Below are 67,414 nucleotides of genomic sequence, written 5' to 3'. Positions count from 1 at the left end.
CAATGGGAAGGTATTTGCACATCAGTAGATTTATAAATTGGGTTGTCAATGAGTGATATGACTTTGGTGAGTATTTAAGAATAAAGAGATTTGTCACCAGTGATCATCAATAGAGTTATACCTGGTTGAGGGGGAGAGGTTTTTATGAATATAGATCCTGGTAAATGTGGAGCTATCACTTAGGGATACATTGATAGGTGTATATGAATGGAGAGATATACAACAGATATTGTCAATGGGGTATATGTCAACAAGGGTATTTATAATGGGTATATTTTTAAAATGAGCTGGGCAATAGGACATATGCCAATAGTCAAGTGTTTAAAAACAAGGCAAATTGTCATCAAAGGTTATAAATAGGTTACACCATCAGGTGGGTGTTTATAAAGACTTTTCAATGGACAACAACAATGGAGTATGTATTATGGAGGTTATTTATAAAAAGAGATTTTTCAACAGGAATTATAAATAAGAAAGATGCCAGTGGGTGTTTATGCATAAGATTTTTCAGTGGCAGACTGGTGATATGTCAATAGTTTTTATTTCTCAGTGAGGAGATTTGTCAAGAGGGGTCATGAGTGGAGATATTTTAAGGGATTTTTCTTTTTGGAATGGGGTGATTTTTTTTCCCCCAACAGGTTAAGGAATGAAAGATTTTCCAGTGAGTAGATATTTATGAGAAGGGAAATTTGCCAATGGGGATTGTCAATGGAGATATGCCAGTGGAATGAATATTTGTGAATACGAAGATAGTGCAAAAGTGATTGCAGGAGGCTTTATATAAACATCTCCCCTTGATTGTGCATGTAACCTGTGAATGTGATGAGATATAATTCCATGATTGTATTACATTATGTAGCAAATTAATTGCAAATGTAATTAAGGTTACTAATCAGTTTGCCTTAAAATAGGGAGATTATCCAGGTGAGGCTAATCTAGTTAAGTACCTTAGCCCTTCAGAAATGCAAAGTTTTCTCCTGCTGGTGACAGAAGAGGATGCTGGAGAAATTGGAAGCATGAGAAGCATTTGGCACGTCCTAATTGACTTTGAAGACAAAGAGGCCCACATTGTAAGGCATGCAGTTAGCCTTTAGAAGCAGAGAGCAACCACCACTGGCCGACAGCCAACAAAGAAATGGGAACCTCAGTACTACAACTGCAAGGAACTAAGTTGTGCCAATAACATGAATAAGATTGAAATGGATGCTTCCTAAGAGTCTCCATAGAAGAGTCCAGTGTGGCCAACACTTTGGTTTTGTGAGACCATTAAGCAGAGAACCCAGTCAAGCTTACTTGGACTTCTGACCTGTGAGATCATAAATGGGTGTTGATTTAAGCTGTTAAGTTTGCGGTAATTTGTTACACAACGATAGAAAACTAATACAGTATTTGCCAGCTGTGTATTTGTGAAAGAGGGGATATGCCACAATGAAGAGAGGGTACTTTTCAAGGGAATTATTTACACAGGGCTTGGGGATTTGTCATCTGTTCTTGGCAACAGTAGAGATTTATAAACATGGGGATTTGTCCACAGTGAGGACTGCATAATGGAGAATTGTTATGGGTTGAATTGTGTCCTCCAAAAAGATACATAACCCCCACCACTTCAGAATGTGACCTCACTTGGAAATAGAAGCAGGAACATTATCGCTTGGGGGATGGCTGTCCTCAGAAGTCTTTGAAAATGTTGGTATTTTTCAGTGGGGGGATTTGTACACTAGAAATTAGTGTATGAGCATCACCATAAGAAAAACATTACAAATGAGTATATTAAATATTTGTAATGTCTTTGAGTTTGTCAAAATCATGAGTTAAACTAAAGATGCCAGAGGGCATGCAATTATTACTACTAATATTATACATTATTTCCAATATTATAAATTATCATTCCTAATAAAACATTATTTGCAATAATGTAAATGGTCATTACTAAGATCTATCACTACTGTTATAAAATATATTTACCACTACTATTACTAATAATAACTGTAAGGCCAACTGGCCCGAGGCAGGGAAACGCAATCAGACTCACAGGTTGCATCAGACCGAAACTCTCCGGACCACCCAGTTCCAGAAACTGACCTGGAGACTTTCCGGACCACCCAGTTCCAGGGACTGACCTGGGGACTTTCCACCCGGCCCAGCCTTCCCGCCTTTCGAGGGGTGGGACTAACGGTCCCAAGACTGATGCAACCTGCACCCGGATATTGCCACGATACCTGAAGAGACCACCAAATAAGGAATACCCTGCACCCTCCCGGATTCACCACACCCCTTTCCCTTCTTCCCCTATAAAATCTTGCCCAACCCTCGCCCGGGTGCGACTTCTGTGGCCCCTTTCTCTCGGACCAGTGAACCTCGCCCGGGAGCGCTCCCTAATAAAGCTCACTTGAAGCTTTCCTCTGTTTCGCGGTGCCGTTTGTTAAGATCCGACCTTACAATAACTAGTACAGAGAGCTATATGCCTAGCACTGTTTTAAGCACTTTACATATATAATGTCATTTAATGTTTACACTGCCCGTATGAGCTAGGCATTATTTTTTTTTTTTTTTTTTTTTTTTTTTGCGTTACGCGGGCCTCTCACTGTTGTGGCCTCTCCCGTTGCGGAGGACAGGCTCCGGACGCGCAGGCTCAGCGGCCATGGCTCACGGGCCCAGCCGCTCCGCGGCATGTGGGATCCTCCCAGACCGGGGCACGAACCCGTGTCCCCTGCATCGGCAGGCGGACTCTCAACCACTGCGCCACCAGGGAAGCCCAAGGCATTATTTTTATCCCCATTTTACAGATGTAGAAACAGGCATAGAGAAGTAATATGATTTCCCCAAGGACACAGAGCTAGGAAAAGGCAGGATTTCTTTCTCATTTGTAAGTGGGAACTAATTAATTGTTTTTCTTTAAAAAATATTATAAGGAATCAAATTAAGAAATACTGACTTAGTTAATCTTTTTTATTTTTATAATATTTCTTAAAACTTTATTGAGATGCAATCCACATACAATAAAGTTTACCCATTTAATATGACAATTAATTTTAGTATATTCACAAAGTTGTGCAACCATCACAATAGAATTTTAGAATATTTTCATCATCCCAAAAAGAAACCCATTAGCAGTCACTCTCCACTCTTCCCACCTCCCCCAACCCCAGCCCTAGGTAACCACTAATCTACTTTCTGTCTCCATAGTTTGGACATCTCATACAAATGGGATCATACAATATGTGGTCTTTTGTGACTGGCTTCTTTCAAGTAATATGTTTTCAAAGTTCATCAATTTTGTAGCATGTTTCACTACATCATCCCTTTTTATTACTGAATATTTTATTTTATGGATATACCACATTTTGATCAATCGTTCATTAGTTGATGGATATTTGGGCTGTTTCCACTTTGGGACTACTCTGAATAATGCTGCTGTGAACATTTGTGTGTACGTTTCTATTGGGTGGATACCAAGGAGTAGAATTCCTAGATCATATGGTAACTCTAGGTTTAACATTTTAAGAAACTTCCAAACTTTCTTCCAAAACAGCTGCACCACTTTACATCCCATTAGCAATGTTAAGATGAGTCCAATTTTTCTACATCCTTGTCAATACTTGCTATTGTCTATCTTTTTTATTCTAGCCTACTAGTGGTTGTGAAATATCTCATTGTGGTTTTGATTTCCATTTCCCTAATGCCTAATGATGCTGTGAAGCTTTTCATGTACTTAGGTCATTCATATATCTCATTTGGAGAAATGTCTATTCAGATCCTTTGCCCATTTTTTTTTTCCTTTGCCCATTTTTAAGTTGGGTTATTTTTTTATTACTGGGTTATACAAGTCCTTTATATATCTGAGATACACATCCCTTATCAGATACATGATTTGCAAATATTTTTCCCATTCTGTGGGTTGATATTTTACTTTCTTGACAGTACTGTTTACCACACAAAAATATTTAATTTTGATGAAGCCCAATTTATTTCCTTTTTGTTTTATAGTACGTGCTTTTGGTGTCATAGCTAAGAAACCATTAAGGCTTCGGATTTGAATACAGATTTGGCTTTAGTGTTCATGTTCTTCATCATTACACTACATTGCCTGTCTAGCAATTGTCACTGTTAGTAATATTACACATGAAGTTATTATTATGAGAGTTCTGTGTTTTGATTGGAAAAAATATCCAAGGGGTGAATACACCCATAAATCATCCTCCAACCCTATCACAGACCTCAGAAGGATTCTGGGTAGGGACTGTGAGACCCATTTTTTTCAGGGAGAAGTACTGAGGGCTGGGTGAGGGTAGGGCCAGCCCCCAGGCTACCCATGGAGCTGGACCCCATGCTGCACACCTCACAGGACTGCCAACCCCTTGTACTTCCTCTCAGCCATCAGAGATTCTTTTCCAAGCAGAGATTCACACAGAGACACATGGAATGTGAGGGTGAGGGGTAACTCATTTTACTCACCTTAATGGATTTTCTAGAAGGGTAATGGGAGGAAATGTAGTGACTCACACCAGGACTCTGAACTAAATAGCCTCTCTGTAGGGTCTGCTTCTCCATAGCAGCCACAGCTAAAGGGAGCACCTGGAAGGTGCTCCCTCTGGAGCCTGCAACTCCCACTTGCTGTTTAATGCCTGAGGCCACATCCAGTGTATACAACAGTCCTTGGTGTTGAGAAATGGCAAAAGCAGAAAATAAGCAATAAGACATGTGAACATACCCAGGATTGAGGTAACATCAGGGAGGGTAAAGTAACCTATTCCATGTATTGGGGAACTGCCAGAAGCAGCAGGAACAGTCTGTGTTTCCAGACAATAGGTCAGGGCTGAGGAAACATCCCCGGACACTAGAAAACAGCCATAGGGACCAGGAAACTGTCATGGCACTGATGTGAACAGTCAGAGAAATTATCAAAAGGCCAAAGGACCAGAAAACAGTCCTTGTAGTTAGAGGACAACCAGAGAGACTCTAGAACAGGCAAATGGAAGAAGAAAACATCCCTAAATGTCATGCAACAGCTAGAAATACCTAGGAGACAGCCAGACAGATAAGGGAACAATCTCAAGCTGAGGGCACAGCCAGAGAAACTAGGAAACAGCTAACGGGACAAGGGGATAGTGTCTGGACCTGAGGAACAGAGGGATCATCAAATATCTGAAGAGACCACAAAACAGTCCTTGTATTTGGGAGACAGTCAGAGGGGCTACAAAAGAGCGAGAGCAACAGGGCCTAGATCCAGAGGATCAGGCCAAAAACATCAAAGAAGAGTCTCTGAAGTGCTGGGAAAGGAAAAATAAAAAAGGAGTCTGCAGGACTGGGGAACCACCGGAGTCCAAGGAACAATTGAAACAGCCAACAAACCAATTTACAGAAATCAGGGAACAATGACTGGTCCTAATAGAGAGTCATCAGAAACTGTGGGGAGTAATCACAGGGATCAAATATAGTATATTAATGACTAGTGGGAATTCAACAATCATGGGAGCTAATACAGCACCAGCAGATATGGTTATGGGGACTCATGGGAGTCAAAGACACTGTACTGGCGACCAATAGAAGATCATCAGAAACCATAAAGGGCTCTAATGCAGGGTAGGCTCTAATGAGTCCCAGGCATTATGCTGGGGCTCATGAGGTCAATACATTGTATTAGAGGATGAGTAACCTGCATCCACAGGGATGGGGGTAGCGAATGGGCTGATGCTGGGGTGGAGACAAAATCACTTTAGTGGTGGCTAATGGCTAATCAGCAGGGTAATAAAGTACTAATATGGGATCAGCAGACACTAGTCAGATTTTTTATGACGATCAAAGACACTCTACTCGTGGCCAAGATTAGAAGACACAGTGGTGACACTAATTAATATAGGATCAGTAGCAGATACTGTGATTGAAAAACGTGAGGCAAAGGCTCTAAACTAGTAGCTGGTAGTCAGTAGTCTCAGTGTTGAGGCCAGTATAGGGTTAGCAAACATGGTGATGGGCTCTAATGTATGGTCGGCATGCACTGTACTGGGACATCATTGCATTCAGACACTGTATTAGTGGCTAATGGGGGATCAACAGGCACAGTGATGATGGTTAATGCAGGGTCAGCAACACTGTGATTGGGACTTATGAAGGTCAAAGACATTGTACTCATTGCTAATGGGTGGTCAGCAAGATGAGACTACTGTGGAATCAGCAGATACTGTGCCAGAATCTCATGGAGGTTAGTCTCTGATCTTGTGGCTAATTGGGGATCAGCAAATACATTGCTGGAACCTCATGCATATTGAAGAAACAGTACTGCTGCCTAATGGAGGATCAACAGACACTGGGATCAGAGCTAACGTGGGTCAGCAAACTCTACTCAGGCCTCAAGGGGTCAAAGACACAATACTCGTGGTTAAAGGCGAGGGAGAGGGACTCAGCAGCAGACACAGGGATTCAGCTACTGTAAGGACAAAAAACATGGTAATGGGTCCTCAAGGAGGTCATACTCTGTGTGGGTGTCTGACAAATCAGAAGACATTAATGTGTGGTCAACAGATGCACTAATAGGCTATAATGTAAGGTCGGACGACATAGTGATGGAGGCTATTTAGGGGTCCTCAGGTAAAAAACTTGGAACTTGGTAAATGGGGGATCAGAAGATAGAGTGACAAGGTCATGTGAGTTCTGCAGACATTGAGCTGGGGCTCAAGAGATCAAAGTCACCATATTGGTGGCTAACTGGGGAACAGCAGATAAATATTTGTGCAACGGTGCTGTGTTATGGGTTCATGGGGGTCAGAGACACTGTACTCATGGCTAATTAAAAACCAGCAGACATAGTGAGGGGATCTAATGTAGGATGAGCAGATACTGCGATTAGAACTCATTGGATTAAATATACTGTACAGTGGACAGTGGGGAATGAACAAAGTGGTGAGAGCCAACATGGGGTCAACAGCCACTGCATTAGGTATAAATGAAGGTGATGACACATCGCTGGGAGCTAATGGGAGGTCAGCAATCACCATGTTGAGTCTAAAAGAGGGCAAAAAGACATGATACTGAGTTAATAGATCATCAGTCACTAAGCTGGAGGCTAAAGGAGTGAAAAGACACTATGCTGTGAGCAAATGGAGGTCAGTAAAAATTGTAATAGCAGCTAAAAGGGGTGGCGAGACATGATGTTATGAGCTAAAGGGGGTCGGCAGACTCTGCTGGAATAAAAAGTGTGGGAAGACAAGCTATTGTGAGCTAATGGAAGGTCAGCAGGCACTGTGCTCTTAACTAAAGGTGGTGATAAGAACTGCTATAAGCTAATGGAGTGGGTGTTAGTAGACACTGTGCAGACATGTGATGGGGGTAAGAACTACATCATGGTAGTCAATGCTAATGGAGGATTAGGAGAGACTGTGCTTAGGCTATTGGGAGTCAAATACACACAGTAGTATTGGCCAGTAGGGATCACCACATAGGTGATGGTAGCTAATGGAAGGCCAGCACAACCCATCATGGGGCCTTAGTAAAGGTCATTTTCATGGAGCAAAACCATTTCTAAAGCCTTGGGAGGACCAAGTCTCCCATTGCCAGTGTCTTTCATCTGATCTAGTGGTCAAGATTCTTGGTTTTCTCCCAAGCAGCCCACATTTGACTCCTGATATGGGAACAAGGAATTCTTTATTGTTGTTTTAAAATTTTAATTGAGGTATAATTTACGTACAATAAAATGCACAAATCTTAAGTTTACTTGTTTGATGACCTTGTGTATCCCCATTAACACCCACTCCAGTCAAGATACAGAATAGTTTCATCACCCTGGGAAGTTCCCTCCTACCTCATAGGAGTTAATTCCTACCCCAGAGGCAATCACTGATCTGCTTTCTGTCACTATAGATTACTTTTATTTATGTTTGACATTTTCCATAATAATTTTAAAACATCAAATTTAATTTTTTTAATGGATGAGATGAAGATTGGAAGAACTGATGAGATATCATCTTGATAAACTTAATAATTAGTAAATGAGGATGAGGGCATGCTATATACAAAGTGAAGAAAGTGTAATATGTATATTCAAGTGTATGCTGTATTGGGGGGCATCTGGTGATTAATTCAAATATTCTGGGTTGTCATAATCATTATGGAACACTGAGGGAAAAAAGCAAAAAAAAGTATTTAATTTAGCATCAATTTACTATGGCACAGTGCTACCAAGTATTAAAGGTAAAGGATTCACTTTTGCTTATCAAAAAAGTGCAAGAGAAAATATTCACAAGGTTGAGAGGTTTATCACTAATAGACCTCCACTAAAGAAAACTCTAAAGGATATTTTTCAGGCAAAGAAGAAAATGATCCTGGAGGAAATGCAGAAAAGAATGAAGAGCAATCAAAGTGGTAAATATGTGGGTAAAATAAAATGAATATATAAAACAAAAATGTTTTCTGGGGAGACATACACACACATGTATACACACACACTTATAGACATATATATAGATACACATTTTACATATAAATATACATATACCCCATAATACATATTTTAATATATATGTATATACATGTACATGAGCAAATTTTCTATTAAAAGATTAACTTTCAAAGACAATTTCTTAGAGAAAACCATACAATACTATTTAAAATTTTAAAAGGTGAGTTAAATAAAAAGACAAACCATATTCACGGATGGGAGGGCTTAAGCCATTTTACACCTTTCAGATCGGCAACAATTTTAAAAAAACAGATAAGTCCTGGTGAATATGTGTGAAAATGTAAACTTTTTCTCAAACTGCTCATGAGAGTGTAAATTAGTGCAATTTTTTTTAACTTTAAAATTTAGTCAAGTTGAAAAACTTCTATATCAATCAGAACCCAGTTAGGAGACAGAAACCATACTGATTACTTTAACAGAGAGAACTTATAATGAATTTTTAACTAGTGATGAAGTTATTAACCACGTAACTTAAAAGACAAAAAGAGAACATTAAAATCATGGAGGTAGCAACTGCAGAAAGCAGCTGGCCTAGGGTAACAAGGGAAGAAGTTGGAATTATTAAAAATAGAAGGTTGGAAGCAGGGTCTCATGTGACTGGGATTCATACCTCTAAGAAGGTGGCACCAGCCAGATGCTGCTAGGTCTCTGAGGGGGTGGGGTACCCTAAAGCTGTTAGTGCTGGAAAAGTGAAAACTGGATAAAACTGCTGCTACCATGAGGAACTAATGCTGCCCAAGTGAAGAAGCAATGCTGGGCTGACAGATGAACAGGGAGCCAACCAGAAGGAAAAAAGGAGCAAGTCCCTTCTTCCTTCCGCAGACTCAATGTTTATATTTAGTATCTCTTACTGGTAGGACCCAACAGGGAGTAGCAGCTGGCAAGACAGAAACGTGTTCTGTAGTCATGGCCCCAGCATCACAAAGCCGAGTATAGAAGGGTAGGTTTGGAGCTGAAGCACAATAGATTAATAACTGGCATACTGTCTACACCCTGGACCCATCATTTCCACTTCTAGATTTAAACACTAAACACAAAAATGATACAAATGTCTTTCACTAGGGGAATGGAGAGACAAATAAATATATTTATCAACATGGATAGATCTTGGAAATGTAACACTTTGTGAAAAAAAGCAAGTTGCATAAGTTTAAAAATAGTGTGATACCACTGATGTAAAGTAGTTAAAAGAAATACAGCATTATATATTGTAGACTTCATATTACAAAGAAAAAATTTAGGGTAGATTAAAATTCTAAATGTTGAAAGTGAAACCTTCACTTTAGAGGAAAGTATAGGAGAATATTATCACCTTGAAACCAATAATGTGAAAACATAAAACCTCAGCAGAAGAAAAGAGTTAAAAAAATTAAATAACCAGTCACAGTCTGAGAGGAGATATTTGCAACACACATGACTGAAAAAGGATTTTTATATTTTCACATATTAAAAAAAAACAAGAAAAACAACATTTAAACCAAGAAGTAAAAGATAAACAGCCCATTAGAAAACAATGAGCAAAGGATATGAACAGTCATTGCACAGACGAAATAAAACAAATGGCCAGTCAACAGGTAAGCCAATGTTCAACCTCACCACTAATTAGGGAAATCCAAATGAAATGAAAACAACAATGAGCCACTCCCTAAGGCGATCAGGACAATTTTCACACCAACATAAGAGCCAAATTGTTACAAGTGCACTCTGTGTGCACCAGTAATCAGATGGCCCAAAGAGCTTGGTCAAATGGTGAGGGGAATCTTCTTAGAGAAGCTTTCTCCATAGTACAAGGCAAGGGCTGGCCTAAGTGAGTTCTCTGATGTTCTCTGAGGTGTGTTTTCTGGCAGAAGGCTTTCCCACATCCTTGGCAAAGGGTCTCTCTCCTGTGTCAATGAGGCATACTTGCACATAGAAGGCATTTCTGCATTCACTTCATTCATAAAGTTTCTCTCCTACGTGAGTTCTCCGATGTTGACACAGGGATTTCTTCATACTGAAGATTTTTCCACATTCACTACATTCATAGGGTTTCTCTCCTGAATGCATTCTCTGATGTTCAATGAGGCGTGCTTTGACATAGAAGGCATTACCACATTTATTACATTCATAAGGTTTCTCTCCTGTGTGAATTCGCTGATGTATTCCAAGAGATGAGTGCACCCTGAAAGATTTCCCACATTCGTTACACTGATAGGGTTTTTCACCTGTATGAGTTCTCTGGTGATTATTGAGAGTCATCTTCATTCTGAAGAATTTCCCACATTCACCACATTTATAGGGTTTCTCGCCTGTGTGAATTCTTTGATGTTGGTTTAGGGATTTTTTTGCACGAAAGTTTTTCCCACAATCACCACATTCATAGGGTTTCTCCCCTGTGTGAGTTCTCTGGTGTTGAGTAAGGGATATCTTAACACGAAATGTTTTCCCACATTCGCCACATTCATAGGGTTTCTCCCCTGTGTGAGTTCTCTGATGAATCATGAGGGTTGCCTTCTCAGAAAAGGTTTTCCCACACTCAGTGCATTCATAGGGTCTCTCTCCTGTGTGTGTTCTCCGATGTAGAATGAGTTGTGACTTCCTGCCAAAAGATTTTCCACATTCATTACATTCAAAGGGCTTCTCCCCTGTGTGAGTTTTCTGATGAGCAATGAGGTATGATCTTGCACTAAAGGTTTTTGCACATTCACCACATTTATAGGGTCTCTCGCCTGTGTGTATTCTCAGATGTTCAATAAGATTTGATTTCCTGCAGTAAGTTTTCCCACATTCATGACATTCAAAGTTTTTCTCTCCTGTGTGTGTTCTTTTATGTCCAACAAAGGCTGTTCTCTTGTAGAAGGCTTTCCCACATTCAACAGTTTGATCCAAAGTTTGAAGCTTCTGATGCTGAAGGTCATTATCATGACTGAGGGCATTACCCCCAACAGAATTGTTGGCACACAGCAGTGACAGAGAGCCTTTAAAAACAAATCAGATCATATCTCTCTCACTCAAAACCAACATAGGCTTTCCCTTGTCACAGTGTAAAATTAAAATGCTTAACAAAGCCTATAAAAATTCTACATAACTTAGCCCCCGGCTAACTCTCTGATATCACCTCTTAACACTCTCACCACCCACCATTAAGCCACACCAGCATCTTTGCTGTTCCTATGATATATTGCTCAGACTAGGCTTGGCACTTACTGTTCTCTCTGCTCAGAATACTAAAATTCCACATGGCTCTGTCTCTCTCACTTCACTGATGTTGGTGCACTAATGTTAACTTCCCCAAAGAGTCTTCTCTGACCACATTCCCCAAAAGCACAAACTCCATCACTGTCTGTTCTTCTTATCTTGAATTGATTTTCTTTTCACTACCAAACACCATGTATTTGTTTGTTTCTGGTCTCTTTCCCTCATTAGACTGCAAGCTCCAGGAGAACAGAGATATTACTTTATTCACTACTGGATCCCCACACCTAGAATGTGACCAGCATATAGTTGACCTCATTTAGGATTTGGTAGATGACGAAATGAATGTATGAATGATTGCTTGACAACAGAAGGCATCCAAGGCAATGGAGGGAAGGAAGGCAATTGAGAATACTAAAGAGAGACAGACTAGCTAAGAATAAATGTCTAAGCTGAGGCAGGCAGGGAAAGATAAGAGTGGTAAATGACTACAAAAATTGAGATAAAACAGGAGAGAGCACTTAAGTGTGAGCATGATATTGGGATGTAGGGTTTAGGTATCTAAAGCATGTAGACCTTTGTCCTCTGGTCATTTTCAAAGAGCAAGGGCCTCTGAAAAGAGATTCCTGAAAAACACTGCCCAAACTTAACCTTTGACCTGAATTCCTGAGCTCTTAATTCCCCTATTTTCCATATGTCTAGTTCTTGCTCACTCACCTGGGTAACCATGGCCTGAGGATTCCTCCTCTAATATCCACAGTTCTTCCCCTCGCTCCAACTTGAAGATCATCTCTGGTTTGGCCACGCAGAGGCCTGTTAATGGGAAATGGCACAGGACGTGGGCCAAGTTGTCTGAGCTTTAGGGCCTCTGATGGAGGAGAAAAGTGCATCTTCATGAGCTGCACAAGGAAGGGCGCCCATTGAAACCTTTCATTGGGGGAAGTGAGAACACACACACTCTTCCTGGTGCCCCAAACTGATAAATCATCTGTGACCCCTTGAATCTAGAACTAAAGTATCACTGAACTCTGCAAAGGCTGCCCAGGTTACAGCAACCAAGAAAGGAAACACATGCTACCAGGAGTTACATGGACAATAATCCTCACCCACAGACGCCAGGTTGCTGTAGTTCTCCAGCATCACATCCTTGTGCATGGTCCTCTGGGCAGGGTCCAGTCTGTACCACTCCTGTCGGGTAAAATCCACAGCCACGTCTTCAAATGACACAGATCCCTGTAACAACAATCTGCAATGATCAGAATGGGACACATGGAAAAGATGTGTGGGAACTAATTCTTTCAATAGAGCACTTTTGACAGTTGACTAGAAAAAGCTACACTGGTGTCAACTGAAAAAAAAAAAGCACAACGTGAGAGTTGTGAGTTAAGTTTTATTTGGGGCAAAATGAGGACTATAGCTCAGGAGACAGCCTCTCAGATAGCTCTGAGGAACTGCTCTGAAGAGGCAAGGGGGGAGGTCAGTATATATGTGATTTTGGTGAAGGGGGTACATGCAGTTAAGCACACGTCTTGGTAGAAGGTTGCTGCTAGTCAGAAGGAGCAGATGTCTCCGTTAATGGTTTTAGTGCTTTGCTAGATATGAGAAGATGCAAGAAATTGAGTTCAGAAAATTTTCTCCTGAAAATATCTAACTATCTGAAGGCCTGCTCTGCCAGTTTCTCCCAGAGCACAGAGTGTCTCATTCCTGATCTCCACCCTGAACTCCTTTTAGGGTATGTTGAAGGTCAGTGACTGCAGTGGCTAGTGACTTCATCCTTGTAGGGGCAGATAGCAAGTGACAGTTTTTAGCTGGCACTGGAAACCTGACCCTTTCTTTCTTGATACTATACTTTGGGGGAGGAAAACACAGAACAGTCCTGCTAGTGTATTAATTTTTCAATTCATGGAGAAAAGACCACTGACTACTGAGTTAACACTTTGTGCCTGGACCTGTCCCAATTTCTGGGGAAACAAAGATAGAGTGCCTGCTCTCAAGGAGCTCGTACCCCAATAAGGAGACTTGCACAGGCATGCCGTGTTTTACTGCGCTTCACTTTATTGTGCTTCACAGATATCACGCTTTTTACAAATTGAAGGTTTGTGGCAACCCTGCAATTGTCAGATGATGGTTAGCAATTTTTTTTTTTTCTGGTACGCGGGCCTCTCACTGTTGTGGCCTCTCCCGTTGTGGAGCACAGGCTCCGGACGTGCAGGCTCAGCGGCCATGGCCCACGGGCCCAGCCACTCCGCGGCATGTGGGATCTTCCCAGACTGGGGCACGAACCCGTGTCCCCTGCATCGGCAGGCGGACTCTCAACAACTGTGCCACCAGGGAAGCCCGATGGTTAGCATTTTTAAGCAACAAAGTATTTTTTAATTAACGTATGTACATTGGTTTTTTTAAACATAATGTTATTGCACACTTAATAGACTACAGTATAATGTCAATGTAACTTTTATATGCACAGGGAAACCAAAAAATTCATGTGTCTCGCTTTATTGCGATATTTTCTTTATTGCAGTGGTCTGGAACCAAACCTCCAATATTTCGGAGGTATGCCTAAATGTGAACACACACCTGCAATGATATGTTATAGGAGCTATGCTGGACATGTGTACAGGGTGCAATGGGCTTTCACAAGGGATGGAATAAGATTCCAACTTGTGTTATTGGGGAGGTAGAGCTTTGAATCCTTAAACAAGAATATAATCTCCCTCACGAATATGGATGGGGCAGTAGTATGAGAAAAGGCAGGAAGACATGAAACACACATGGTGAGTTAGAGAACTATAAATAGCGCAGTATGACAGGAAAACAGTGCTTTGGGCTGTGATGAGATAAAGAGCTATAGAGATATTCAGGGGCAGACAGTGGAGGGATTTTCACCTTTTTTTTTCTATCTATCATCAGTCTCCAAAATACTTGACTCTTTATATGATCAGAATATTTTCTGACCTTCCCACAATATAGTTAGATTTATAAGTTATACAGAAGTATTATCAGGTAGGAGAAAGGGAGAGAATATTACCCTCCCTTGAGAGTGAACAGCTGGGTTGATGAACAGCTGGGTTGAGGCTGGTGCCACAATATTGAGATTAGCAAAACAGGAAAGACAGTGGGTTGGCAGAAGGGGAAATTGAGATAGATCTTGGACCTGAGCTGGAGTGTTTATGTCACATACTGATAGAGACGTCCAGCTGGAAGGTGCATATATGATGCTGGATCTGTGAGAGGAGGCTAGGATAGACGAAGGATTGAGAGGCAGTAGCATTTCAGCACTAGCTGAAGCCACCAGAATAAACTGGGTGGCTAAGAGAACACAGAGCTTGAGAGAGGCATCAAATACAGAGTAGCAGGTACACCAATATGACATGAAGACTGAAAGGGGGTGGGAGGGGCTCTTGTGGGACAGAGAAAATGAGAGAAAGCCTCTTTTCTTTCTCATGCAGTCCTGCCCCAAAGTAAATCCCAGTGCCAAAGATGTAACCTTGCAGCAACAGGCTCCTCAAACTCTAAGGGAGAGGAATCCTCTTCTTTGGCCAGAGGAATAGTGGTCTGAAGAGTATGGGAAGGATCCCCATTGCCTTTCTTCTAACCTCTCACCACTTGGCCTCAAGGGCAAACCTAGTTGCAGAAAGTGAGTGCCAGGATGGAGATGAAAGCCCCAACTGTCCAGCTAGAGGACCAAGATGGGGAAGCCCTGGGAACAGGGGTGTGGGGGTGATCGCCCTAACAATATAGCTTCAAAATACATGAAGCAAAACTGAAAGAAGAAATGGGACAATCCACAAATATGGCTGCCAACTTTCATCACCTCTCTTAGTGACGAGTGAAAATCAACAAGGATACAGAAAAACTGAACACCACCAATCATCCAAGGAATTGTAGAACATTTCACTCAAAAACTGAGATTAACTGTTTCTTCAAGTATACATGGAATATTCACCAAGCTAGACCATATCCTGGATCATAAAACAAACCTCAACACAATCAAAGGGCCCACTGGGTACCAAGGAAAATTGACTTGGAACAATCAACTCTGAGATATATCCTAATTAAAACTATTAGAATTTAAAGGCAAAGAAAAATATTCCTCAGGGCCTCCAGGCAAAAGAATTAGATCGGCATCCATTTCTCAAAAACAACACAGAAAGCAAGGCAATAGTAGAACAGCACATTCAAGAAAATTAAGGAAAGAAAGTACAAATAAAGGAAATTATATCCAGCCAAGATACCCTTCAAGTATCAAGGCCATCAGAAAAAGTTTTGAATAGGCCAGAATATGTGTGCCCTTCCTAAGGAATTTGCTAGAGCTTCACTGTTTAATATGGTAGCCACTAACCACATGTGTCTATTTGAGTTTAAATTTTGATGAATTAAAATGGAATAAAATTAAAAATTCAGTTCCTCAGTCACACTAAAGCACATTTCCAGTGCTCAGTAGCCACATGTGGCTGGTTACAGTACTGGACAGTACTGGACAGCACAGATACAGAACATTCCCATCACTGAAGGAAGTGTTACTGGATAGCACTATACTAAACAATGAGCTTCAACCAAAAACAATGAATGGGAAAATTCTGGCAAAAGGACTGACAGTAAGCATTTCATATATTTAACGGTAAAGATAAGACTAAAATAAGGCTGGGGTCATGGGTTGAAGGATAATGTATACACATTAAGTGTTCTGACAAAGTAGAAAAAATACAACTAAAATATGGGAGGAGAAGAGAAAGAAAGGGGGAAACTGAATAAGATCATTTACTGCTGTATAGGTAACAGATGAGAGACAAATTAGATGGTAAAAGATTAATTTAAAAAAGGTAAATTGCGGCTTCCCTGGTGGCGCAGTGGTTGAGAGTCCGCCTGCTGATGCAGGGGACACGGGTTCGTGCCCCGGTCCGGGAAGATCCCACATGCCGTGGAGTGACTAGGCCCGTGAGCGATGGCCGTTGAGCCTCCACGTCTGGAGCCTGTGCTCCACAATGGGAGAGGCCACAACAGTGAGAGGTCCACTTACCGAAAAAAAAAAAAAGGTAAATTGGTAAAGCCATTATGGAAAACAGTGTGAAGATTACTGAAGTAATTAAAACTAGAACGACTGTATGATCCTGTGGTCCTGCTTCTGGGTATATGTCCAAAGGAAATGAAATCACTATCCCAAATAGGTATCTGCACTCCCATGTTCATTGCAACATTATTTGCAATAGCCAATATATGGAAATAACCTAAGTGTCCATCAGTGGATGAATGGATAAAAAAGATCTAGTATATATAGAGTGTAGTACTATTCATCCATGAGAAAGAAGGAAATCCTGCCATTTTCAACAACATGGATGAACCTGGAGGACATTATGCTAAGTGAAATAAGTCAGACAGAAAGACAAATACTGTATGATCTCACTAATATGTGGAATCTAAAAAAAAAAATTAAGAGGTCAAACTCAGAAGCAAAGAGTAGAATGGTGGTTACCAAGGGTATGGGGGAAATGAGGAGAGATGTTGGTCAAAGAGTATAAAGTTACATTTATGTAGGATGAATAAAGTCTAGAGATCTAATATACAAGCATGATGACTATACTTAACACTGTTTTGAACAATGGAAATATACTAAGATGCGGCGAGCCGCTTCTGACCAGCAGAACGACGAATCACCACACGCTAGATTCTTCTCGCATCACACTTTATTGGAGTACAGCTTGGTTTCGGGCGGATGGAAGGAAGACCCCGTATGCTCGAGCCTGTCTGCTTATATAAGGGCTTAAGGACTCGTGTAAGTCCCTGATTCGTCCGTATGGTTATCGCATTTCGCAAGCCGGACTTTGGATAGGCCACTGCTTCAAAACCTGATTAGCATATTAGGTGCATACGCCCTAGCGGCATACTTAGTGCATGCGTAATGGCTATCCGGCCGCGCCCTACATCTCCCCCTTTTTTCTTTTCGACCATTGCAGCGGACATTGACCTGTACCAGTGCTCATACCGGGGTATGTACACGGTGTACCGGTAGTTTCCGCTTGCATTCGAAGACACCCTCCTGCGTGCAATGCTCGCAATCGAACTGCAGGGTGCAAGGGCTGTCTTCACGTGGCATGGGCTCCTCATGGAGGTGCAATGGTAACGAGACCTCTCCGTGCAGAGGCAGCCCCTAGGGCCGATCCCCTATAGAGGTGCAATGGCGGCAAGGCCCCTCTGTGCAAGGGCGATCATATGTTTTTTAGGGTGGAGAGCCAGGCTGCGGGGGACTCGCCTTCACTGATGGCCACAAGCGCCTGAGTGAGCATTATCCTATCTCGCCGGGTTCGAATGCGAATACGACAGACCAACCAGAGACACAACACTATCCCAAACAAACAGCAGGCTGCGAACAGTCCCACACCCACCCATTCCTTAGAAAAGGAAAATGCTCTAGCTAGCCATGCGGTAAATTCTCCAAGAGTCACTGGATCCACTCTGGTTGCATTCAGCTGCAGGATATTCAACTTCTGCTTAAATATCCCCTGGCAGCCTCTGCAAGATCCTTAAGTATTTTATAATCCACCATCTCATAATATCTTTGACGCGTGGCTGGGTCTTCAAACACCGGAAAAGCTGTGGGTACCTGAGACCAGACTTCTCTGGGTATGAATGTACACTTTGGCGGTTCCCAAACCGCAGCGCCAGGGGGGGCGCTAGCAATAAAAGCGGAAGTCTGAGTACATGTTAAAGCTTTTGATTTAGCAGAAGCACAAAATGGCGGACGAGCACCCGCAGAGGCACAAAATGGCGGACGAGCACATGGGGAACTGCCATATCGTCCTCTTTCATATTCGGCAGCTGCTTCTTCCAGATCCGCCTCCTCCTTGGGATTCAACTCATCTTGAGACAAATAAAGCGCTTTAAATTCATCTAAAAGTGGATACAATCCTGGCGTTGCATCCGATTTTTCTATTTGTTTTTCTTTTTCCTAGGATTCTTAGGCCTATCTACCGTAGTCCCTATATTTTCACTTTCTGACGCACTATCTTGATGTATGCTAAGAGCTTTACGGCCCATCTGTACAATATCTTCGCATTTCCCTTCTCTTAAGCACGAATGTATCATTCTCCATAACGGAAACGTGCCTCGAGAGAGCTCCCCCATTTTGTGACGATCAGCCAAGTCCTTCCCCAGTTTTTCCCAAGATGGAACAGTCAGGCTTCCAGACACCGCAAACCATGGGGCGGCACCATCAATATCCTGCAACAGTTTACTAATAGTTTTATGTGAAATCTTAAGTCCTCGATCGTTCAGAAGGGCTTGGATGGGCTCATGGAATCCAACGGTTGGTTCCGCGGATGAACTATTCCCCATAGCTCACTCTCATATATGAACAACTTGCTAAAGCGGGAAGATCTCTGACCTATCTAATGGCCAGGGGAGACACACTCGGTCGGGCTGATGGCACCGTAGCCACACGCAGACAAAAAGTGCGACAGCTACGAAGAGAACGAAAGCGAAAATAAAAATCTCGGGCTCTATTGCAGCAAAAAACATACCTAAACTGGACTACTTAACGGCGGTTCACTCCGTGTGTCGAGTTCTGAATCAGTCCTCCATGCGGGGCGCGCAGGTTCCCGGGTTTCGGCACCACTTGCGGCGAGCCGCTTCTGACCAGCAGAACGACGAATCACCACACGCTAGATTCTTCTCGCATCACACTTTATTGGAGTACAGCTTGGTTTCGGGCGGATGGAAGGAAGACCCCGTACGCTCGAGCCTGTCTGCTTATATAAGGGCTTAAGGATTCGTGTAAGTCCCTGATTCGTCCATATGGTTATCGCATTTCGCAAGCCGGACTTTGGATAGGCCACTGCTTCAAAACCTGATTAGCATATTAGGTGCATACGCCCTAGCGGCATACTTAGTGCATGCGTAATGGCTATCCGGCCGTGCCCTACACTAAGAGAGTAAACTTCAGGTGCACTCATCACACACAAAAAATGGTAACTATGTAAGGAGATGATGTGTTAATTAGCTTAACTGTAGGAATCATTTCACTATGTATATGTATATCAAATCATCATTCTGTACACCTTAAATATATATAATTTTATAAATAAATATGTAAATAAAAAGAAAGATAAAAGGGTTGACTAAGAGTACTATAAAAAGGATTAACACAAAGGTAACCACCAGCATAAAAATACAAGTCTTCCTAACTACCAAAAAAAGTTTAGAGGAAACACTCAATAGAAAAAGAAACACAGTAAATATAACAAATACACACAGTAATTACATCATAAGATAAAATGAGAGAACTGAGAATATATTTGTATTATTTATATTACCAAACAGTAATACAAATAAATGTGAATAGGCTTACTTCATCTATTAAAATAAAAAGGTTTTCACATTGCCTTGTAAAGCAGAACCCAACACAATGCTGTATACAAGAGACATGCATAAAATGGTCTTTCAAAAAGGCTAAAGTTAAAACGATGGGCAAAGATTTACCAAATGAAAACAATATAAAAGCAGGGATTGAAATCCTGATACCAGACAGAGTAGAATTCCAGAAGGATATAAGATAAAGTGCGATACTTCGTAATGTTACAAGCCCTGTTCACAATGAAGATATAACAATAAAAATATTTGTAAATATCTATGCACAAAGTAACACAGCAAAAGCCTACATAAGCTGAAAACTACAGAGATACAAAAAGAAATAGAAGCTTTCTCTAATGGGAGACTTTTAAAGAGAGAGAGAAAGGCGGGGGAGGGAAGGAGGGAGAGAGGGAGAGAGAAGGAAAGAACAAAAGAAAGAAACACTATACCCAGATCATACAGAATATACTTTTTCTCAGGTGTACATGGAACATTCACAAAACTTGATCATATACTAGGGCACAAAGAAAACAATCTCAGTAAGTTCCTTAAAATTGAAATATTACAAGCAACATTGATCACAATCAATAAAGAAATTTAAGAACTAAAAATGGACAAGCTGATTCTAAAATTAATATAGAAATAAAACCACAAGACTTAGATTAGCCAGAGCAATTCTGAACAAGAAAAAAGTTAGAGGACTTACATTACCTCATTTCAAGACTTATAAAGCTACAGTTTTCAAAACAGTGTAGTATTTTTGTAAAGATATACATGAGACGGACTTCCCTGGTGGTCCAGTGGGTAAGACTCCATGCTCCCAATGCAGGGGGCCCAGGTTCAATTCCTGGTCGGGGAACTAGATCCCGCATGCTGGAATGAAGATCCCGCATTCCACAACTAAGAGCTGGCGCAGCCAAAATAAATAAATAAATATTTTAAAAAAGATATCCATGAGACAAAATAGAATTTAGAAATAGATTCACACATATATGATCAATTGATGTCTGACAAAGGTGTCAAGAATATTCAGTGGGGACCTCCTAGGGAAATGGAAATAAAAACAAAAATAAACAAATGGGACCTAATCAAACTTAAAAGCTTTTGCACAGCAAAGGAAACCATAAACAAGACCAAAAGACAACCCTCAGAATGGGAGAAAATATTTGCAAACGAAGTAACTGACAAAGGATTAATCTCCAAAATATACAAACAGCTCATGCAGCTCAGTATCAAAAAAACAAACAACCCAATCCAAAAATGGGCAGGAGACCTAAATAGACATTTCTCCAAAGAAGACACACAGATGGCCAACAAACACATGAAAGGATGCTCAGCATCACTAATCATTAGAGAAATGCAAATCAAAACTACAATGAGGTATCACCTCACACCGGTCAGAATGGCCATCATCAAAAGATCTACAAACAATAAATGCTGGAGAGGGTGTGGAGAAAAGGGAACCCTCTTGCACTGTTGGTGGGAATGTAAATTGATACAGCCACTATGGAGGTTCCTTAAAAAACTAAAAATAGAACAAGCATATGACCCAGCAATCCCACTACTGGGCATATATCCTGAGAAAACCATAATTCAAAAAGAGTCATGTACCACAATGTTCATTGCAGCACTATTTACAGTAGCCAGGACATGGAAGCAACCTAAGTGTCCATTGACAGATGAATGGATAAAGAAGATGTGGCACATATATACAATGGAATATTACTCAGCCATAAAAAGAAACGAAATTGAGTTATTTGTAGGGAGGTGGATGGACCTAGAGTCTGTCATACAGAGTGAAGTAAGTCAAAAAGAGAAAAACAAATACCATATGTTAACACATATATATGAAATCTAAAAAAAAATAAATGGTTCTAATGAACGTAGGGGCAGGACAGGAATAAAAACACAGACATAGAGAATAGACTTGAGGACACGGGGAGGGGGAAGGGTAAGGTGGGATGAAGTGAAAGAGCAGCATTGACATATATACACTACCAAACGTAAAATAGATAGCTAGTGGGAAGCAGACGCATAGCACAAGGAGATCAGCTCGGTGCTTTGTCACCACCTAGAGGGGTGGGATAGGGAAGGTGGGAGGGAGACATAATAGGGAGGAGATATGGGGATATATGTATACATATTGCTGATTCACTTTGTTATACAGGAGAAACTAACACAACATTGTAAAGCAATTACACTCCAATAAAGATGTTTTAAAAAAAGAATATTCAGTGGGGAAAGGATACTCTTCTCAACAAATGTCTCTGGAACAATCAATCAGTCATATCCAGAAAAACTTCAGAATTCCTGAGGGATAGTTACTGAACTGTTAAGACTGGTTACCTCCAGAAGGTGAGATTATGAGGACTCTTCAAATTAAAAATTTTATGTTTCTGATCATTTAGTTAAGGTAGTGTCCATCAGTTTTCTCCACTGTAAAGTTACCAATTTTCCCTATGTAATTAATGAGCAATGTGTAGGAACATACCTTGAAACTATGTAAATGTATTGCTCCTCATTAAACTTTCATCGAATAGCTTTGGCATCCATCAGTGATTCTTGCCTGGCTTAATTATTACTAACTAGAATGGTTGCAAAAGGTTATTTTTCTAACTCCATCATTCTTTCCACATTACTAGTTGCCACTAGACCTTAAGGAAGGGCTTTTCCTTTCTCCCTCGTTCATACATTTACTATCAGTATGGACTCAAGGTTTATCTTAGTCTTCAGCCAGGCTCAACACCCAGCTGAGTACCCAAAGGCCATATGCACATATGTGGGTAAATGGCCAGAGGGCAGGGAAGAAAGTTTTCTGGGACTCTTTGACATGGAAGAATAATGCACTATGATTCCAAAATCTGTTGGTCAAGTCCTAACAGGGGCCACAGTTAGATTAAAAGGATATAGGGATGCAACAGTTGATGGAATTAAGGCGAAAATCTGCATGAAAATGGGAATATTTGAAAAGACTTTATGTGAACTGTACCTCCTTCATCTAAATGTATTCCTGAGATTGATATTTATGTCTGACTGGGGAATACTTCTCCTACGTAGTATTATAAAACAAGAGGAGTATAAGTTCATCCCTTGGCCAGTATTAATTGCACATGATAAATGAGAATCTTTATAATTGCCTAAGCTCATACAAGTTGTTATTTTGAAACAGTGTAGAAAATGTGGTGGACAAAAAAAGTTACCATTTTAATTAATGACATGTTAGAAGCTGGAGTGCTGGTCCAACAAATTCTCTTAGAATAGCCCTGAGTGGTCCATGAAAAAGGTGGATGGCTCAGGGAGACTAACAGCAGATCATCAAGGCTTAAATAAATTAGTATCACCTAATAGCATCAGTACTTCCTGATATGGTTTCAACAGTGGAAAAATACAGGAAGCTAAAGGAGACTGGTTCTCAGTGACTGATCCTGCAAATGCTTTTTTCCCTATCTCAATATGGGAAGAGTCAGCTACAGTTTGCTTTCATGTGGGAAGGATCCTAATTTACATTTACTGTACTGTCAAAATGTTATTTGAATTCACCAGCTGTCATAATTCAACTGTCATAATTTGGTTAGAAGGGATTTAGACTTAATGCAGGTCCCAAGTATAATAATATACTACATTGATGATATCATAATATCGGAAACTGAAGATTGAACAAGGACTGACTTAAATGCAACAGTGACACATATGATCAACAGAAGCTAGTTGATAAATCCAACAAAAATCTAAGGGCCCACTCAAATGGTGAAATTCTTAGGAATACCCTTGGCAGGAGCCACATGTGACATTCCACAGGCAACAAAAAATGAAGTGTTGTTGCCTACCTTTGGTACTAAGAAGAAACACAGCCCATGATTGGATTACATGGATTTTGCAGGATACATGGTCCACATCTGCAAACATTGCTAGCTCCTTTCTATAAAATGACCCAAAAGAAGGCCATATTTGTATAAGGGCCTGAAAAAAAGTAAGTTATGTCTGAATTGCAAAAAGTGGTAGCTCTCTTTGATATCTTTGGGCATCATGAACGGAATGCTGCTGACAACAGGCAAAAGTGGAATTCAAGAGGGAATCTTATGCTAGAGAAAGAAACATTGTTGCAATAATTCAATTCTGTCTTTTTTTTTTTTTTTGCAGTACGCGGGCCTCTCACTGTTGTGGCCTCTCCCATTGCGGAGCACAGGCTCCGGACGCGCAGGCTCAGCGGCCATGGCTCACGGGCCCAGCCGCTCCGCAGCATGTGGGATCTTCAGACTGGGGCATGAACCCATGTCCCCTGCATCGGCAGGCAGACTCTCAACCACTGCGCCACCAGGGAAGCCCCAATTCTGACTTCTTGATGGTTCTTCCTTTATAAATCAGTTTCCTCTGGATGCTCCTTGAGAAAAAGCATGGCAGTTTACTGCACAGGCAGAAAGACCAACTACATCCATGGTGCACTCTTCCAGTGGAGACATTTGGACACTGTTGGGGATGGTACTTTATCCATGCCACGTCATCTGGACATTGATTAGCAATTTCTTATTTGGTAATGCTCCTCCTGCACAGACTTCTTTGATAACAACATCATCAGAACTCTCAAATTGTGCACCATCTAGCAACTCAGAAAAAAAGAGAACCAGCCAGAAAGGAGTGTCGGAAAAGCATGGGGAAGACTTCAAAAAGGAAGGGAGACAGATTAAGGACTCAGTGATGGTGAAGATGAAAACACTTGGAATGCAAATTCTACTCAACAGATGTAGTGAGACTAGAACAATACGTGCAATAATCATTGCATTTCTCTTACAATTTAATTCAACTAAAATTCTACTGGGATGTAGGATTGCTTTATGTTTTCCAACTAATCTTTATTTTAAAGTGTCTCTTTAATCCTGCTTAGTGGATGTGGGTTAAAACTGTCTAACTCAGAAAAGTCAAGAGAGAAAATAACGATGAACTGGTTGCAAAGTCCCTGCATATGGCAACCAACTGTCAGAAGCCTAAAGAATCTAAAGGTCATATATATAAAATAGATAAATAAGGTCCTACTGTATAGCAAAGGGAACTATATTCAATATCTTGTAGTAACCTATAATGAAAAAGCATATATATACTTATATATATATGTATAACCGAATCACTTTGCTGTACACCAGAAACTAACACAACATTGTAAATCAACTATACTTCAATTTTTTAAAAAAAAGAATCTAAAGGTCTGACACAACTTCCTTCCATCAACTTTCTTATGTAGTATTTTATGTACCCAGTATCCCTATGCTCTCAGATGGCATGCTTTGTTTAGAAGTATTTTGGTCAAAAACTCTTAAGCCCACACAAGGTAACTGGTATATCACTGAGTAACTTGACTTTGGGTCAGATGCATTTTAATTACCCAATCAGAGGATAATTAATGTTCACCCTTTCTCTTATCACTCATTAACTGTAAGCAAAATCTTATAGGTTTTCATCTTACTTAAACACTGAATGAAAAAAATATTTTCAAAAAGAGAAAGAGCCATAGGAGTCCTGTAATAGCATTTATGACAAAGTTGTAATTGAAGATACTGTTTCCATCATCCATATGAAGATCCATCAAAAGATTTCTTAACTCTCAAGTATCAGGAAACCTTTACTATAGAGGAATTATCGATTTCTCTGTGGGGGTGTTGAAATTCATGTGTTTGATTGGACTTCTAACTCTGTTATGTCGTCCCAGAATATCAAAGATAAATCTTGACTTCAAAGTTTCTAATTGTGTAGGATTGTTGACCAACATGCCTAAATTCTAAAACTTGTTTTGATATCTTCTTCTTTTTATTTCCCTTCCTTTTATCCTAATATTTGTCTATTTATACTTAGAAGCTCCCTAAAAACCACAGGAAAACAAAATTAATAAGTAAATAAATGAACAAATAAAAACTGGCTGGAGATGTGGCCATCTCTAACTCTTTTTTGGAAGATCTGGGAAGGAAGAGCTGGAGAGGGGTAGAGCACTGATCAGGAAAAAGTTGACATGCATTGCCCAGAATCATCAGCCTCCAAACAATATTACCGTTTAGTGTGAAGAGGAAGATTTTTCACTGTCATCCACTGAATTCCTCACAATTTAGTGAACCCTCTCCTGTGACACAAAAATTCAATTTCCCAAAAAATATCTTTAACAAATAATCATGGATGTATGTAAAGAAATAAATCGAGGAGTTTCACCATCAAATTGTCAATTATAATGAAAACTTACCACCATTGCCAGTGCTCAAAGGATGGAGTGCTATGTAACCACTAAAATTATGTAGAAAATTATTTCTGGACATGGAAAAATATTTATCTAACACTCCCAATGTTTCTTTTTTTTTAGAAAAGGCAACCATTCTTATTAGTTTTACTTCATTTGCCATTATTTGTTATATTATAGGATAAACCAAGAAAGTAATTGTGTTAATGTCATTATAACACCTCCACCAAAAAAAGATATGTAAGTATAATAGCAAAGAAGTAAAAGTTCTGTAATTTTAATCTGAACTGGAAATGAGCTCTGTGTTTTTTTTCTCTCTTAAGAAGTAGGCTGATTTCTGCTTCTGGGAAAATAGAGTAAATATACTTCTCCCCATTCCTCCTGCTAAGTATGACTAAAAACTCTGAACACCATATACAAAACAAAGTTGTAATTCAAAAAAATACACGCACCCTAATGTTCATAGCAGCACTATTTACAATAGTCAAGACACAGAAGCATCTTGTATCCATCAACAGATGAATGGATAAAGAAGATGTGGTGTGTGTTTATATATATATATATACACACACACACACACACACACACACACACACACACACACACACACACACACACACACATATATATAGTGCCACTTGGTACTGATGAGGTGACGCCCTCTCTTCCCCAGCTGGAGTGAAGTCAGAGGAAGCCAGCTAAAACAGGTTTAAATAAGAACAAGATTCTCATAGCATAATACCAAAAATGCCTAGGTTTCAATTGACAATCACTCATATCAAGAACCAGAAAAATCTCAAACTGAATGAAAAAAAATCAATAGGTATCAAGACTGACATAACAGAGATAATTATCCAACAAAGATTTTGAATCAGTCATCACAAAAACACTTCAGTGAGCATGTCTCAGGAAAAAAATAGAAGATATAAAAAAGACCCAAATGGAAATTTTAGACCTAAAAAACACAATAACTAAAATTAAAAACTCAATGGGTGGGGGCCTCCCTGGTGGCGCAATGGATAAGAATCCCCTGCCAATGCAGGGGACATGGGTTTGAGCCCTGGTCCAGGAAGATCCCACATGCCACGGAGCAACTAAGCCCATGCACCACAACTACTGAGCCTGCGCTCTAGAGCCCGCAAGCCACAATTACTGAGGCCCACATGCCACAACTACTGAAGCCTGTGTGCCTAGAGCCTGTACTCTGCAGCAAGAGAAGCCATTGCAATGAGAAGCCCTCGCACAGCAACAAAGAGTAGCCCCCGCTCGCCACAACTAGAGAAAGCCCATGCACAGTAACAAAGACCCAACATAGCCAAAAAATAAACAAAAACAAAAAACACACAAAAAACCTCAATGGATGGCCTCAACAACAGAACAGATGGGACAGAGGAAAGACTCAGTGAAATGGAACACAGAAGAATAGAAATTACCCAGACAAAATTGACTGGAAAAATACTGCCTCAGGGACCTGTGGGACTGTAGCAAAAGAACCAACATTCATGTTATCAGAACACAAAAAGGAAAAGAGAAAGAGGATGGGGCTTTAAAAGTACATGAAGAAATAATGGCTGAAAACATCCCAATTTGGCAAAAGACATAAATTTACAGATTCAAGAAACAGAGCAATCCCCAAATAGGATAAAACCAAAGAAATCCACACCAAGACACATCCTTAAACTTCTGAAAACTAAAGATTAAAATATATGTACTGAGGGACTTCCCTGGTGGTCCAATGGTAAAGAATCCACCTTGCAATGCAGGGAACACGGGTTCAATCCCTAGTCAGCAAACTAAGATCCCACATGCCGTGGGGCAACTAAGCCCGCATGCCACAACTACTGAGCTCGTGCATCTCAGCTAGAGCCTGCATGCCACAAACTACAAGGCCCATGTGCTCTGGAACCAGTGCACCACAACTACAGGGCCCACGCACCCTGGAGCCTGTGTGCCACAACTAGAGAAGAGAAAACCCACACGCCACAGCTAGAGAGAAGCCATGCACCACAATGAAGAGCCTCCGAACCACAACAAAAGATCGCACTTGCCTCAACGAAGATCCCACATGCTGCAACTAAGACCCGACACAGCCAAAAATAAATAAATAAAATAAATAAATAAATCTTTAAAAAAATAAAATAAAATATATGCACTGAAAGCCATGAGAGAGAAACAACACCTTACAAAACAATGTGAATGACAGCAGATTTCACATCAGAAACCACAGATGCCATAGGAGGTAGCATAACATTTTTCAAGTGCTGAAAGAAAAGAACTGTCAAGACAGAATCCTATATCATGAAAATATCCCTCAGGAATGAAGGAGAAATAAAGACATTCTCAGATGAAGGAAAACTAATAGAATTTGTCACCAGCAGACTTACCTTAAAAGAATGGCTAAAGGAAATTCCTTAAACAGAAAATGAAAGATAAAATAAAGAATCTTGGAACACCACAAAGTAAGAAAGAATACAGTAAATGAAAATGTGGGTAAGTGCAATAGACTTTCCTTCCCCTCTGGAGTTTTTAAATTATGTTTGACAATTAAAGGAAAAAATGTTAACACTGTTTGATCTGGTTCTAAATGTATGTAGACAAGATATTTAAGACAATGATAAACAGGAGACTGCAAAGGGGATTAAAGGGAGGCAAGGTTTCTACATTTCACTCAAACTGGCAAAATGATGATAGCAATAGACAATGATAAGTTATGTGTATATAATGTAATATCTAGAGCAACCATTAAATGAACTATACAAAGAAATACACTCAAATACACTATATGTAAATCAAAATGGAATTCTAAAATATGCTCAAGAAACTGATAGGAAGACAGGGAAAAATAAAACAGAAAACAAAGCAGAGAGAACAAACAGAAAAGAAAGATAGTAAATGTAGGCCTAACATATCATTAATTTCATTAAATGTGAATGGTCTAACTACACCAAATAAAAGAGACTCACAGAAAGGATTAAAAACATGACTCAACTGTATAGTATCTAAAAGAAAGTCACTTCAAATATAGCAATATAGGCAGGTTGAAGGAAAAAGTATGGAAAAAGATATATCATGCAAACATTAATTAAAAGAAAGCAGAAGTATTGTCCACTATACCTCAATAAAGCTAGAAGCATGAGTAGCTATATTAATATCAGATAAATTAGAATTTAGAAAAAAAAATTACCAGACACAGAGAGAGATATATAATGATAAAAAAGTCAATCCATTAAGAAAAACAAAGCAATTCTAAATGTGTATGCAGCAAACACAGAAGCAAAAGCTGATAAAACTGAAAGAAGTAGACAAGTTATAGTTGGAAACTTCAACACCCCTTCTCTCAACAATTTACAGAACAGCTAAACAGAAAATGAGCATTCTCAACAACACAATGACCCAACAGGATCTAACTGACACTTACAGAACACACCACCCAACAACAGCAGAATACACACTCCTTTCAAGTGTCCAAGGAACATATAGCATATCTTGGGCCGTAAAACAAACCCCAACAATTTTAGAAGAATTGAAATTATACAAGGCATTTTTTCTGACTACACTGGAATCAAACTAGAAATCAATAACAGAAAGATAACAAGAAAATTTCCATATACTTAGAAATGAAACAATACACTTCTAAATAATCCATGGTTCAAAGAAGAAGTCCAAAGAAAATCCAAAAAATACAATGAACTAAATGAAAATGAAAAAAATACATATTTACAATTTGTGGAACACATCTAAAGCATTGCTGAGAGGAAAATATACAGCTCTAAATGCATACATTTGAAAGAGGAAAGTCTCAAATCAAAGATTTAAGGTCCCACACCAAAAACCTAGAAAAAAAGACCATATTGAGGATAAGTTAAGAGTACAAACTTGGAACTAGTAGATAAGTAAGTCCAAGAGAGCTAATGCACAGAATAGTGATTATAGTCAACAACACTGTATTATACAAAGTTGCTAAGAGACTAGATCTTAACTGTTACTGTCACAAAAAAGAAATGATAATTATGTGATGTGATTGAGGTGTTTGCTAATGCTACAGGGGTAATCATATTGCAGTATATAAATGTATCACGTCAACACATTGTCACTTTTTTTTTTTTTTTTTGGCTGCACAGGACAGCTTGCAGGATCTCAGCTCCCCCATCACGGATTGAACCCAGGCTGCAGCAGTGAAAGCCTGGAATCCTAACCACTAGGCCACCAGGGAACTCCCAACACATTGTCACTTTAAACTTACATAACGTTATATGCCAATTATATTTCAATTTAAAAATAAAGAAAAAAAGACCAAAATAAACCCAGAGCACACAGAGGGAAGAAAATAGAAGAGAAATTAATGAAGCTGAACAGAAAAACAATATATAAAAGTCAATTAAACAAAGAGCTGGTTCTTTGAAAATATCAATAAAATTGATAAACTTTTAGTAAGACTGACAAAAAAAAGAGAAAGGACACAAATTACCAATATCAGGAATGAAACAATGAATATCACTACAGACCCAGCAGACATCAAAAGAGAAATTACTATGAACAATTCTACACTTATAACTTAGATGAAATGAACCAATTCTTCAAAAAACACAAACGACCACAAGTCATCCAATATGAAATAGATAATTTAAGTAGCCCTGTACTATTAAGGAAAATTTATCCATAATTTAAAACTCATAAAAGAATCTAAAAAGAATGGATATATGTATAACTGATTCACTTTGCTGTACAGCAGAAACTAACACAACATTTTAAATCAGCTATACTCCAATAAAAGTTTTTTAAAATAAAAAATAAAACTCACCCAAAGAAAGATATCTCTGGCCAGATGGTTTCCCTGGAGAATTTTACCAAACTTTTAACAAAGAATTAACACAATTACATAATCTCCTACAGGAAACAGAAGAGGAGGTAATTCTTTCAAACTCATTCTATGAAGCTAGTATTTTCCTAGGATAGGTGAAAAGGGGCCCCCCAAACATATCCACATCCTAATCCTTGGAATCTATGAATATCACCTTACATGGCAAAAATAAAAAGGTCTTTGCAGATGTGATTAAGGATCTTCCAATAAGGAGAGTATCTTGTATTATCCAGGTGGGTTCTCAATGTGATCACATGTATCCTTACAAGAGGGAGGCAAAAGAAGATTTGACGCACACAGAGGCAGTGATGTGAAGACAGTAGAGAGATATTTGAAGATGCTGGCCATGAAGAATGAAGGGATGAAGTCACAATCCAAGGAATAGCTGCAGCCCCCAAAAGCTGGAAGAGGCAAGAAACAGATTCTCCCCCAGAGCCTCTGCAGGGAGTAAAGCCCTGTCAACACCTTGATTTTGGTCCAGTGATGCTTATTTTGGATTTCTGGCCTTTAGAACTATGAGAGAATAAATTTCTGCTGTTTTAAGCCACCAAGTTTGTGGTAATTTGTTGCAGCAACCACATGAAACTAACACATTCCCTGATTACAAAACTGGATGAATATAGTATAAAAAAGAAAACTACACAGCAATATCATTCATGAATATAGAGGCAAAATTTCTTGACAAAATATTAGCAACTATAATTCATTAATATATTAAAGGAATTATATACCATGACCAATTAGGGTTTATTCCAGGGATGTAAGGCAGGTTCAATATTCAAAAATCAATCCATATAGAAAAAGCACTTGAAAAAATCCAACACCCATTCCTGCAAAAACCAGAATAGAAAGAGAAATACAGAGGAACACCCTCAATTTGATAAACAGCATATAAAACAAAACTACAGCTAACATTATACTTCATGATAAAAGACTGAAGACCAAGAGCAAGGCAAGGATGTCTATTCTCACGACTCTTATTCAACATAGTGCTGGAAGTTCTAACCATTACAATAAGGCAAGAAATGGAAATGAAAGGCATACAGAATACAAAGGAAGAAATTTAACTGTCCCTATTACCAGATGAAAAGGTCATAGAAAGCATAGAAAAACATACAAAAACCAAGTGTTTTTCTGTATGTTAGCAGTGAAAACGTGGACTCCAAAATAAAAAATATGAAACCATTGATAATTACTCAGAAGTATGAAACACTTAAGTATAAACCTAACAAAACTAAACGTTGCAGTAAGTTAAATTGTTGTTTACTTATTTGCAGTAAGTTCACTTCTTGCAGTAAGTTAAATACTGCAACACACTAGCAATCTTGAGAAAGAAGAACAAAGCTGGAGGCATTACACTATCTGATTTAAAACCCTTGAACAATGCGGGATTAGGGGCATTGACCCTCTGCGCAGTTGAAAGTCCATGTATAGCTTATAGTTGGCCCACCATATACTTGGTTCCTCCTTATCCCCAGTTTCTCTGTATCCACAGATTCAACCAACTGTAGATCGTGTAGTACTGTAGTATTTACTATTGAAAATAATCCACATATAAGTGGATCCACACAGTTCAAACCTGTGTTGTTCAAAGGTCAACTATATATTACAAAGCTACAGTAATCAAAACAGTATGGGAGAAAACTGTAACTCAAAAAGTTACATGCACCCCAATGTTCACTGCAGCACTATTTACAATAGCCAAGACATGGAAGCAACCTAAATGTCCATCGACAGAAGAATGGATAAAGAAGATGTGGTATATATATACAATGGAATATTACTCAGCCATAAAAAAGAATCAGATAATGCCATTTGCAGCAACATAGATGGACCTGGAGATTATTATACTAAGTGAAGTAAGCCAGACAAAGACAAATATCATATGATATCACTTATATGTGGAATCTAAAAAAAGACACAGGGAGTTCCCTGGTGGCCTAGTGGTTAGGATTCAGCGCTTTCACTGCCGTGGCCTGGGTTCAATCCCTAGTGGGGGAACTGAGATCCCGCAAGCCTGGTGGTGCAGCAAAAAAACAAAAACAGACAGATACAAATGAACTTATTTACAAAACAGAAACAGACTCACAGACACATGAAACAAATTTATGGTTACCTTATGGTTACTTATGGTTACCTCCCCTTTACCAAAGGGGAAAGGGGGAAGGGATAAATTAGGAGTTTGGGATTAACATATACACACTACTATCTATATAAAATAGATAACCAACAAGGACCTACTGTATAGCACAGGGAACTATACTCAATATTTTGTAATAACCTATAAGGGAAAAGAATCTAAAAAATTATATATATATATATATATATATCTGAATCACTGTGCTGTACCCTGAAACTAATACAACATTTTAAATCAACTATACTTCAATTAAAAAAATATAAATAAATAAATAAATTTAGTGAAAAAAAACCCCAGTATGGTACTGGCATAAAAACAGACACAAACAACAACAGAACAGAATAAAGAATAAAGAGCCCAGGGATAAACCCATGCATATATGGTCAATTAATTTATGACAAAAGATCCAAGAATATACAATGGGAAAAGGACAATATCTCAAAAAAATAGTGTTGGGAAAATTGGACAGCCACGTGCAAAAAATGAAACTGGATTACTATCTTACACCATATAAAAAATTAACTCAAAATGAATTAAAGAGTTGAATATAAGACCTGAAACCATAAAACTCATAGAAATCATGGGCAGTAAGTTCCTTGACATCAGTCTTAGCAATGATTTTTTTGGATCTGATTCCAAAAGCAAAGGCAATAAAAGCAAAAATACACAAGTGGGACTACATCAAACTAAAATGGTTCTGCACAGCAAAGGAAACCATCAACAAAATGAAAAGGCAACCTACTGAATGGGAGAAAATATTTGCAAATTATATATCTGACAAGGGGTTAATATCCAAAATATATAAAGAACTCATACAGCTCAATAGCAAAAAACAATCCAATTTAAAAAAGGACAGAGGATCTGAATAGACATTTCTCCAAAGAAGACATAGCAATGGCCAATAGGTACATGAAAAGATGCTCGGGCTTCCTTGGTGGCGCAGTGGTTGAGAGTCCGCCTGCCGATGCAGGGGACACAGGTTCGTGCCCTGGTCCGGGAAGATCCCACATGCCGCAGAGCGGCTGGGCCCGTGAGCCATGGCCGGAGCCTGTGCTCCACAACGGGAGAGGCCACAACAGTGAGAGGCCCGCGTACCACAAAAAAAAAAAAAAAAAGATGCTCAACATCACTAATCATCAGTGAAATGCGAATCAAAACCACAGTGAGCTATCACCTCACACCTGTTACAATGCCTATTATCAAAAGGATGACAAGTAACAATTGTTGGTGAGGATATAAAGAAAAGAGAATCCTTGTGCACTGTTGGTGAGAATGCAAATTGGTGCAGCCATTATGGAAGACAGTATGGAAGTTCCTCAAAAAATTAAAAATAGAACTACCATATGATCCAGCAATTCTACTTCTGAGTATTTATCTGAAGAAAATGAAAATACTAACTTGAAAAGATATGTGCACTCCCATGTTCATTGCAGCATTATTTACAATAGGCAAGATATGGAAGCAACCTAAGTGTCCATCCAATGGATGAACGGATAAAGAAAATGTGAGATAGATATAAATATAGATATAGATATACACACATACACAATGGAATATTATTCAGCCATGAGTAAGAAAGACATCCTGCTGTTTACAACAACTTGGATGGACCCTGAGGACATCAGGCTAAGTGAAATAAATCAGACAGAGAAAGACAAATAGTGTATGATCTCACTTATATGTGGAATCTAAAACAAAACAAAACAAACAAAAAAACAAACTCATAGATACAGAGAACAGATTGGCGGTTGCCAGAGGTGAGAGGAGAGGGTAAAATGGGTGAAGGGAGTCAAAAGGTACAAACTTCCAGTTAAAAAGTAAATAAGTCATGGGGATGTAATGTACAGGCATGGTGACTATAGTTAATAATATTATATTGGATATCTGAAAGCTGCTAAGAGAGTAAATCTTAAAAGTTCTCATCACAAGAAAAAAAAATTCTGTAACTATGTATGGTGATGGATGTCAACTAGACTTATCATGGTGATCATTTAACAATACATACAAATATCGAATCACTATGTTGTATATCTGAAACTAATATAATATTGTAAGTCAATTATACCTCAATTTAAAAATAAATAAATAAATAAAAGTATGGTATTGGTAAAAATAGACAAATTTATCAATGCAACAAATAGAGAGCCAGAAAATAGACCCACACAAATAGAGACAACTGATCTTTGACAAAGGAACAAAAGCAATTCAATGGAGAAAGGACAGCCTTTTCAATAAATGGTGTTGAAACAATTTGATATCCATATGCAAAAAGAAAATATCTAGACACAGTCCTGACAACTTTCACAAAAATTAACTCTAAATGGATCTTAGACTTATAGGCAAAATGCAAAAATATAAAACTTCTGCAAATAGGGAGTTCCCTGGTGGCCTAGTGGTTAGGATTCCAGACTTTCACTACTATGGCCCAGGTTCAATCCTTGGTCAGGGAACTGAAATCCCACAAGCTGCATGACGCAGCCAAAAAAAAAAAGAAAGAAAGAAAACTTCTGCAAATAACAGGAGAAAATCTAAGTGACTTTGGGTTTGGCAGTGTTTTAAAATATAACACCAAAAGTACGTTACATGGAAGAAAAACTGACAAGTTGGACTTTATTAAAATTTTAAAATTCTGCTCTGTGAAAGACACTGTTAAGAGAATAAAGAGACAAGCCCAGAACAGGAGAAAATACTTGCACGACACATAACTGATAAAATGACTTGTATTTAAAAATATACAAAGAGGGACTTCCCCCATGGCCCAGTGGTTAAGAATCCATCTTGCAATTCAGGGCATGCCAGTTTGATCCCTGGTCAGGGAACTAAGATCCCACATGCTGCAGGGCAACTAAGCCCACGTGCTGCAACTACTGAGCCCACACGCTCTGGAGCCAGTGTGCCACAACTACAGAGCCCATGTACTCTGGAGCCCACACACCACAACTAGAGGGAAGCCTGTGCGCCCCAACAGAGAACCCACGCACTGCAAGGAAAGATCCCACGTGCCGCAACTAAGACCCACCCAACACAGCCAATAAATAAATAAATATTTTTTTAAAAAATTTTAAATAGTAAAATAAAATATACAAAGAACTCTTAAAAATCAACAATAAGAAAACAAACAACCCCATTACAAAATGGGCAAAAGATCTGAATAGACACTTGACCAAAGAAAATATATGGATGGGAAATAAGCATGTAAAACCATGTCCAACATCATTTTTCATTATGGAATTTCAAATTAAAACAATAAGATACCACTACACACTTATTAGAATGGTTAAAATCCAAAAAACTGACAGTATTAAATCCTGGCAAAGATGTGAAGCAACAAGAATGTTCGTTCATTGCTGGTAAGAATGAAAATGATGAAAAACTGTGGAAGACAGTTTGGTAGTTTCTTACAAAGTCTTACCATGTGACCCACAATTGCACTCCTAGTCATTTACCCAAATGAAAGGAAAACTTATGTCTACACCATAACCTGTACATATATGTTTATAGCAGCTTTATTCATAATCACCCCACACTGGAAACGACCAAGGTGTCCTTCAATAGGTGAATGGATAAGCAAACTGTGGTACATCCATACAATGAAATATTATTCAGTGATAAAAATAAATGAGCTATCAAGCCATGAAAAGACATGGAGGAAACTTGAATGCAAATTGCTGAGTTAAAGAAGCCAATCTGAAAAGGCCACAGACTGTATGATTCCAACTATATGACATTTTAGAAACGGCAAAGCTATAGACAGTAAAAGAGTGTGGTTGCCAGAGTTTCAGGCAGGGGGAGAGGAAAGATGAATGAATAACTAAAGCACAGATGAAACCGTTCTGTATGAACTGTAATGGTGGATATATGTCATTATGTATTTGTCAAAACACATAGAATGTGTAACACAAAGAGTGAACCTTACTGTAAACTGTTGACTATAATTAATAATAATGTATCAATATTGGTTAATTGTAACAAATGTACCACACTAATACTACCATCTCAATTATTCTGTAAATCTAGAACTACTAAAAATTAGGTCACTTAATTGTTTTAATGCTCTTAGCATACAATCCAGCAATTGCACTCATGTGCATTCCTTCGATACAAAAATCTTACACAATCACAGCATCCTTATTCATATCAGCCAAAACCTGGAAACAACCAAGATGTCCTTCAACTAGTGACTAGTTAAGCAAACTGTGGTAAATCCATACCATGGAATGCTATTCAGCAATAAAAAGGAACAAACTATTCATATATGTGACAATCTGGACGAATCTCCAGAGAATTATGCTGAGTAAAAAAAGCCAGTCCCAAAAGGTTACATACTGTATGATTCTACATATATAACACTCTTGAAATAACAAAATTATAGAACTGGAGCACAGATTATTGGTTGCCAGGGGTTAAGGAGGGAGAGGGCAGGAGGGAAGTGGGTGTGACTATTAAAGGGCAATATGAGAGATCCTTGTGGTAAAGGAAATGTTCTGTATGTCAATATCCTGGTTGTGATACTGTATCAATACCAAGATTTTGCAAGATGCTATGATGGGGGAAACTGGGTAAACAGTACATCAGTACATTGCATTTGAATTTACAGTTATCTAAAAATCAAAATTGGTCTAAAAAATACAAACTTTTGTCTAAAATTTTTTTTTTAAATTAAAAAAATGGGGAAAAGTAGGCTCCTCTTACTTACCTCAAATGATCTGCCAGGTTGTCCTGGAACCAGGGCAGGAAACCTCTGGGGTGATTTCCCATTAGCTGGCATGTTGACTCTGAGTACCAGCCCACCTTCCAAAGCTGGAGAGGCCTTTGTACGTGGGCTGCAGTCAGAATAAATGGAAGATCCTGCAGCCTCCAATATGCAGAAAGTTCAACAGCTCCACAGAGACACCAACAAATCCTAAAAGGACATATCCACGTCATCACTGTCATTCCACATTCGCCCCACAAAGTTCAGCAACTCCCACTCTGAGTATTAGTGAGGGTAGATTGTGGAAACGATCATGATATTTGGAGTCAAATTAATGAACTCAGAGTCTGTTACTCTTGGGTGGCTCCACAGAGGGTGCTTCACACTTTAGCCAACCAGCTCATACCTCAATTCCAGGTTCACGGCAGATCTGGGTTTGGGGAGAAGGTGAAAGTGAGGCAGTGAATGGTGCTGAAGCCCCATGGGGTAGGCAGGGGAAGGACTTGTCCATGGGGTCCTGGTGAGTGACTGTGGCAGCAAAAAACCTGGAAACCTGGTAATCTTAATGAAAGGGGTCTCTTCTGTCCACTTTAATTATTTCACCATTTTAGGGTGAAAAATCCCTCTTAAATTCTTCTGCGGAGAAGCTCTGAGCCTCTTCTTTCCAGAAGATGATTCAACATTAATAATATTGATTAAATCAACAAATTAGAGGGGGGGGGAGGAAACATGCTGGTTTTAACTTACACCAAAAAAGCATTTGACACAATTCAGCAGTCATTACTAATAAAAACTCAAACTAAAATTAGGGAGGAAGTAAATCACTTAAATATCACAAAAATCATTTACAAAACACATCCCTGAAATACTATGCTAAAAAGTAAAATGATGAAGCAACTGCCATTAAAATTAGTAAAAAGATAGGGATGTCTGATACAACTCAAAATTGTTTTTTCTGGCTATAGGTCACACAATAGAAGACGAAATAATCAGAATAAATATTGCAAAGAAATGAAAATGTAGCTTTCTTTGCCAGTGATATGATTTTATACATAGAAAACCTACCCCAGACTCTACCAGAAGTCATAGGGTAACTTGATAAGGGGCTGGATACAAGATAAAATTACAAGATCAGATAGTTTTTTCCCTGTATAATAATGACCAAATGAAAACGGAAAAAAAATCCGTTAGTAATGATAACAAGAAAAATATAAAATATGTAAAATAAACTCTTTAAGGAGCCGCACCTATAAATTTAAAAAGTTAAAAAAATTGACAAATATAAAATAGTCACACAGACATACCATACCCCTGGATAAAAAATTTAATTAAAATGTCAACCCTCCCAAAACATTATAGTAATGTAAAGAATAAATGAAAGAGAAAAATTAAACACAAAGCTCAATAATAAGATGGTGTATATAACATTTTGTGGAACGCAACTAAAGAGACTCTTAAAGGGAAATTCATGTTTTCAAATGCATTTTAACAAAGAAAGGCTGAACATTAATGAATTAACAACCAATTTAAGAAGTTAGATAAAAGAGAAAATAGCACAGATAGCAGGAATTAGGGAAAGAGAAAACAAAGGTACATCAGAGAGGATCAACAAAGCCAAAAGTTGGTTGTTTGGAAAGGCTAATAAAATTAGCAAATCTCTGGGGAGACTGAGGAAAAAATCTAAACGCACACACACTATTAGGACTTGACAACAAAATGCAGCAAGGAATCTAAAAACTGACTACCTCAGAAGCCTCCATCCCTCCCTGACCCGCATACACTCCCATTCACCAGACTTTTTAATTCCCCACCAACTGACCCCACAAACTGTCATTCCCAAAAGCCAACAAAGCCATCACCTCAAAATCACTGATGACTGTCACGCCACAAACCCTCATGCACTCCCTTTAGTGCCGCGCGCCAACAAGACTTAAACAGCCTCTGAGGGCCACTTCCGTTTCCTGTCCTCACCTCTGAACCTGCCCCTTCTGGGCTGTTAATTTCACACACAATCACACAAGAGCTGTGTGACTGTGGTCTACCCACTCTGAACAAGGTGCAGTTATGGATCTGCAGAGACTTTGTCCATGAGCAGCGGTGCCGAGCGAGGAACATGGCTGCGCCGAGGCGTTCCACCATGAGGGCCGCCATCATAGCATCCATTCCGTACAGTGGGCTGTTCCATAGGCAACGGAGGCGGGGTGTCGTTCATGGGTAGAAACTTTCTGAAGACAAGCTTCCGGGAGAAGCTGGTCTTTGGAACCGAGTTCTATAGGTTTGTGCCAAGTTTACAGAAGCAGAGGTGCCAAACCCCAGCCACGGGGGAAGGGGAGATGTGTCCCGATCTTCAAGGGAGATACCACTAGGAAGAGGGGGGGAAAGGTCCCTGCTGGGCGATACCACTGTAGAAGAGAGGGGAGGAGTCAAGGTGGTACAGTCTCGTTTTGACGGACTGTGGAACTGATGTGGAGGGGTCTTTAATCCCCCTCAATCTCCATTACCCCACTGAAATGATAGTAGGTAAGAATAATAATACTAGCCTTTGATATGGACAACTAATGTTTTTCAGCAAATTATCAATAGAAAACTATTTAGAAAACATTTTAAGCACACTTTCGATGAAAATGCATCTCCAAGACATGCCCCCAATACCTGCTGTCAACCAGGTTAGCCTCTCTTATATGGAAATTCAGGAGCTGCTACTGACTCTTGGGAGAGAAGAGAATTCTGGTGTTCTTCACCTCTGAACTCCTATACACAGTCTTTAAAACCTAGTCCTAGTATACCCTCCTGCAGGGAGCCTACTCTGACAAGAGGTAAAGAGCTCTTTTCCCTGCATAAGGTGTTTCCAACCCGGCAGGTAGACCCTGGCTAAGCTTGAGTATGGATTGCTGGGTACCCTGAGGACATTCATTTCCTTTCTCTGGACCTCAGTTCAACAATCTGGAGAGCTAGAATGTTAACCTCTCAGATTATCCCATTTTCTCTGTCTCCCCAGCAGTATTTATGAACTGGATGAAAGACAGAATGGCAAATATGAGAATATTGTTGTAACACACGCTCCTCGACATAAATTGCCAAAACTTATTATTCTTGTGACTTCTGGTCAACCTCTCAAATCCTAGACCCTGTTTACTTCCATCATCAATGCGTCTCTGAGCTGATCTCGAACCTGAACCTTTCTTAACTCTACCAACACCTATGTTGCATTTTTCTGATCTGGCTTCATGTTCTCTATTAATGATTCAATCATCAATGTTCTTGTATTTTGACTTTTGAACATATTGCACTAAAATGTTATTGGTTTTGATTACTGAGTTTTTTGGTGCCCCCTTAAATTTTGCACTTTGAAGTGAGTGTCTCTCTTGCCTTACCCTAGTCCCAGAAAACTTGTTCTCTAAAATCATAGACTATCAGAAATTTTGTTAATTGAAATTATGTCAGTAAGAATAAAACAGCCCACTCTTGCCTGGAGGATCCAAGTCACTTTGACACAGAGAAGCAGACTCGATTTCCAACCCAGGTTCAGAGCTTCAAATAAGGGGTATCTGAAGCAAACATGTCACATTTATTTTTTTAACTTTTTATTTTATATTGGAGTATAGTCGACTAACAATGTTGTGACAGTTTCAGGTGCACAGCAAAGGGACTCAGCCTTGCATGTACATGTATCCGTTCTCCCCCAAACTACCCTCCCATCCAGGCTGCCACATAACATTGAGCAGAGTTCCCTGTGCTATACAGTAGGTCCTTGTTGGTTATCCATTTTACATATAGCAGTGTGTACATGCTGATCCCAAACTCCCTAACTATCCCTCCCCCCCATGCTCAGACTGAACCCTTATGCTTTTAAAAGTAAAATCAGAAGGCAAGGGTGTAGGGGAATAATTTTCCAATACTGCTCTTATAAACTCTTCTTTGAAATAAAGGAGGCTTTTACTATTCACAAGGTTATTTGTCAGTTGCAATTTCCCCCTGTATTCCCCCATTCAATCTCGGATGCCACAATCAGACAGAAAGCATAAGGACACTTTTTTCTTGCATCTGTAGCGGAAACCTTAGCAGACAGTATGTCACATCTTTTTTTAATTTAGCATTTCTAAATAAAAAGGACACTGGATCCACCTCACAGTCCAGACTTGACATTGACTCTTTTACATAACAACCTACTTTGCTTTGGGCTAATCAGTACTCTGCTTCATTTAAATTTAACTGAACTCCACTCTTCCCCAACATCCTGTAGTACAGTAAGTCCCCTACATACAACCTTCAGGTTGCGGACTTTAGAAGATGTTGACGTGCGTTCACATGTCCAATCACGTAAATTAGCTCACATGTCTGGTGTACATTGTCATGTGTGTGCATCCTCTATAAGTGGTTGTGCTTTTATGTACTTTACAGTACCATACTGTATAGAATACAGGAGTACAGCATCTTTATTTCAAGCCCAGGATGTCCAGAAGCAAGTGAAAAAGCAGCGGTGATGTAGCTGGTACTGCTGAAGAACCGAAGAGATTCACGATGCAGGAAATGACAAGGGGATTTTCTTTATTTGAAGAGGCACTGTTAGTTTTTGAGGCACAGGACCCGAACGTAGAGTGGTACACGAAGGTTGCAGCAGCCGTTCAGAATGCAATCCAGTGCTACCATGTCATCTATGATGAAAAAAGAGGCTAGATAGAACTGAATCCAGCAAGGAACCAGAACCTGTGCCATCAATGTCAGGTGTGAGTGAAATTGCAGCTTGCCTTCCGTCTCCTATTGCTGACGATCCTTCAGCTCTACCATCTCCCACCTCCTCTCCCTCCTCCAGTCAGTAACTCTTCTTGCCTGTTCACTTGATGCCAGCCCCTGTATGCCAGCTGTTGTACTATACTACTGTACTTTTCAAGGTTCTGTACTGTAAAATTAAAAATGTTTTCTTTATTTTTTTGTGTTTGTTTTTTATGTATTATTTGTGTGAAAAGTATTATAAAGCGATTACAGTACTGTCCTATATAGCCAATTGTGTTAGTTGGGTACCTAGGCTAACTTTGTTGGGCTTACGAATAAATTGGACTTACAAATGCACTCTCAGAACGGAACTTGTTCGCATGTAGGGGACTTACAATAATCCTATTTCTTCCTTTGGTGAGACTAGGGTGATCAACCATACCTGTTTGCCCAGGACTGAGGGGTTTATTGGAACAAGGGAACTTCAGTGCTAAAATCAGGAAAGTCCCAGGCAAAACTAAAACAAGTTGGCCATCCTAAGTGAGATCCTCCACAATTCCTACAGTGTGTGGTCTCCCTTGCTGCAGCAAGTTAAAACCCATTTCTGGGCTCCCCTGGTGGTGCAGTGGTTAAGAATCCACCTCCAATGCAGGGGACATAGGTTCGAGCCCAGGTCCGGGAAGATCCCACATGCCACAAAGCAACTAAACCCGCGTGCCACAACTACCGAGCCTGCCCTCTAGAGCTCACAAGCCACAACTGCTGAGCCCGCGTGCCACAACTACTGAAGCCCGTGAGCCTAGAGCCCGTGCTCCACAACAAGATGAGCTACCGCAATGTGAAGCTCGCACACTACAATGAAGAGTAGCCCCTGCTTGCTGCAACTAGAGAAGCCCACACGCAGCAACGAAGACCCAATGCAGCTGAAAATAAATAAATAAATAAATAACTTGTTTTTAAAAAATCCATTTCTGTCCAACTATGGATGTGACCCTTGTGGTCTTTATCAGATGGACTTTATTAAGGTCATTAATGTTGGAAGGTTCACAGATGTCGAGTTTGAGATCAGGCCTAGTATGCATTGATGGTGGAGAAATTAATAGGCCTGGGTTCAAGCTCCAGATCAGAGAGACATTGATGGAGGAATAGTTAATTAAAGGCTGAATGCTAAAAGATACGAGAAAGGCATTGATGGTGGAAGAATTATCAGAGCTGTAGATTACAGGTCAGACTAGAGCAATACTGATAAGGTTGAAATTTGGTCCAAAGGTAGTAGAAATGTTATTACAGGAGCCTGGATTTTAGATTTTGACAAGAGGGTCATTGATGGTTGGTCAAATAACAAATGACCAAATTCAAGGTCCTACCATATGAGCAGTGGTGGTGGAAGAGTTAATGGACGCCAGCAATTTGAGCTCTCTTGTCTAGACCAAGTCTGAGGGGTTTTAGATAGATGGTACAGCTGTCCAATGGCTGTGTACGAAAGGTGGGATCTAGTTTCTGGTGGCCAATGGGATGAAGCAGCAGCCTGTTACTAGGGAGAAGCCCCTAGTTGCTATGTGCAGGGTGAAAGAGGCAGGGTCTAGCCTGAGTTGCTACAGACAAATAGTTAGCCAATGACTGCAGAAATTGGGCTTTAGCTTCTTCAGCCCATAGTAAACTGATGCTAGGTAGTAACCCCCACGGCCATGTGAAAGAAGGCAGCCAAAGTGGCACCTGAGAGGCTGTAGACAAAAGGCACAGTTAACCAATGGCTGAGTAAGAATGGGGCTCTGGCCTCCCTAGGTATATGAGGCTTCCTGGTCTGTAAATCAGTGAGGTCCTCATTGTCCAGTGCAGGGAGGGGGCAGTGCATAGCCTTCGGGGGTGCAGATAGATGACACAGCTGTGTGAGGGAAGTGGAAGTGGGTGGGAGCAAAGGCTTGAGGTTGCTTTGGGCAGGTGGTGCAGCTGGCCAATGGCTCTGTGTGGGAGGCAGAATTTAGCCTCCCTGACTAATGAAATGTGAACATCTCTGTTACTATGTAGAAATAACTTTGCTGTTCCAAATTGTATGTATATGTATAGCTGATTCACTTTGTTATAAAGCAGAAACTAACACACCATTGTAAAGCAATTATACTCCAATAAAGGTGTTAAAAAAAAAAAAGAATGAAACTTCTTACTCCTGCCTGGAGCATCTAAATCACTTTGACACAGAGCAACAGCCTGGGGATTACCCTGGTGGTCCAGCGGTTAGGACTTGGTGCTTTCACTGCCGTGTCCCGGGTTCAATACCTGGTCAGGGAACTAAGATCCTGCAAGCTGCTCAACGTGGCCAAAAACCCAAACTAAAACAAACAGAGCATCAGCCTCAATTTCCAACACAGGTGGAAAAGGAGGAGGAAACTTAGCATGATATGCTGCAGACAGATGACACATTAAAGAAAAAGAAACAAATGAAATTAACTTTAATAATATATTTAAACTACATATCCAAAACATTATCATTTCAACATGTAATCAATTTTTTAAATTATTAATGAGATATTTGGCATTCTTTTTGTTGTAGTAAGCCTGTGAAATCAGATGTGTATTTTACATTTACAACACATCTCAATTTGAATGCTAAATTTTCATCAGAAATACTTGATTTATATGCAGACTTCATAAAATTTACAGATGAAAATGTAGATTAGGGACTTCCCTGGTGGTGCAGTGGTTAAGACTCCGTACTCCCAATGCAAGGGGCCCGGGTTTGATCCCTGATCAGGGAACTAGGTCCCACATGCCACAACTAAAACCCGGCACAGCCAAACAAATAAATAAATAAATAATCTTTTTAAAAAAAGAAAATGTAGATTAATATTCACAGGTTGTTTCAAACATACTTTAAAAGTTTTCCAATAACTGAATTGAGTATCTATTTTTTTTAACAGAAGAAATGTCTAATATTACCACAATGTATAACATTACATTTAGAACAGTTTTTCTTTCAGATGGCAGTTAGGTATTTGAAAGGTTTGCCAGGGAAATGTTGTGACTCTCAATATGTGGTCAATGGGGACAGGACATCATTTCAGATCTTTTAATCCAAAATTGTATTGCATTTTATTGAAGCACTGGATCTTCCACTTGAGTATCTATTTTAAATTTTTAGTTAATTAAAATGAATAAAATTTTAAATCAATTCTCAGTCTCATTAGCCTCATTTCAAGCCCTCAGTAGCCACATGTGGCTGGTGTCTCCAATATCAAATGGCACAATTCTAGACAATATGCCATTGATGGTGGTCAAGTTGAAAGAACCAGGCAGGGGGGAACTGCTGGAGAGATGTAGCCACAGCAAGAAGCCAGGCTGGAAACTTCTTTTACCTTGAAGGCCCAAGAGACCTGAGATTCCCTTCTCCCAACAGGAAACATGACGCTGGTGGATGAAACTAGAAAGAAGGATCCAACCAGTCGGCCAGACTTGGAAAACCTCTCCCCTGCCCAGAGTCACCAAGCAGGCAAGAGGGGCAGAACCAGCAAGAGGGACCTAGCCACAGCAACCATCCTGACCCAGGATGCCACTTTGACCTGAGATTCCCCTTCCTGGCACAGAGACACCTGGGCACCCAGAAGGCACTGGTCAGTGGAGCTCATCACATCTGTCTACCACTGAGGAACACCCAGAGGCCTGGCCTGTAGAAATCCTTTCCATCCTTAAGCAGCACCAGCAAAGGCAAGTGAGAGCCCCAGAGGCACCAGATAGACCAAGCAGATAAAAATAACACCACAAAGGCTCAGAAAATTAAACTGCCATTGGAACCACAGCACCAAAATTAGGCCGAAACTTTCATGCCAAACCTAAACAGGGTGACTGGCTACTAAAATGAAAGATTTTCATAGGACTCATAGTCTCCTAACATCATAGATAAAGGCCTGGAATACAATAGAAAATCATTTGTCACATCAAGAACCAAGTAAATAACAACTTGAATGAGAAAAGACAATCAACAGATGCCAACGCTGAGATGACTCAGATGTTCAAATTATCTGACAAGATTGTAAAGCACCCAATATAAAAACGTTTCAACAATCAATTACAAACTCTACAAATTCTCTTGGAACAAATGAAAAATGAGAAGAATCTCAGCAAAGAAGTTATTTTTTTTAAACCCCAAATGGATATTATAGAACCAAAAAGGGCAATGACAGAAATAAAAACCTCACTGGATGGGCTCACTAGTAGAGGAGAGATGACGGAAGGTAGAATCAGTAAACTTGACTTACCCAATCTGAACAAGAGAGAAAATTGACAGAAAATATTAAACAGAGTCTCATAGACCTTTAAGACAATAACAAAAGGCCCAGCATTCATATCATGGAATTCCCAGGAAGATAAGAGAAAGACCCTGAGACCAAATGAGTATTTGAATAATTAATGAAATGTTCCAAATTTGGCAAAAGACGCACACCTACAGATCCAAGAAGCTGAGGGAATCTCAATATGATGAACCCAAAGAAATTCATGTCAAAATATATCATAATTAGGGGGACTTCCCTGGTGGTCCAGTGGTTAAGAATTCATCTTGCAATGCAGGGGTCACGGGTTCGATCCTTGGTCGGAGAACTAAGATCCCACATGCTGTGGGGCAACTAAGCCCAAGTGCCACAATTACTGAGCCCACTCACTGCAACTACTGAGCTCGCACACTCTGGAGCCCACTCGCCACAATGAAAGATCCCACATGCCACAACTAAGACCCAATGCAGTCAAATAAATAAATAAATTTTAAAATATGTATATATCATAATTAAACTTTTGAAAACTAAGACAATGAAAATAACTTGAAAACAGTGAAGGGGTGGGCTAATTTTCCCTTCTTTCCTCTAGGTTCTTTGGTTGGTCTAATAAAATTGACATAAGACAGATTAACAGGAGAAAAACAAACAAAATTTAATAACATGTATACCTCCTGTATACATGGGAGATACCCAGGAAAACTGAGTAACTCTCTGAAATGGCCAAAGCCATCACCTTAAATACTATCTTCCAGCTAAAGGTGGAAGAAAATGTTGGAGGGGGTGGGAGGAGAGTCAGTTATGGGAGGTGACCAGGAAAAGCACAGTAAACAGGGGTAAGGTTGTTATATAGATTTAAGTTGTTGCCTTCTCCATTGATAAGAAGTTCTAGAGATTTAAAATCATCTTTCTCTTCCTGGTACAGAAGGGAGACACCTAACAAATGGAGATTTCCCTTATAAATGTAAAGGTCTCTTACAAAAGGGTAACTTCTACTCAGTTTTCAGAGCTTCTCTCAGGGCTCCTGTCTTTTTAAAAATAACCAGCTTAAAATAATATGCCAGGGCTTCCCTGGTGGTGCAGTGGTTACGAATCCGCCTGCCAATGCAGGGGACACGGGTTCGAGCCCTGGTCCGGGAAGATCTCACATGCTGCAGAGCAACTAAGCCTGTGCGCCACAACTACTGAGCCTGCGCTCTAGAGGCCTCAAGCCACAACTCCTGAGCCCATGTGCCACAACTATGGAAGCCTGTGCACCTAGCGCCCATGCTCCACAACAAGAGAAGCCACTGCAATGAGAAGCCTGCGCACCACAACCAGAGTAGCCCCCACTCGCCGCGACTAGAGAAAAGCCTGCGCGCAGCAACGAAGACCCAATGCAGCCAAAAATAAATTTAAAATTAATTAATTAATTTAAAAAATATGCCGAAGAGGCATGTTTTGGGGTGGCAAAATCTGCTCCCTTTTAGCAGCCAGAGAAAAATAAAGCATTATCCCCAGGGGAACACCAATTTAAATGATAGCAGATTGGGTGGGGAAATTGGAGAGATACTGTTTAAGGGTACAAACTTGCAAGTAGTAGATAAATAAAGGAGATCTAATACACAGCATGGTGAATATAGCTAGTGATAATGTATCATATACTTGAAAGTTGCCTAGAGAGCAAATCTTTTTTTTTTAACATCTTTATTGGAGTATAATTGCTTTACAATGGTGTGTTAGTTTCTGCTTTACAACAAAATGAATCAGTTATATATATACATGTCTTAATTGTTCTCACCACAAAAAAGAAACTGTAATTTGTGACAGGATAGAGGTGTTATAATGATATATATATGGTGATATGATATATAATGATATGGTGATAATCATTTTGCAGTATATAAACACATCAAATCAACACATTGTACACCTTAAACTTACACAATGTTATATGTCAATTATATCTCAATTTTTTTTAATGCAAAAAAGAAAAAGACTGAAGAAAATGACAGTAGATTTCTCATCAGTGGCGTAATATTTTTTTAAGTACTGAGAGAAAAGAGTTGTCAAGTGCAAATTCTTCATCTAGTGAAACTATCCTTCAGGTAAGAAGGGGAAATAAAAAGCTTCAAGTTTGGTGAACATGTGAAGATGTGGGGAGAGTGGTGCACCTAGAGAGGGCATGGAAGTTCTGCCCCCCTTCCCAGACATCTTGCCCTATGCAACTCTTCCATCTGGCTGTTCCTAGGTTATATTCTTTTATAATAAACCTATAATCTAGTAAGTAAAATGTTTCTCTGAGTTCTGTGAATTAATCAAATTTCTGCTGCATGGAAACTGGTCAGAAGTATGGGTGACAATCTGGCATCTGAAGTGGGTGGCGAGAGGGTAGTCTTGCAGGACTGAGCCCTTAACCTGTGGGATCTCATTACCGAACTGGTTGACTAGACCTGCACCAGAGTCCTAGCCCCAGCCGAGATGCCTTGTCTGGGCCAGGGAGATTCTTTTTCCGTGTGATTTATGTGTGTGTAACATAAATGTATTTGTTAAAAATAAAATAGATATGAATATGCACATATGGAAATATATAGAATAACTTTTATATCTAGATATAGATATTTAGATATATGGGCATCTTTCTGAATCTTAAGATGAAGACATTTAGTGGTCATAAGAGGATTTAGTTGCATAATGGTGAAATATAGTGGCTGATTCTGAAACAGGAGGGAAGGGGGCAAGGCACAACCTTTAAAAGAATGACATAGTCATTGAGGGTACAACATAAACTGATTAGGTCCAAGATGGCAGACGATTCAACTTCCAGTAGACCTTGAGCCTCATTATACACTCATTGTGATACATTAGCATATGCTAAATAACACACCCACTAGCGCCATGACAGTTCCAAGGCCGACCATAAAAGGCCAAAAAGTAGGTGGTGGCCAAATCCTGGAAATCCCCACCCCCTTCCCCAAAATAGTTGGAATAATCCTCCTACTCATTTGCCTATGAAATTACCCAGCCCATGAAAACTAACCACCCCATATTTTGAGGATGCTCTTGCCTTCTGAGACGGACTGCATTCTGTCTATGGAATGTGTATCTCTCTAAGTAAATCCACTTCTTACCTATCACTTTGTCTCTCACTGAATTCTTTCTCTGACGAGACATAAAGAACCTGAGCTTGATTAAGTCCTGAGACCAGGTGAGTGATTTCAATTAAGAGACAGTGGGTTCGAGTCCCAACCTGAGTTTTGGCTGGGTTCAAATCCCATCTGAGTTGTGCGGTTTCAATTCACCCTATGTACTTACAAATATTAACTGATGGTGAAATATATACTTCTGTATGTCACTAGACATAAAGGACACAATGCTTTAAGGAGTGTGCCTGGAGTTGGACTAAAAGTAAGGATGAAAAGGGGGGGAAATACATATTAAAAAGTACAATTTAAAAAGCAGGGAGAAGAGGTGAAACTGAGTAGGAACCTGTGGGGCCCTCCAGGGTACAAATCCTTTCCGTTTCCCCAGTTTCTTGTTTGTAGGAAATAGGCTTCACTCACAGCCTCTTACACCTTCCCTGAGTTCCAAAGGGCAGATTCAAACAGTTACTAATTAGAGAAGAGAGAGAATGCAGAAACAAAGGAGGAGCAGTCAAGAAACAGTGCAGTGATTAAAGCAGGGTCCTGGTTACTACTCAAGGAATATACATAACAATATCTTTGAGTTCTTCCTCAGGAACTAAGGCCTCCAACCAGGTGGAGGATGGTAACTTCAGGCTGAGCACGAGACCTCCGGAGCACCACCCTGTTACCTCACCACCAACCAATCACAAGAAAAGTCACACACCCTGAAGCCCTCACCCCAAATTTTGCCTATTAAAAACTTCTCTCCCAAAACCATTGGGGACTTTGGGTCTTTTGATCACGAGCCACCCATTCTCCTTGCTTTGCCCTGCAACAAATCTTTCTCTGCTCCAAACTCTAGTTTGTTTGGCCTCACTGTGCATAGAGCACATGAACTTGCTTTGGGTAACAGAGCCATGTTTATTATCATTACAGTACTCAAAATAATGATTTTTATTTATTTATTTATGGCTGCATTGGATCTTTGTTGCTGCACGCAGGCTTTCTCTAGTTGTGGTGAGGGGGGGTGGGGGTGGGGGGCTACTCTTCAATGCGATGCGCGGGCTTCTCATTGTGGTGGCTTCTCTTGTTGCAGAGCACAGGCTCTAGGCACAAGGGTTTCAGTAGTAGTTGTGGCTCCCAGGCTCTAGAGCGCAGCCTCAGTAGTTGTGACACATGGGCTTAGTTGCTCCACGGCATGTGGGTTCTTCCCAGACCAGGGCTTGAACCCGTGTCCCCTGAATTGGCAGGCGGATTCTTAACCACTGCACCACCAGGGAAGTCCCAAAATAACGATTTTTTTAAGTTTTATTATAGAAACTTAAACATGGACAAAAGGTAATTAAAAAGTACAGTGACCTGTCATATAACCAGCACAAGTTTCAACAATTTTCATGAAAACTACTTTTACACCTTACATAAATCACATAGCTAACACATCTTTATGCAATATCTATGTGATTAATCTATGTAATATTATATTTTTATATCTATATTTAACTATATAAACAGCAAGAGAGATTTCTCCAAATTTACAGTCTGAGAGGCAGTTCCAAAACTCATAAAAGCTGATCCGCTTCCTGCTGTCCTATCCCAAGGGTACAAAGACAGGCCACCAGAGAGAGGCCAGCTCCTCTGCCAGAGGAACAGATCCAATCTGCCACTCACTGGGAACACAACGCTGTGGGGAGCACCACTGAGTGCCCGCAGCAACTGAAGAGCCCCCAGGAGCAAAATCCCTGTGGTCACAAAGGCGCCCTTGTTGGCCATAGGAAACTGACTTCACAGCTGCTAATGAGGATGCACAGTGGTGGCAAATAGGTGAGGACTGAGAGAAGGGGACAGATAAAAAGCAGCAGAAGGGGTCTTTGTTACAAGAACTCACCTAGATACTGGCTTTTATCAGGAATGACCCCTTGGGTTAGTGATGGGGGGCTGGGGTTCAGTAAGCCAAGTTATGGAGATCTGTAGGGTCAGTAATGGGGTGCGTGATGGAGACTATGTGAAGTTAGTGAAGGGGGTCTCTGGGGTGAGTGTTTAGAGATCTGTGGGATGAATGATTGGAATTGTGTCAGGTCACTGATATAGTTTTATTATTTCCTTGGCTTCTTTTGCCATATTATAAGTACTCCTAGTTGAGATATTCTTTATAAAGAATAGCGTGGCAAGACCCCCGTCCCCAAATTTATATAATTATCATTCTAAATTTTCTTTTAGCTTTTTACATTTATTGTTTTTCACATTCTTCATTTTCACAGAGTTTTGGTATATGCAGGGCACCTATATTTTAAAAAAAGTTATGTATTTTTTCCTCTCCAATATTTGTTCCTCTAGTTTCAGTCTCTAATTTCTTAACCATCATTGGCTAACTAGGACATGTCAGGTCCTGACAGGGACCAATTTCATCTTTTTCCTGACTTTAATGGAACAGCTTTTGTGGTCCCACCCTTAATACGATGCTGATTATTGGCTTTATCAAGTTAAAGAAATAGCCAACAATTCTTAGCATATTATGAGTTTTTATTTGGAATGATCATTGTTTTTTTTTTAAACCTTTATGTTTTCCCCTTTTATTTTATTTATTTATTTATCTTTGGCTGCGTTGGGTCTTCGCTGCTGTGCAGGCTTTCTCTAGTTGCGGCGAGTGGGAGCGGGGCTACTTTTTGTTTCAGCGCGCAGGCTTCTAATTGTGGTGGCTTCTCTTGTTGCGGAGCACGGGCTCTAGGCGTGCAGGCTTCAGTAGCTGTGGCTTCGTGGGCTCAGTAGTTGTGGCTCACGGGCTCTAGAGCTCAGGCTCAGTAGTTGTGGCGCACAGGCTTAGTTGCCCCGTGGCATGTGGGATCTTCCTGGACCAGGGTTGGAACCCATGTCCCCTGCATTGGCAGGCGGATTCTCCACCACTGCACCACCAGGGAAGTCCTGATCATTGTTTTTTTATCACATATGTTTTACATCTGGGAGATAATCCAATTTTCTCCTAATATCAATCAGTATAATGATTTACAGTAATAGATTTCCTTCCATCTGACTCTCCTGGCATCTCTAGAAAAAAAAACTCCCACTTGTTTATGCTGGATTATTCTTTTGTTCTGTAGTGTTTTTCACATTGTTTCATGTATGATTTATGAACAGATATGCATAAATGAAATTTGTAGTTAGTTACCTTCCCACTTTTCTTCCCCTACTTTTGGTAAGTTTGGATCAGTGTAACATTCAATTTAAAAAGAATTGAGGGACTTTCCTGGTGGTCCAGTGGCTAAGACTGCGCTCCCAATGCAGGGGGTCCGGGTTCAATCCCTGGTCAGGGAACTAGATCCCACATGCTGCAATTAAGAGCCCGCCTGCGGCAACTAAGACCTGATGCAGCCAAATAAATAAATAAGTAAATATTAAAAATAAATAAATGGAAAGAATTGAAAAGTTTTCCCTTTTCTTTCTAAGCTCTGGGAAAGTCAAAGGAGCACTGGTAGAATTCCCCTAGGATTTCCTTTGGGTCTGGCACAGTTTAGGAGGGTAACTTTGAATTTTCATTCTATTTGTTCTATTGTAAATAGTGTATTCGATTTTCTCTCTATCCCAGAGTCAGTTTTGTCCATTTATATCTTCCTAAAAACACAAATTTCATTTAGATTGCCAAGTTTATTTGGATGGTATTGAACAAAGTAGTGTCCTATGATTCTTTTAATATCACTTGCAATTCTCGTTATTTCTCAAATACTCACTGTATTTGTTAAAACTAGATACAGTATTATTGATAGTTAATAGTAGTCTTTCAATTACTGAAGCTGGGTCAGTTAAATATATATATGGAGAGTTCCAGGGTGGTAGAGTGAGATGTTCCATGGACCCCCTCCCAACAAAACTAATAAAGTTGGTGAAATTTTTTAAAAGAAAGCAACCAGTTAAAGTCTCTGCAAATTGTCCTAAGAGCGTACAGCAAATGAAGAACTATTTATTCAAGAAAATCTAGGACTTCCCTGGTGGTTCAGTGGTTAAGAATCTGTGCTTCCAATGCTTCCAATGTGGGAACTAAGATCCTGAGTGCCACATGGTACAGAAAAGAAAGAAAGAAAGAAAAAAAAGAAAGAGAGAAAGAAAGGAAGGAAGCAAGGAAGAGAAAGAAAGAAGAAAGAAAGAAAAAAAGAAAGAAAGAAAGAAAGAAAAAAATATATATATAGTAAAACTGGGTAAGAATAGTAAGAGTCTGTGGCATTCTGGGACTTCCCTCGTGGCGCAGTGGTTAATAATCCTCCTGCCAATGCAGGGGACACAGGTCTGAGCCCTGGTCCAGGAAGATCCCACATGCCACAGAGCAACTAAGCCCCTGCGCCACAACTACTGAGCCTGCACTCTGGAGCCCGCAAGCCACAACTACCGAGCCTGTGTGTCACAACTACTGAAGCCCATGTGCCTAGAGCCCGTGCTCCACAACAAGAGAAACCACCACAATGAGAATCCCACACACAGCAACGAAGAGTAGGCCCCGTGCGTTGCAACTAGAGAAAGCCTGCGCACAGCAACGAAGACCCAATGCAGCCAAAAATTAATTAATTAATTAATTTTAATAAATAAATAAATAATAAAAGTGTAGTCTGACATTGAGATTTTTTTTAATTATGGCAAAATACACATACCATTAAACTCACCACTTTAACCATTTTAAAGTATACAATTCAGTGGCACTTAATACATTCACAATGTTGTACAACCACCACCTCTATCTAGTTACAAAATATTTTGATCACTTCAAAAAAAAATCCTACAACCATTAAGCATCTGCTCTCCCACTCTCCTCCAGGAGGAGGGATAGGTTCTTCCCCAAAAATCTCCTCAAAATAGTCATGGACACAGGAAAGTACAGAACGCCCATCTTACAATCTTACTGGTTAATAGGTAATAATTCAATCTGACAAATATTAGCTTTTATTTACTAAGTGGTCATTGTGAGCCAGGCACTGACTCTGACTCTAGTGTGAAAATTAAATGTCAGCTAAGCCTAAGAATTTCATATTAAAAAAAAATCTAGTCAAGATGGAACAATTCAAGCACGTTGTCAGAATGAGACCATACATACTGCGAGGTCTTACACCCTTGCTGAGGAAGGCAGAATAATGGCCCCAAAGATGCCCACATCCCAGTCTCTGGAACCTGTATATATGCTCTTTTACATGGCAGAAGGGACTTTGCAGATGTGACTAAGTATCTTGAAATGGAAAGATTGTCCTGGATTATTCAGGTGGGTTCACAAAGTAATCAGAAGTGTCCTTATTAAGAAGGAGGCAGGCAGGTCAAAGAGAAAAATACATATGATGAAAGAAACAGAGGTTGAAGTGATGCAGGGTCATGAGTCAAGAATGCACACAGCCTCTAGAAGCTGGAAAAGGCAAGGAAATGGATTCTCCCTTAGAGTCTCCAGAAGGGATGCAGCCTTGTCAACGCCTTGATTTTAGCCCACTGAGACTGATTGTGGATCTCCAGAGCTGTAAGATAATGTTTGTATTGTTTTAAGCCACTAAATTTGTAGTTATTTGTTATAGCAACAATAAGAAACTTGCAGACATACCTTTCTGAATCATATGATGGTTAGATGTTAAATTAGAATGTAAGCTATGACATCATTTAAAAAGAGGAAAAACAGGTGTTTTTTCATACTAATCTTTTAAAAATCTTGAGAAAATGAAACATGGTCCTCTCTGTGAAGGCAAAGGGAAGAGGAAGACAGAATGGTACAAGGTGAAATCTTACCTTTCAGAGAGATTAGGGCATCATCTATAAAAATGGGGATAGTGTGAATTTAAAAGACTGTTATGAGTGTAAACCATATAAAATCTACATGAACACTTACCATGTGGTCCAGTTTCAACACAGAATCATATTCAAGGAAACAACAACCATATAAAAATCACAATTCAGAGCAACTCAAATCCTGATCCAAACTTTCAAGAAAATTATAAAGGGGAAAATTCAGTCTTAATGAATAACTTCTCAAAAAATCCTTTGGGGGATTGTCTCATCCTCAGTCTGTAGTAGTGACTCAAAAAATTCTCCTTTTTCTCTTTCTACCCCCCAAAATTGTCCTCACTGCCCACTCCACCACCTCTCTAGTCTAGCTCCTTTCTCACCTCCAAGTCTCAACCCTTAAACATGTATATCTGTGATTCTCAAGTGGGGTCCAGGGATGCTGCTAAACATCCTACAGTGCATAGGTCAGCCTCCAAAACAAAGAACTATTTGGCACAAAATATCAATGTGCCAAGGATGTAGATGAGTCTCTCCATCTCTTGATTTTCTTTTCATTTGGGAATACCTGGATCCTGCACTACAAAGGTAGCTCCTTAACCAAGGCAGCAGCCTTCCTCTTTAGAAATGGGGGAGGAAAACACCCACAGTCTCTTAGAATTCAATATATTTTCTTTTATCCCTGTCCCGTAAGAATGAATGCAATAACATATATAAAATTCCCAGCATGGTTGCTCAAACCATGGATGCTAACAGGTGCTCAAAAAATATTAGTTCCCAACCCTTTTTCCAGAAGTGAATGAAGAATCCAATTTATTCTTTTTTTTTAACATTTTTTAATTTATTTTTTTCCTAGTTTTTTTTCACACACACACAAACTGTATTTTATTTTTACAAGAGATAAATAAACTGACACCAAGCATTGTAAATGGATGACCACAACAAAAGCAACAATGATTGCAATTACCAAACATGAAACATACTCATACTATGTCATAATATTGACATTCAGTCCAGAAATTTTAATAAATAAATAAATAATAGAAGTGTAGTCTGACATTGAGATTTTAAGTTAACCAAGTTCTTAAACTTAGCATAACAATCCTGATCCCCATAGGCTCCATCTGGGAAGCTGACAATTTTCTAGAGTACTCACTGAGGACTGAAGGTTGTAGATGGATACTTTAAACCAACACAGCAGTCCTCATAGCTCTGCTGTGCACCGTTTACCATCCTTCCTCCCTAAACCTCAAGCAAGCTGGTGGTACCCACACTCAGGCCTCTTCTTGAGCACAGCCATCTTCTGTCAGCCCTCCAGAGAGGTGGTTCCTTTTAGCCACGCCCACCCCAAATGTGAGTGAACTCCCTCTCCCCCAAATGCTCTGTGACTGAATCTAATCTTCCTCACCCCACCCTGCCAGGCCTGGGTGCAAGCCCCAGTCTCCATGATACCCATTCTCCACTAAGCGTTCCATCTCTGACCATGATTTCTAGGCCTCAGTGCTGCTTGCCAAGGATTCCAAGGGGAGGTTCCAGGCCTGCATTGCCAGTGTCCTTGCTGTAGCTAAGGGGCTGGCTTGTTGCTAGGCGTTTCACTCTAGCTAAATTCCAGCCTGGGAACTTAAGCTGCTTTATTCCAAGCAAGGCCCCAAATCCCAGGCCTAGGTGCAATGTTAAGTCCCCAAACTGATCACCAAGCCCAAGCTTGCAGCCCTCAACCGACTGGGTGCCTGTACACCAAGGGGAGTCTCCCAGCTGACTCCACTTTCAGACCCACCCTTGCCTTGACTGGTAAAAATTAGTCTCCATCTGTCACTCTTGACCCTGTCTGAACCTCCACGTGGCAATCTGGCCCGCTTCTGAGGTGAAGAGCAAGGCAGCCTGACGAAGAAGCGTTTCTTCTGACCCCTTCCCGCTGGCCCCTCACCCACTGCTGGATAACTTTGTCATGAGGCTCCAAGCCCTTATCTCCTGTCCTCGGGTCCATGTGTCAGGCTCAGGTAGATACAGTGTTGGTGGACAAGAGGTGGGAAGTGGTCTCCTCCAGTCTTCCCAGACAGATGGTGCACATTGAGGGGAGAGACGTGGTACCCGTGGGCACAGAGAGTTAGCTGTGGGGAAGACAGCTGAGGGTCCACTGAAGGGGAAGGGAAAACAATAGTAGGGACATAGGCGTCAGGGCACAAATATCCTTAGGCCTCTTCCCTCAGACATCCCCCTTCACCTTCAGACACCATCCTTCCCACCTTGTCTCTCCTCCACAGCCTCCCAGGCAGCCCTCCTCACTCCTGCAGGACCAGCAGGGCTATGGTCTCTCCAACCTGTTCTGGCTGTGGTTCACATGCTGGACCCTGAGGGACGCGAGTTTCAGCTCTTAGACATGAACGCACACTTCTCATGGCCTATCCAGGACAGAATGGGTGGGCCACTGCCTGAATGACCAGCATTCACCACCATCACCCAGGACCCTCATAAATACCTTGAGGAAGAAACAAGAGCCTCAGGAGGTGAGGATCATGATCTTGGTGTCCTTGCCCACTGATATTTGTCATCCGTGAGACTGGACGTGCACTGGGGGCACAGTGGGGGAGGACTTGAGATTGTCTTCAGCAACAGGAAGGTAACTCCAGGCTAGTAACCCATTCCGAACCCCCTGAGATTCTTCTAAGGCCCAGAGAAGACAAACTCCACGCCATCCCCCAGTACTTTACCTATTTATTTGTTGTGCGCTAGGAGCTGGTTATACAGTAGTGAAAGAGAACAGAGAAAAATCCCTGCCCACATAAAGCTTATATATGAGTGGGAAAGACAAGCAATAAGCAGGTAAACAAATAGGTGGACAGAAAGTAATTAAGGGCAAAAAAATTCACACACACACACACACACACACACACACGAAAAGCTATCATTTTAAAATTCAGGATGGTTGTTTTCTGCCTTGGAGAAAGAAGGTCAAGGAAGGCCTCTCCGCAAAGGTGACCTTTAAGCAGAGCATGAGGGAGCAGCCAGCCACGTGGGCAACCAGAGGAAGAGTGTACCAAGCAGAGGGAAAGTCAAACACAGAGGCTTGAGGTGGGAAATTACTGGGTGCCCCTGGGTATTAAGGGCACGTGGCAAGGAGGCCAAAATGTCTTGAAGGAAGTGAGTGGGAAGACAGGTTGGAGGAGAGGATGTCAGTAAGGTGACAGGAAATCAGACTGTGTTCTTAAACTTTGCACAACAATCCTGATCCCCATAGGCTCCACCCGGGAAGCTGACAATTTTCTAGAGTGCTCACTGAAGACTGAAGTTTGTAGACAGATGCTTTAAACTAACAAAACAGTCCCCACAGCTCTGGTGTGCGCCACTCAGCATCCTTCCCCCTCAAGCAAGATGGTGGCACCCACACTATGGCCTCTTCTGCAACTACTGGTGTTATGGTGACATAACACACCTTCTCTAAGGCATCATCACGCTGAGAGGCCCCTGTAAGGCCTGGGCCTCCTTGAAAAGCTTGAAGTTCAGTGGGCTTAGGGCTGCTGATTAGGTTGCTGGAGAAGCAGTGTCATGGGTGAGCCTAGCTTGAGGTGTGTAACTACTGGTTAAATGCTAGATTCAAAGTTAAAATAAAGGCTATATGCAACACATTGGGTCTTAGAGAGAGATAACAAATACTGCATGATCTCACTTGTATGTGAAATCTAAAAAAGTTGAACTCAGAGAAGCAGAGAGTAGAGTTGTGGTTATCAGGGGGTGGGGGAAATGGGGAGACATTAGTCAAAGGGCACAAACTTCCAGTTATAAGATGAACAAGTTCTGGGATCTAATATACAGCATGGTGATTCTAATGATACATTATCCCACTAATGGTACTATATCATATACTTAAATGTTGCTAAAAGAGTACACCTTAAATGTTCTCATCACAAAAATAGAAATGGTAATTATGTAATGGAATAGTGGTAGTAGCTAATGCTATATTGCTAATCATTTTGCAATTTAGAAATGTATCAAATAACACATTGTTATGTGATGTTATTACACTGTTATGTCAATTATATCTCAACATAGCTGGGAGAGGAAAAAGAGATAGCAACTACTAAAGGTAAAATGACACCAGCTTGCTAGGCAATCTTGAATAAAGATCCTTCAAAATTGCCACTAAAAAAAATTGGGTCTTAAAACATAATGTTGTCACAGTTTTATTTTTTTTTTAATGTATGAAGTAGGGACTTCCCTGGTGGTCCTGTGGTTAAGAATCTGCCTTCCAATGCAGGGGATGTGGGTTTGATCCCTGGTCGGGGAACCAAGATACCACATGCCACGAGGCAACTAAGCCTGTGCACCACAACTACTGATCCCGCGTGCTCCGGAGCCCGTGCACCACAACTAGAGAGAAGCCCACACGCTGCAACTACAGAAGCCCGTGTGCCTCAACAAGAGCCCGCATGCAGCAATGAAAGATCCTGCACGCAGCAACGAAGATCCTGCGTGACAAAACTAAGACCCAACACAGCCAAATAAATAAATAAATAAAATATTTTTTAAAAATAAATAAAAATGAAATGTATGAAGTATATTTCGGGGTTTTTGGTTTCGTTTGGTTTTGTTTTGCTAAGCACTGAGCCTATGATGATCCCCAATTTACAGATGAGGAAAATTAGGCCCATAGTGTTAAAGTACCTTTTTCAAGGTCACAGAGCTAGTAAGGTGTAAAGTGGGAATTGGAACCCAGTTCTGACTCTACTAATCTGTAAGGATGATAAAGAAATTCTAGGCAGAGGGAGCAGAGGGTGGGAAATGATTTGTTGCCTTCTGTGATCTGTACACGGTACAGAGGAAGAGAAGGAAGGCACCAGAGGCTTAGAGCAGGGCAAGGGTCAGTCACGGAGCACCCTGCCGGCCCCACTAAGGAATTCAAGCTTTTCACTGAAGCAAATGAAGAAATAATCCTCAGTTTTAATGAGTGGGAATAACATAATCACTGTACGTTTTCAGACGATCAGTTTGGTGGAAGTGTGAGGTATGAATTCAAGGAAAGAGAAAGAATGGGATAAGAGAGACATATAGGATACTACTGCAATAGTCCAGGTAGAAAATGTAATAATGGCCTGAAGTAGAAACAGTGAGGATTGGGGATGTTGAGTGAGATTTGAAGAATATAATCCTGGGATCTGATGACTGATTACCTCTAAGAACTGAAGGATAGTATGAGATCTGTTTTGAGCAAGATGAGTTTGTTGCATCTGTGTGACATCCAAATAGAGACATCCATCAGATAGTTGGATAAATGGGTTAACATCAGCATTTCCCAAAGCAGTTGCCCTAAAAAATGATAGTTCTCTAGGGCATTAGCAAATGTTAACTGAAAAATGAAAGAGCGGGGACTCCATGTAAAAGAAGTTAGGGGGAACGTTTGGTTACACAAAATTAAACGGGTACATAGTCTTTAATATGCTAATGTATATTGTGAATTTCTAAGAGCAAGGCATTTCTCAAAATCATTTGACCATGGACCTGGTTTTCTTCCCACAGAGTATCTTGCAGGACTCATGTTCCAAGGAACCCTTTCTGAAATGCTTCTTTTGAGCTTGAGGGAGAAAAGTATGAAATAGCAACATGAGGGCACTCTGCGTTAACATGGCAACTGAAGGCATGGGAACAGTGACATCAATACAGAGCATGTGGAGTGAGAAGAAATGATGACTGAGGATAAAGCCTAAAGGCAAAGAAAAAGCATTCAAGAGGGCACCTAGAAGGATTGGCATGGACAAAGAATGTTGCCTGCCATTTCAGTAAACAAAGGGTGTTGAGGCCATCAAGCCATCAGCCACTGCAGGCCCCCCCAGACAAACACACACAGTGCCCCCTGAGGGGAATTCAGGATGGAGAAAAACAGGATACTGGCCTGAGACAGTTGAGATACATATCTAAGGAATGATTTTAATGAGCCCAGACTCTTGTATCTTCCCCTATATAGAAAAGCACCAAAATCATTAACTGGAGATGTCTGTTTTTTGTGATTTGCAGTAATCATTTTATGTTCAACTACATTTTTTTTTCAGCAAAACACTCATATATCCTGGGTCCTCATTTACCTCTTTGGACCAGTCCCTCAGAGCTATCTGAGTTGCTGTAGCTCAGGCTATAGTCCACAGTAAGTCTGCTAGATAAAACATAATTCTCAACTTTTAGGTTGTGCCCGTTTTTTTCATTTAACATTAGTGATAGCTTGTGTCTGGTTAGGTTATCAATAATAAAGTGTATTTTTCCATGACATGATGTTTTATTCATGTTTTATTCTTTCAATTGATTTTTTAAAACTTTCATTGAAGCTTTTATCAGAAAAATGCACACAGCCTAAGTGTATAGCTGACTGGATTATTCCAAAACGAATACACACACACATGTAATTATGCCCCGGTCAAGAAATAGAACACTGATGGAAAGATATACCTTGTTCTTGGATTGGAAGAATCAATATTGTGAAAATGACTGTACTACCCAAAGCAATCTACAGATTCAACACAATCCCTATCAAATTTACCAATGGCATTTTTCACAGAACTAGAACAAAAAAAATTTTAATTTGTATGGAAACACAATATACCCCGAGTAGCCAAAGCTATCCTGAGAAAGAAAAATGGAGCTGGAGGAATCAGGTTCCCTGACTTCAAACTATACTTCAAAGCTACAGCCATCAAAATAGCATGGTACTGGCACAAAAACAGAAATATAGATCAATGGAGCAGGATAGAAAGCCCAGAAATAAACCCACACACCTATGGTCAATTAATCTATGACAAAGGAGACAAGAATATACAATGGAGAAAAGATAGTCTCTTCAATAAGTGGTGCTGGGAAAACTGGACAGCTACATGTAAAACAATGAGATTGGAACATTCTCTAAAACCATACACAGAAATAAACTAAAAACAGAACAAAGACCTAAATGTAAGGCCAGACACTATAAAATTCTTAGAGGAAAACATAGGCAGAACATTCTTTGACATAAATTGCAGCAAGATCTTTTTTGATCCACCTCTTAGAGTAATGAAAATAAAAACAAAAATAAACAAATTGGATCTAATTAAACTTAAAAATTTTGCACAGCAAGGGAAACCATAAACAAAACGAAAAGACAACCCACAGAATGGGAGAAAATATTTGCAAATGAAGCAACCAACAAGGGATTAATCTCCAAAATATACAAACAGCACATGCAGCTCTATGTCAAAAAAACAAACAGCCCAATCTAAAAATGGGCAGAAGATCTAAATAGACATTTCTCCAAAGAAGACACACAGATGGCCAAAAAGCACATGAAAAGATGCTCAACATCACTAATTATCAGAGAATTGCAAATCTAAACTACAATGGGGTTTCACCTCACACTGGTCAGAATGGCCATCATCAAAAAATCTACAAACAATTGGGCTTCCCTGGTGGCACAGTGGTTGAGAGTCCGCCTGCTGATTCAGGGGACGCAGGTTCGTGCCCCGGTCTGGGAAGATCCCACATGCTGCGGAGAGGCTAGGCCCGTGAGCCATGGCCGCTGAGCCTGTGTATCCGGAGCCTGTGCTCCACAACGGGAGAGGCCACAACAGTGAGAGGCCCGTGTACCAAAAAAAAAAAAAATCTACAAACAATAAATGCTGGAGACAGTGTGGAGAAAAGGGAACCCTCTTGCACTGTTGGTGGGAATGAAATTGGTACAACCACTATGGAGGTTCCTTAAAAAACTAAAAATAGAACTACCATAAGATCCAGCAATCCCACTCCCGGGCACATATCCGGAGAAAACCATAATTTGAAAAGATACATGCACTCCAATGTTGACTGCAGCACTATTTACGATAGACAAGACATGGAAGCAACCTAAATGTCCATCAATAGAGGAATGGATAAAGAAGATGTGGTACAAATACACAATGGAATATTACTCAGCCATAAAAAAGAATGAAATAATGCCATTTACACAACACGGATGGACCTAGAGATTATCCTACTAAATGAAGTCAGAGAAAGACAAAGATCACATGATATCACTCATCTGTGGAATCTAATTGTTTAAAATGATGCAGATGAACTTATTTATAAAACAGAAACAGACTCACAAATTTCAAAACCAAACTTACAGTTACCAAAGGGGAAACATGGCAGGGAGTGATAAATTAGGAGCTTGGGATTAACATACACACACTACTATATGTAAAATAGATAACCAACAAGGACCTACTGTATAACACAGGGAACTCTACTCAATATTTTGTAATAATCTATATGGGAAAAGAAGCTGAAAAAGAATGAATATATGTATATGTATAACTGAATCACTATGTTGTACACCTGAAACACAACATTGTAAATCAACTATACTCCAATAAAATTTTTAAAAGTAAATAAAAATTTAAAAAAGAAATAGAACCTTATCAGCACCCCCAGAAACTCCCTTTGTGCCTTCCCAAGCACTATCCTCCTGCCTCCTCAAAGTAACCACTATCCTGACTTGTTACACCACACGTTTGTTTTGTCTGTGCTTGAACTTTAATAATTGGAATAGCATTGGATGTACTGTTTGGTGTCTGACGTCTTTCACTCATCATGTTATGAGATTCATCCATGTTGTTTCATATACCTATGGTTTGTTCTTTTAGTCACAGTCTAGTATTTCATTGTGTGAATATATCATAATTTAACCATTGTATCATCACAGACATTTGTGTTGCTTCCAGGTTCTTATTTCAACAAAGAACATTGATGTAAACACTCATCTACATGACTTTTGGTGTGCATATGAATGCATTTCTGCTGGGTAGATGCCTAGGAGTGGAATAGCTGGGAAACAGGGTATGCATATGTTAAAATTTAGTAGATAATGCCAAATAGTTCTCCATAGTTGCTGTACCAATTTGTACTTTCACCAGCAGTGTGTAAGAACTCCAACTGCTCCATATTCTCACCAACACTTGGCATTGTTAAATGTATTTGTAAAATTATTTGTAAAGGCATTTATTACATTTCTCTAATTATTGGCAATAAGCAACCCTTTCTGGAACATCAGGGGAAGTCATGACTAGAGATGACACTTGAAAGACATTGCGTTACTGTAAAAGCTGAAAGTAAAAAAGTGACACAAGGGCTTCCCTGGTGGCACAGTGGTTGAGAGTCCGTCTGCCGATGCAGGGGACATGGGTTCGTGCCCCAGTCCAGGAAAATCCCACATGCCACGGAGCAGCTGGGCCCGTGAGCCATGGCCGCTGAGCCTGCGCGTCCGGAGCCTGTGCTTCGCAACGGGAGAGGCCGCGACAGTGAGAGGCCCGCGTACCGCAAAAAAAAAAAAAAAAAAAAAAAAGGGACCCAAATCACTCTGATTCTGCAGGTTTAGATGGGCTCAGTTTTTCATTACAGGCTTTTCTTAGTAATAGTGTTCATTATCCTTATAACTGTCATAGATTCCTGTACCTAAGGCAGGTCTCAGGAGTGGGGACCCCCCTTTGCTTTTGGGCTTTGTATCACAGTATGAGAGATCTGCATGCATTAATTCGCATGCATTATATGCATTCACATGCACATAAAAGGTATGATTACCCCATCCCCCCCTTAACTGAAACTTTCATTTACATGGTTCTCTAAAACACTTTCGACTGAAATTATCTTACTCTTAAGTATTTGACTGCTTTGGTCCCAAACATCATAGTCTGAATATCTGATGGTCCTCCAAACACAAATTGTATCCTGCTGACACCGATGGGAAGGGCTTTGAACAAGTATCTTCCTGGGGCAGCAGGAGGAAGAACTCATGGATTCAATGCTAAGAGTGTTCCGGCTTCTCTGGAGTGGCACTGAGAGCTGAGGCTGGGGGGTGCCAGGGCCTACAGCTGGTGGAGTGCAGTGTTGCCTGTTGCCTCTGAGTTGGGCCACACCCTAAACAAGTGCCCACTCTCATCTGCCTCTCACTGTTTCCTATATTTTTTTAAACATGTTTGACATATAACATTGTGTCCCCTATATTATTACACATCAAGTTTAAACTTACTAAGTTAAAGTATTGTTATTGTTTTTTTGTTTTTTTTGGCTGAGCCATGTGGCATGTGGGATCTTAGTTCCCCAACCAGGGATCGAACCTGTGCCCCCTGCATTGGGAACATGGAGTCTTAACCACTGGACAGCCAGGGAAATCCCTTTTGCCTCTTTATTTTAATTGAAGTATAGTTGATTTACAATATTGTGTTAATTTCTGCTGTACTACAAAGTGATTCAGTTAAACATATATATGTGTATATATGTATATATAAACACACACACATTCTTTTTTATATTCTTTTCCATTATGGTTTATCACAAGATATTGAATATAGTTCCCTGTGCTATACAGGAGGACCTTGTTGTTTACCCATTCTATATATACTAGTTTGTATATGCTATTTTCTTTATATAATTTTCATAACTCTTTCAAGTGCAAGGTGTCATTTTTTTAAATGTTTTGGAAGGCTATATTAATAAAGTCTAACAGCCAAAAGAAAAATGTCTATAATGAATGCACATCAAGCATGATATTATCTCTTGAAAGGTCTCCAGTGTTTGATAAGAATTTTTACAGGAAACTCTATTAGCTGGGAATGAAAATTTCAATAAAGAAGTATAATTTTCCTTCCTGAATCTTGTAGTTTTTTCAAGGTGATTTCAATTATTGACAATTACAAAGGTTAAGATTCTTAGAGATTAGTTATCTTAACACTTTTCAGAAATAGTAAAGCCTAAAAAATTGGCATATTCTTCCCTATAATATAAAGAAATGAAACATCTTTCTTCTTTCCTTATTTTTCTTTTACCTTTTTTTCTTCTTTTATACTTCCTAGTCATTCCCTTAACTTTTACCTTCTCTCTACTTTTTAATGTATCTTTATAAGAAAATTTCATTTTATGAAAATATTACCAGCAACACAAAGGTTTTTTTTTAATTCAGTTTAATTTAAAACCTGAGGAGATGAGCTGAATTTACCCTACATAGAAGAATATAGAAGAAATAAACAGGTAACCATGTGTTAGAATAAATTTAGATGTTTGGATAGTAATATTGATTTAAATATAAGTCTCTGGCAACAGAAAGCTGTTTTATTTACACCACTCAAGGGTTTACAAAAAGTGACTATGAATACACAGAAACTGTACAAAAGATAAATGTCAGAATACAAAGGACCTTTAAATTTAAATGAGATTATTCTATTCAAAAGCATAAAGACTTTGCCTTACATTTATCCTCTTATCATAACACTAAAATCCTTATTTAGCTTTTATCTGATTTTACCTATTTGCTTCTACATTATTAGGGGAATTCCAAAGTTGTAACAATGGCACTTGAATAATAAGAAAACATTCATTTTCATGTTCTAATTTTTAAAATCTTTTTGTTTGTTTGTTTTGTTTTGTTTTGTGTGTGTGTGTGTTTTGGTTTTGGTCACATTTTGTTTTGTTTTGGTATATTTGGTGGCATGTGGGATCTTAGTTCTCTGACCAGGAATCGAACCCAGGCCCCCTGAACTGGAGGCATGGAGTCCTAACCACTGGACCACCAGGGAATTCCCTGTTCTGATTTTTTTTTTTTTTTTTTTTTTTTTTTTTGCAGTATGCGGGCCTCTCACTGTTGTGGCCTCTCCCGTTGCGGAGCACAGGCTCCCGACGCGCAGGCCCAGTGGCCATGGCTCATGGGCCCAGCCGCTCCGCG

At 40.0% G+C, this 67,414-nt stretch overlaps 1 protein-coding gene across 2 annotated transcripts; it reads right to left on the bottom strand.

Moving 5' to 3' along the window:
* Nucleotides 1-8,522: 8,522 nt before the first annotated feature.
* ZNF157 (zinc finger protein 157) lies at nt 8,523-39,811 on the bottom strand. 2 transcript variants are annotated; one of them, XM_032619561.1, is made up of 5 exons: nt 39,746-39,811; nt 37,890-38,096; nt 12,736-12,862; nt 12,347-12,442; nt 8,523-11,412 (listed from the first exon to the last, which is right to left on the bottom strand). In XM_032619561.1, the coding sequence occupies exons 2-5, from the start codon at nt 37,959-37,961 to the stop codon at nt 10,388-10,390; spliced, it is 1,320 nt and encodes a 439-aa protein (XP_032475452.1). In that variant the 5' UTR covers nt 37,962-38,096; nt 39,746-39,811; the 3' UTR covers nt 8,523-10,387. The 2 variants fall into 2 exon arrangements, with proteins under 2 accessions (XP_032475452.1, XP_032475453.1); XM_032619562.1 differs by lacking the exons at nt 37,890-38,096; nt 39,746-39,811 and having other exon boundaries at nt 12,347-12,497; nt 12,736-12,847.
* Nucleotides 39,812-67,414: the final 27,603 nt, after the last annotated feature.

Source organism: Phocoena sinus, chromosome X (assembly GCF_008692025.1).
Source record: "Phocoena sinus isolate mPhoSin1 chromosome X, mPhoSin1.pri, whole genome shotgun sequence".
In the NCBI taxonomy this organism is placed as follows: Eukaryota; Metazoa; Chordata; class Mammalia; order Artiodactyla; family Phocoenidae; genus Phocoena; species Phocoena sinus.
This window is presented reverse-complemented; position numbering and strand designations above follow the sequence as displayed.

Excerpts from the sequence above, each read along its gene's own strand:
- ZNF157 (XM_032619561.1), bottom strand. The coding sequence starts at position 37,961 with ATGCCAGCTAATGGGAAATCACCCCAGAGGTTTCCTGCCCTGGTTCCA. Across the intron at positions 12,863-37,889 it reads AACCTGGCAGATCATTTGAG|GGATCTGTGTCATTTGAAGA; the intron begins GTAAGTAAGAGG and ends TTGTTGTTACAG. Across the intron at positions 12,443-12,735 it reads CAGCAACCTGGCGTCTGTGG|GCCTCTGCGTGGCCAAACCA; the intron begins GTGAGGATTATT and ends TCCCATTAACAG.